This window comes from Cheilinus undulatus, linkage group 16 (genome assembly GCF_018320785.1).
Source record: "Cheilinus undulatus linkage group 16, ASM1832078v1, whole genome shotgun sequence".
In the NCBI taxonomy this organism is placed as follows: domain Eukaryota; kingdom Metazoa; phylum Chordata; class Actinopteri; order Labriformes; family Labridae; genus Cheilinus; species Cheilinus undulatus.
The window spans coordinates 33382078-33454166 of record NC_054880.1 but is presented as its reverse complement, the minus strand read 5'-3'; the positions used below and the strand labels follow the sequence as shown (position 1 = coordinate 33454166).

Below are 72089 nucleotides of genomic sequence, written 5' to 3'. Positions count from 1 at the left end.
GTTCTGCTGGTGAAATAACTTTTCATCACTATTTCTGCCCATTTTTCCCAATTTTTTCCCACAATTTTCCACTTTTATCCCATCATAGCAGTTTTAACAGGTATTCAGCATTTTCCCATCCATTTCTGGCCCCTTTTGCCTCTCTTGTTCCATTTTTGCCTCTTTTAACAATTTTTTTTTTGGGCCACTCTTTAACTGCTTTTCACCATTTTTGCCCTCTTTGCCTTTTTTTAACCTTTTTTTTTTTGTATTTTAACCAATTTTTGTTTTCCCCCCAATTATTTCATTATTTTCCCCTTAAAGTTATTTAAGTTCCCTTGTACTTTATTTTCTGGCATCCTGACATTTGTGCACATCGTGGCTTAGCTATAAAGTCTGACGTTACTTTCCAAATATTTTAGTCAATTTTTCCATGCCCATTGTTAACATTAGCAAAAAAGGGAATTTCTGTTTAAGTAAAGGGGTTTACATTTAAATTCAGCTATATTGTACTACAGCAACAATTAATTTCATTATTGTTGCTTTTATAAGAGCGCTTATTGTTCAGGTTGAAAATAAAATATGGTACTCACAGCTTTACTTAACAATGGATCCTAATTTTCCTGACCTCCATGGGCCCCCCATTTGGCTGGGCCCCAGTGAGCTCTCCCCTTTATCGCCCTCATGGGCGGTCTTGCAGGTAAGACAAACAGCCTGTAAAATTAAAAAGGAGGAATATTTTGGTATGGAGAATAACCAAGCTATTGAAAATAAACTTTTTTTATATATAATTTTCTGAATAATCAAAAAAGGTATTGTGTATCAGTGATAGTAAAAAATCATTTTTTCTCTTCTTCTTTTGTACTAAAGTACACTCAGAGCCTTTACTTTTTACTTTTACTTAGGTAAAAGAGTTGATTTAACACTTCTATGTGAGTACAGAATGTACTTAAATTGACAAATACCCCTCAAACTAAAACTAAAACTAATAAAAACTCAACTAAGATGAGGCATTTTTGTAGAATAAAAACTAAACAATGAATCAGCAGAAAAACTAAAGTGAAAATAAAAAGAGAAAACAAAATGAAAATAAAAGCTAATGAAAAATCCAAGTCTTTTTTTTTTTAACCTTGATGCAAAGGTTGTAATCCACTGCACTGGTTGCAGGATCAATTCCTAGAGTCGGTGCTGTTTGTACATGTCATATTTCCTGTCTTCATCTGTCCTATCACAATAAAGGCAAAACAGTCCAAAAAAAAAAAAAAATTACTTTTCAATGTCTTACATAGTGAGAGCTTTTTGTCTTTGTTCATATTTGAGCAAAAGAAACATCTGGAATATTTATAAATGGAGCTTTTAAAAGGAAACTTGTTGACATTTGTCACAGTTTGCCCTGATTTCACTCATAAGTGTGAGAACTCTGACGGTTGAAGACTGACTGTTAAAGAGGTGGATGCATTCAGTCCGAGTAGAGGCAAGAAGTAGAATAGGGGAAATCCCAATATAATTCATATAATTTATATTGAAGGGTCATACAGAGGTGGAATTATTTTGATCACTGGAGAGGTTAAGAGCAAATTTGTGTACTAATACTGCAGTGCAGATTCCACCTATTCTCATCCATGTCAGTAATTTTAACTCTAATAGTAAGGAGCTATTTGCTCCATTTGTGTGTGGAGCGACAGCAACATTGCTAAAGAAATTAACTACAAAAAACAAACAAACAAAAAAAAAACTTCTTCATATTTCAAACCACTTTTCAATGAATGTGAATCGTGCATGTTTAGTTTGAAATTAATTGTAAATATGAGGTCAGTTTGGTAAGCATGCCATACTAAAGATTTTTAGTTGTGTTTCTTTCCATAACAGCTGGGAAATGGGGATCTCTGAATATCATCACCCCTGAAAGTTTTATTCAAACGCACCCTTGATCAGCACCACAGAGCAGCTCATTAATAGCGTTAATCCTGGCTAATAACTGCCAAGAACCTCCTCAGTCTGGTTTATTAAACCACCAAACATCTAAAATTGTTTTAACAGGGGAAAATCTGCAGAACCTGTGCAGTGAAAAAGACTGCCTGCCTTTGTGTGGAAAAAAGTCTTTTCAGGTACTGGTTTAGCTCAGTTGGTAGAGCGGGTGCTCATGTGCAAAGGCTGTAGTCCTGGACCCAGTGGTTGTGAGACTGATTACCAGTCAAACTGCTTCTATGGTCTTCCTAGTGTTAACAAAAGTACATCTTTTGTCTAGGAGTGTATGTGCACACGTGTAGCTCAACTCAAATATTTGTGGAATTTAAAGGAGAAATTAATATTACAAATGACCAAGGATTTTATTTTGTTTTTAGATTTTTTTTTTTTGTTTGTTTACTTTGATTGCTTGGACCACTAAAGGAAGAGTGAGGGGATCATTCTTGGTTTGATGGAGTTTGTGCATATGGATCAGCTGAGTTAAACCAGCAACTGTGCTGTGAGTTTATTGTATGTTTTTTTTTCTCTGAAACTGTATTAATTGCACCTTCACTATAAGCTATCACAGGACTCGATGACAATAGCTCTGCTGTCTGTAAATTATCCATCCCTGCTTCGGTTCTGCTCTGCTTCTTCATATAGCACCAGCAAACGTGATCTGACATCTCCAAATTGCACAGCGATGAAACTGTATCACTGTGTTCAGATTTCACTCCTGCTCCTTGGGGAAATATTGTTTCAGGCCATTACTCTTCATCAAGAGGACGTCATCCCCGCTCGGAGCAGCTATTGTCCTCCACGGCCCCGTGTCTTCAGCTGTGCCCCTGAGACAATAGCTTACGTGATGTACAAGCTGTTCGACTCCTGTCATGTGAGCGCAGAGGACCACAGTTCAATGATCAAAATCTTAAAACAACTCTTGCATTGAAATTTCATCATTATTTTGGGAATGAAACGCTTCAGACTCCATTCACTTGATGAGATGTTCATATGCTGGAATGGTGCAGCGTTTAAAGTACTTATTAAAAAGCCGAGTGTCATGAATCATCTGTGATCTTCCCCACTGTCTGCGTTGAATATTCGCAGTTTCAGAGGGACTGGGACGGCACCAATGATCCATGCCTGCTCCCTATTCATCTTTTGCCGCTCTCTGTGTGTACAGAACGTCACAAATTACAGCCCTGGTGGATTCACGCTGCTCTAATCCTCAGAAAAACTGTGAGGGGTTATATGGGGAACCCTGCCAGTTACCTTAGGGGGTGAATGATCTCTCCGACCCACCCCTACTTTACCACAGTGGTCGTATCGTGATGGGAACAGATCTGTCTCTGCTTACTATTACTTCCACCTCCCACTGGTGGCACAGAAGATGAATCATACCTGTCAATCCTTCTCCCCGATGCAGGGAGGCCATGTTTGTTTATATTGATCGGCAGCATATGTGGCACAGCTGTTGTCGGCGGAGGATGGTGCTGGCAGAGGTTTGTTCACGCTTTCCCTTGGCAACAGTACAGTTGGCAGCAAAGGCAGCAAGCAGTGTGCACTCCACTAATCAATACAAACAATGAAGCAGCAAATGAAGAATAATGTCACTGCACACAGAAACAGAGAGAATGAAGCTTATGAGTGTGTGCTGCTTTGAAGCGATTCTGTTCGGGGATTTGTTAAAATTGGTTTGTAATGTTCCACCATTTTTCATGTTTTTACTGTGTGTAAAGGTCTACAAGCATTCCTTAGAATATGCCATTTATATTGTCATCATAGGATTGTCAGAGGCTTCTCTCATCACTAGTTTATTTCTATGATGATCCCTAATGGCAGTAACACATGCACAATGGGTTTTAGTGGTTATTAATTCCAGTTCAGTATAGTTTAGTGGCATGAATGTAACAGAAGTCAATACATCAAATGATAATTACTATAAAAAGAAAGGATCATGTAAGCACAGTGCATTCAGAAAGTATTCAGACCCCCTTCACTACACTCAGTACATGGAAGCCTCTTCTCCATGCAAAACATATGAAAGCCTGCTTGGAGTTTGCAGAACACTCCATGTGAAAGCCAAGAAGGCTTTTATGTATTTTGCAACAAGGAGAATCTTCCATCTAGCCATAAAGCCCAGATCAGTGGAGGGCCACAGTGATGGTTGTCCTTCTAGAACTCACACAGGATCTCTGGAGCTCAGTCAGAGCTCCAGGTTCTTGGTCTCCTCTTTTAGGCCTCTCTCCCCTGATTGCTCAGTTTGGCTGAGCTCTTTGAAGAGTCCTGGTTGTGCCAAACTTCTTCCAACAACCCTGTCTCTGAGCTCTGCTGGCAGTACCTTTGACCTCATGACTTGGTTTTTGCTCCAATATGCATTGTAAGTTGTGAGGTCTTCTATTAACCTGACACGCCACTTGGACTGTTTCATATGTCCATTGCATGGATATTTCACATTCATCTGGGAAAGCTCCCATACAGGGGCAGGACTTAAACAAATTATCGGAAGTTGATTGGATGAACCCTAAAAGCCTTAGCCTACCTTTAGTTTAGTAAATGTGGATTTCCAAACGTTTTTTCATTCCTCCCATCAGTCATTCCCACATGCATGTTTAGATTGCTGGGTTTTGTTGTTTTAGTTTGGGCTCTAGTTTGCCAGTAGTCCTGTTTTCTCATTGTTTTCCTTTGATCCTGAAAAGTTAGTTTATTTATATTTAGGTAGTTTTAGTTGGGGTGGTGGCTGGTCCAGTGGCCCATTGTGGGCTAGCCATGCCCACTACCCTTCTTTTGATTTTTTCGGCCGGCGCCTATAGCACCTTGTTGTTTAATACATTTAATTTCAACTGATTGCATTTGCTGATTTATTATGAATAAAGCTTGGATTCTTCTGACAACAGTTCTCCTCATAGGTGTTTCACCTGAGGCAATCTGGATAATGCCTTGAAAGCCCCCAGGTCTGCATTCTTTGGCAACCTCCTTAGTGATTGCATTAGTTAGTTCAGTTTCTGTTGTTTAGTTGACAAATCAGGTCTGTTGTAACCTTTCAAAGCAGATGGATCTCACTGGCGAATCCATCTTGCAAAGCTCCCGTCTGAACAGTTTGGGCCCGGTTAGAAAGTGACAGGACCAATCATGCTGAGGGGCAGTACTTTCGGGCACGGTAGAGTTGTGACGTAAGAGGCCTGTGCCATTATAGTGGAAGACATTAGCATGGATGCTGCTAAAGTGCCGGTTTTTATTAGAACTTGACAACATTTCTTTGTTAAAAGAAGAACAAAGAACAGCATTGAGTTGTTTTCTTTTCAAAAATGACAAAAGTCGTGTACTGACAAGTCTACAGTCGCCATGGTATGCGTTATGCAGTTCTATATGGAGTTTAGTCCTTCGGACCACTGCTTGATCCGTGTCAATGTTAGCATCTTTGCTAACATTAGCAAAGATGTGTTCTGCCCAAAGATGGTACTTCATATTCGATGTGCTTCGGTGGAAAGAGGTCATTATTGCAGTATGCATGCACAACTTTGGTTTTATCTAAACTTCCATTCCCTTTAAGCAGACCTGGATCTGTCTTCTCACAAATCACTGCTGGCTGTGTTGACCCGCCTTTCATTTGGTCATATGTTTAAATTGCATTATTATTTTTAATGCGTTAAAGTTTCCAGATTAATCAGGGGTCTGAACATGTTATTGTTTACAACCCTAGATCTAATTAGGATGACTCCTGGTTGCCACCCTGTGGAGGTTTTCCAGGCACGTCCAACTAGATGAAGACCCCAGGCTACACCCAGAAGTCGCTGGAGGGATTATATATCTCGTCTGGCCTGGGAATGCCTCAGAATCCCCCAGGAGGAGCTGAAAAATGTTGCTGGGGAGAGGGATGTCTGGGTTGAGTTGCTTAGCCTGCTGCCACTGCAACCCGTCCTCGGAAAAGCGGAAGAAGATGGATAGATGGAAATGTGAGACCACCAAACTTGAGGTAAATCTGCTTCAGTGACAGATAGGGCCATGGTTCAGACTGGAGCAAATGAACTTTAGGCCTTTAAACACCCTTGAAGTGTGTATTTAATGCGATTTAAAAGGGAATCTGTGTTACACCAGCTTTTAATAGTCTGCATAAGAGATCAACAAACCAGAGAAATCCCTCCTCACTGTGCTGTGTGAGATTAGAAGTGCAAGTGTAGGAAGTGGGGTAAATTACTGAAGGTGCAGCATCTGGCAATGATTAGTGGCCATTAATTGGTGTTAACTGGTGCTACTAGTGTTTACAGAGTTGAAGGATAATTAGCTGGGGGTCAACTCAGGGCTGAAATTAACATGTCAAAACTCTGCAGCTGTCTCATGACAACGAGGCGAGCTGGTGGTGGGGTGAACCAGATTCTGTTGGCAGGGTGGCGTAGGATTATTTTGACGGTTAAGTATGTGTGGGTCATGCCGATTATCACGAGGTTTTTACTTACTGAGTCACTCCGCTGTTGTGTGTGTGCGCGTGTTTGGGAGAAAGAATGAGTGTTTGTGTGTGTGTCCTGGGGTGGATCACTGCATGAGTCAAAGTGACAAAAATTAACTACCTCAAAAATAGCTCTCAGCAGGGCCCATGGCTCGCCTTGCCAGAGTAAACAGTGAAAAAGAAATAGTGGAGCCCAGCCAGCCGGTCTGCAGAGTGTCCATGGGGGGATCCAGCTGCAGCACCTGCATAAACACGGAGACTCGGTGTGGGCAGCCACCGACACAGCTGGGGACACAGGCAGGCACTGTGGCAGGAGAATGAAGTCCAGATTGGAGTTTCTTTGTGAAAAACTGATGCACTGTTGGTATCCTAAAGGCTGTACATTGTCATTTTTACTAGCTATGGGTAACACAGACGGCATTAGTATGATTTGGGCTTATATTGCATTGGTTAAAGCTACTAGGGGTCCAGATTTGGGTTTTTTATGTTTTTGAATGCAAGGATAGCTGCATTGGTGTACCTCGTGGCAAGTCAAGTTGCACCTTGGGAATTTGTACAACCATGCCTGATTACTGTGACTACACAACAACCAAAGATACTTTTACATATGTTTGCACTGGCATTTTGGATTCTATCAATGATAAAGATAACCACTTTTAAAACTAATAATATCATTAGCTATGAAAATTTTCAAACATTAAACAACTGTGAAAAAAGACTGGAATGGCTAAAACTTAGGCTGCATAAACATACATTTTAGCCTGTATTTATTATTCATTCCCAATTGGTGGAGTAAGGCATGTCTAGGTTTGCACAGTAGATTTAAACAACCATGCATCAAACTGCAGCTAAAGATATGATTTTGCATGGCTATGAAGATAATGTGCCTTTAGATTTTTACTTGATCTTAGGTGTGCCTTGAGCAGAAAATGTTTGAAAATCACTGGATTAGTGATAGCGATGTAAAAGTAATATTTACCAACCTTATTTACACATCATTTATCAACTTTGTCTTAAAGTCATACAGAGGTGGAATTGTTTCCTGATCTCTGGAAAGTATGTGCGGCGTAAAAACTGAAGCTTACCTCCATTAGCTCTCACAGACAGCAGGCTAATCTGAACTCTATTTATGCCCACTGCTGTTAAAGATGCTTAATGCAATGAGGCCAATTTGTATGGAAAGGTTCCCCCCCCAGATAACTGCAAAATGGCTCAGCATCTCTGCACGCTGGTGTGTATGTGTGGTGACAGGCCAACAACACAGTAAGGTGAGCATTAAAGCCGTGCCTTTTAAGTTTCTGCACACTTTTTTGTGGAGCTTTAAACAAAGCTGCCCAACTAAAACTGACAAATAACAGCAAATAAACTCTGATTATTGTGATTATTATCTTGTTGAATATGAGCATAGGGGAGTGCTTTATCATTAAAAATCCTACTTTGATTGTGGAGCAGGGGTATCATCTCTTCCAGGCATGCCAAATACGTTTCCTTGTGGGCATGTTTCAACAACATCCAGGCTCTTATGAAAAATTAATCCACAGACTAGCATTGCTGTATTTGTGTTGTAAAAGAACAGTATGAATCCTTTTTTCCACGTCAGTTAGTTATGCCATCATAGTTTTGTTACAAAATTGATGTTCTGGTACCAGCAGTGATTTTTTTTTTTTTTGTCCAGCAGCAGCAATGTCAAACTTACCGCTCCTGTAAGATCTACGTTTGGTCCCACGGGAGCCACAGGATCCCAAAGCAGTCCCTTAACTTATATCAGCTTTGGCAGTGGGCTACAGATATTTTAGAGGTGGAAAAATACCTAATCCAGATAACTGATGTGTAACAGTTTAGATTTAAAAAATTAAACTACTGGTTCCTCACTAAGAGTTATTGTCTATTTTCTTACGAGAGAGTTCTCTTCTTAATTAAAAACAAAACTTAAGTAAAGGAATGCCTTCCTCATCAGTTACACAACATTTGACTTAAAGAAAATAATCCTAGGTCATCTGAGTCCTGCTGTAAAAAATGTCATAAGTCTATGAAGGACAAACGTCCTTTTTTTTTTTTTAACTCCTTCCAAAGGAATTATGGGAAACAGATCAAGCCAAGAGAGGAAACCTAAAATACCCCAAACATTTCTTTGCTTATTGGTTTTGTGAAACATCACTGCATATAATTCTCTTCAAGTATTCACCATCTGCTGCAGATGACAAAGAGAAGTCTGCCTCGATAGCCCTGCCACATCCGAACCCTCCACACACACTGGAGGATAACTCCCAGCTGTCGGAGTCTCTGTGCTCCGATACAGGATAATGACTGGAGCAAAACGGGACTAAATCCATTGTATGATAACTTATCTCTTAAAGTCTGTTGGACTTTTTTTTCATATATGAGGCTTCGCGTTTCATAAACCCCCACAATTTATTTCACTCTGTATCTGTGCTGATACAGTTCCCCGTCAATGAGAGGGAACTCTGGGACTCAGAGATAGAAGGGGGCGGGTAGCTGCAGGCATAGCGGGAAAACTGAGATAAGAATATTAAACAGGAGGAAGAATTGTGTCTTCTCCCCTGAACCAATAACATGACTGAGGATAGAAATGAAAAGGGAACACTTAACTTCTGTCTGTGTTTCTGTGAGCATGCAGATCAGTTAATAGTAGAACATAAACTTAAATAACATTCATGTACCATTTCAGTTCAGTCACAGAGCCTCTATTTCTGTCAGCTCTTCCACTTCCTAATAATATCACTTACAGTTGACTGTGGAATATCCAGCAGGGATGAAACATCATAAACTGTCTTATTGCAAAGGTGGCATCCATCACAGTACCACGCTGAAGTCACTGAGTTCTTCAGAATGAGCCATGTAGGATCACTAATGTTTGAACATGGAGACTGCATGACTAGATGATGATTTTATACACCTGTGGGTCTGATTAAAAAACCTGAATTCAATCATTAACATGTAGTTTACTTTATGATTGCTTTACCATAGAGATGGTTTAAAATGTATTTTGATTAACCTCAAACACTGTTACAATAAACCTCTAACACTTTAATATTGAACAGTTTAAATGAACCTTAAACCTAATCTAAAGCAACCTATTATCCACATGTTTTAATAAAAAAGATTCATATCCAAGGTAACCCATAAAGGGGAGAGCTTTCTGGGGCCCATCCAAATAAGTGGCACATGGGAAATCATGGTCTATTGTCAAGTTAGTCCATGATAATCATATTTTATATTTAACCTGAATAATAACCATTATTTTCATAGCAACAAATAATGAATTATAATTTAAATATGATGAGAAAGGAAACAGTGTGCAGAAAAAATGGTTAAACAGTTAAAAAGTGGCAAAAATGGGTAAAAAGGGACAAAAATGGGATGGCAGCAAGAATGGACTAAGCAGGGCAAAAATGGGTGGGAAACAGTGGTTCAAGGAGGCTAAAAAGTGTCTAAAATGGCTTAGATTTGACAAAAATATCAAAAATTAATTAACTGGCAAAAATGGGCTAAGCAAGGCAAAAGGGTGGGACAGATTGTGAAGAGTGGTAAAAAATTGTCAAAAATGAAATAAAACGGGCAAAAATGGGTTTATAATAAACCGATAACAGTGGCAAGATAAAAAATGGGTAGGAAACAATGCCAAGAGGTTAAAAGTTAAAAGTTAAAATGGCTGAAGCATAAGAAAAAGTGGCAAAAAAAAGGATAACAGCAAATGGGCTAAGCAAAGAAAAAATGTGGGACAAGTGGTGAAAACTGGGCAAAAAATGGAGTGAAAGAGACAAAAATGGGAAAGCAACAAAAATGGGCTTAGGAATGCAAAAAAGGGTGGGACAAATGGTGAAAAGTGGTTAAAAAGTGGTAAAAATGAAAGAAAATAAAATGGTATAAATGGGTTCAAAGAGAAAAAAAAGGGAAACAGTGGCAAATATGGACCAAGTAAGGTAAAAATGGGTAGGAAACAATGGTGTAAAGAGGTTAAAAATGGCTAAAGTGGCTTAAAAAGTGTCAGAATGAGATAATAGTGGGGAAAATTGGCTAAGCAAGGCAAAAAGGGGTGGGACAGATTGTGAAAAGTGGTTAAATGTGGCAAAATCTGAATTAAAAATGATGAAAATGGACAAAAATTGGATAGCAGGAAATATGGGCGTTGGAATGCAAAAATTGGGGGTGGGTGGTGAAAAGCGATTTAAAAGTGGCATAAACAGGAGGAAACAGTGATTTAAAGGGATCCTAAAGCGGCATGAATAAGTCAGTTGAAAATCAGAACCCAAATAATAGCTTAGCTGTCTTTTCAGCTCCAAAAATTTCAAAACTGTTTTCCAGGACGCTAGCGCCAGTTCCACTGGTCCAGCACACACACACACACTGGTATCTTTAACTGGGGAGGGCCCATTTGCTGTGTTTTTTTCAGGGGCCCAGCCAATTCTTTGGGCACACCTGTTCATATCTACATCTGTTTAAATGTTGTTGTTTTTTTGCTGATTGTTGCCCACTACCTTACTCTGAAACATTCAATATAAAACCTGAAAATGCAGAGAGACAAATCTGTTGTTTACCAGCGACAGTCAGAAAATTAATCAGTCCCCCTGATGATGACTGCAAATTGCCTGAGATTATGTTGACACGTCTTCATTGCCGCATGTAGGAGGAGGCGATGGCAGCAGAGATGCCATTTAGCCCACCAATGGCCCCGGGGGATTCTTCTTCTCCTCTCGCATTCTTTTTAATGTCGGGCAATTAAAGGCCGACTAACTGCCTGAGAGAAAGAGAGAGGAAGAGGGGGAGAGTGAAGTTCAAAGACGGAGAGATACACACATACACACAAACTGATCTCAGAAACAAGATGGTGATGTTTCGGAGAACTGCAGAGGTTTTAGTCTGTTTGATAGTGTCTCTATAGAGGGGTCACTTTAAACAGCTGCCATTTGTTTTTATTAAGGGGGACTAGATTGTTGTCCAAATGTATCTGAAAGCCTGAGGGGCCCCTTTTGTCTCCTCCACAGTATTTTCTATACAACAACCACAGTCTATACACTACAACTGTTCATCAGGCATATCCATCTGCCTTGTTTTAGTCACACTGGCTGTTGATGCTAATGCTCTCCATATCTATCAATGTGACAGGCGCAGCATGTTGGTTTGTTTCACTCAACAGGAGAAATTAATCACACACATTTAGTATAACAAGAGAACATTGGAGCTCTGCATTAAGCACACACCCGCTGGTTTCTGATGGCAAAGACAGCCTTTACAGGTTTATTATAGCGACTATTTCTCAACAGTTTTAACTTCCCTGTTGGAGAAGCTTTTTGAGCCCTCACATAGAAACTGTTTGCCTTTCTCTGGTATCAAATTATAGCTTGTGGAAGTAAAAGTGCAGGCCTTCTGTGTACCTGAATAAACCCAGTGTTTGCAGCACAGTTGTTTCTGAGCGATACGTCCCTAGATACAAATATCATTGTGCACAAATGTAATTCAAGTCTTGTTCTTCCATCACAGAGCACTGAGTGTTAAAGCACTCGCTATCATTGGCAGCTTCATATAAAGTGAAGCATAATGCAGGCACATTACACCCAGATTAGATCTATTAGTTACTGCTGTGCTGCATGCAAATTGCATGCCCATGGGAGAGCGGAAAATCATTGTAGACTTCAATAACTTACAAGCAGTGGCAAGTCTACCCATAATCTGCACAATGCCCCAGGCAGCAATGACGCTGGGTGCAATTAGGGGGGAAATAAAATTTCTACACAGTAAACAAAGAAGAAAAATGTAAAAAAGACTGATGAAAGAGAGGGAGCAGTGCAGAGGGAGATTGCCTGGTGTCTGATGATGTCTGCTGTTGATTCCTGTAATTGTCGCTGCATAATGCCGCTGTTTTCAGCAACACTAACTAAGACATTTGTTGTCATCTGACAAGGCAAGAAAGAATTAAGGTCAACATGTCAGTCTCATGTTTCTTTGTAGTTAACAGCATGCCACATATTTGTTGGAATAATAGATTTTTATTTGAGGCAGATGTGAGGGTGTAGGCTCTCTGGCATGAAACCTTCTGGCGTGCAAAAGATCCTTGTGATGATGATGAGTAATGGAGAATATTTTCAAAAATTGCAACACAACTGAATTAAAAAAACACACACAATAACCTGATTTATTCCAAAGCTGCAAAATGAAGCTAATCACAATTGCAGCCACAGTATCAGGTTATGCAATTACAGTAATGGAATGAAAGGCAGTTTTCTAGAAAACACACACAAAAAAAACACAGTGCATTAACCACTGATAAAACTAATTTGTTACAGTACTATTGTATTACTAAATATTAAACCCTTGAGAAACCCAAAATAAAGTGTGTTGTTATTAGTTTTATACTTATTTTTTATTTTTCATTAGTGTCATTATTGAATCAAAAGTGACTTAATGTCAGTGGGCATGAGAAAACAAGAAGAGGTACATTAAACTGATAGGTTGCTGTCTTGTTCAAACATGAAAGAGCCTGGAGAAATATTATTTTATCAAGTACATCAGTGTACAATGCATAAAGTTAGAGTTGAAGAAATACATTATGCAGTATAGTTAGTATTTTTCTAATGTTTTTTTTTTTTCTAAAAAAAAATATTTAACCAGGAAAACCTCATTGAGATCATTGATATCATTTACAAGAGTCTCCTGACCAAGACTTGGGGTTATTGACTCATACTTTTGGGAAAGGCTATTAAACACAATTACTAATGTCAAGGAGATGATAAAAGTAGCCTATTTTATTTAACCATAGTAAAAAATATTAGTCAGTAATATATGGAAAATGATGTTCAAAGTTAAATTATAATTAATAGATATTACTGTGTAATTTTCGTTCTGGGGCCCAGAATCCCTAGCTACACCCCTGCCTGTACTTATACTACATGTGCAGTAATGCAGTGTGTTTTGTTAATGCAGTGGTAAAACTTCAGAACGATTTCATTTGAATCCTCTGAGGACGGTGTTCTTTATATTGACATTTTTCAAATCTTATATCCTACAGATGACAGAAATAACTGCATAGAAAGCATTCTATATTGCATTGTGCTGTTGTTGTATGCATTTCAAATATAGAAATGACCAAACACGCCATAGTTTTTCTAAAAACTATCTCTGTTTTAAATGAAGGTCTATAGATCTCCATCACATCCTATTCTGTTACTCTGCTGACCTGGATGCTCTCTCTCTCTCTCTCTCTCTTTCTCTCTCTCTCTCTCTCCCTCTCTCTCTCTCTAGGAGGAGTGGGCGTCTACCTCACTGTTGACTCGTCACACGTCCTCCAGTGTTTTTGTCCTTAAGCCCCGCCCCCGTGCCGGCGCTATTGGTGGACGGGATAAATCCCCTCCTCTCATAGGCTTAAAGCTGCGTCCGTCATCAGCGGACCTGTGAACCAGGAACTGGGAGCAAAAACAGTGATGTGTTGGCATTCTGGAGAAATGTGGAGCAAAGTACAATAAAAAACCTCATTTCTGTCTTCCCGCGGGTCCACGTGCAGCAGGAAGGCTTTCTTTAATGCAGAAACTTCCACGGAGCGGCTTCACTCTCGATCATTAGCAGCAGAGTAAGTAAACCTGTGATTACTGAAGGCTGCCTTCTACCAATGACATCTCCACTTCAGTGTTTATGAATGTACAGTCGAGAGATATTAGTTGAACCAACGCTGCCATAGAAGATCTGTACAATATTAGAGCTACTGTCTTTATTTCCTCTGTGCAGATAGAGGAGTGCAAACAGTCAATGCTAATTTTCACCCGCCTTATATTATTATTATATTATAGAGGTGGAGAGAGTACATGTACAGGACTGCAGGACTAAGCAGTTACTTTGGTTAAAATCTACTCAAGTTAAAAGAAAACTTTTTTAATGTAAAGTTTACTTGAAGTACTGAGTATCAGGGCTGAACAATATGATCAAATAATCTATTTACAGTAGGCCTATTACAGGTGCAGTTTTATATGTGGTTATTTTTAAAAGTTAGTCTTTTTAGGTATTTTGCAACAAAACAATATTATGACAAACACAGTATTAGAGAGATTAAACAGAAATGGTCCTTTCCTGTTAGTCAGGCCTACATGTTAGGATGAAATTAGTTGATCGTTATAAATTACACGATTTTATTTAGCATCCATCTTGACTACTAGGGCTAAGCTATTTTGAAAACTTTTTTTTTTTTTTTTTTTTTTTTTAACTCATATAGTGGTTGCAGTGACATCACAGTTTGGGCCGTTACCTGGATGTTGGACATACAGGGGTGTAAATGAATGGACGGGGATGGAAGTGTACGGTTAAATCAGATTTTAGGATGTATTATAAAAAAAAATAAATAAATAAAGTGCATGATGCCTGCTAAAACTAATAGAGAAGGACTCCAGTCAAGTTGAGTCAGTGGGACAAACGGCAATATTTGGAGAAACTATGATCACTAGGCGGCAAAGATCCATAGAAACATGGTAAACTGGCGGTTCTGCCTTCTATGTCCTATCCCAGCATAGTAAACTACCTCATCATACACAACTGAAGACCTAGGTATATTCAGTTAAGTACTGTGCTAACAGTACTGTTCTTACAGTGTTACATGTCATTTACTTTTACAGTACTCTGTATACTTAAGTAGGCTGACAATTAATTTTGACACTTAACTGTTCAGTTATTATCAAATACTTAAGAGTTTTACTCAGGCATTTTTTATTTAGATGACTTTGAGTTTAATTCAAGTAATATTCTAGCAAGATATATTTACTTTTACTAAAACAAGATTTTAAGATACTTTGTACAAACAGAATATGACAAGAAATGCTCAGAACAAACTCAAACCTTGTCAAGATTCTTCCCTGGAAATTCTTTTGAAGCTTCGCCAGCAACAAACGCCTCCGTTCTCCGTTCAGGTTGCCCTCCTCTCCATCCTGTGTGATAGTTTTTGATAGCCCAAAGTATTAAAGATGATTTTCTTTGTCTGACTGATAAGCGCAGCCAAAAAACACTCAGCAGTAGTTTGACATTTTGTGCGACAGTAATCATCGATTCATGCTAGCACAGTTCCAATCTGTTGGTAATGTACCTCCTCTACTTCTGGGTTGATGACATAATGTGAAACCATTATTGCAAAAACAATAGGAGTTGTTTCATTTTTATGTCATCGTCTTTTTAATAAAAAGATTTACAAGAATAAGGGAAGTAGGAGTTTTTGTTAAATATTCTAAACAAAAAGTGACCATTAAATGTTGACAAAATTTGTGATTTGAAAATTGCAGTATCCCATATTGTGATTTAATCTAAATTTCAATTTATTGCCCAGCCTTACTGGGTAGCTACTAAGGCTGTGCAATTAATAAATGACTGCAGGATGTTACCCAGCAAAACAGAGACACAACAGACCATTAGCATCGATCATCATTTAGACCCTGGTAGTTTTTTGGGGTTTTTGTTATATAATTTTGTTTCTGTGTGCAATGTGAAATAATAATAATAATTTCATTTTCATCTGTAACACTGAGCTTCTGCATTGATTCAGTTTCCATCACTGATTAAACTGAGCTGATGTGAGCCTTCAGGCTCTGCTTTGGTTCATAAAATCAGGTCCATATAATCTCAGGAAACATTTCAATCCTGCAGTCCAATGTGTCTTTAGTTAACAGTGTAGATCCCTTTCATATTTCATATTTAACATGGATAACACTTATCAAGGCAACAAAAATGAATTGTATTCATTTATGCTGTGGACTTTTTCAAAATATAAACCAATTTCTTAAATCAGAATTACCTTTTTAGTGATGTAAACAATGTGGAGAAGAATTTGACTAAAACACTTGGAAAGTAATGTCAGACTTCATGGATAAGCCATAATGTGCACAGACATCAGGATGCCAGAAAATAAAGATGGGACTGAAACCACTTTAAGGCGAAAACAGTTTAAGAATTGCAAAAATAGGTTAAAAGAGGTTAAAAGAGTGGGAAAAATGGTTTCAAGGAGGCAAGAGGCAAGAAGTATCAAAATTGTTAAATGTGGTAAAATGTTGCAAAAATGGTGGCTAGAGTAATGAAAGGGGCTTAAAGAGATCAAAAATTGGTTAAAAGTGGCTAAAGGGGCAAAAGTGTCAAAAATGAGTTGGACGTGTCAGAAGCATCAGAAATGGGTTAAAAGTGGCAAAAATGTTGTAAAAAAGACAAAGCCAGGCAAAGTAATGAAAGGGGTTAAAGAGCGGTAAAAAGCGGTTTAAAGTGTCACAATGGGTTAAAAGTAGCCTTAATTGGCTAGAAGTAGCAAAATTTTAATGCAATGTGGTGAAAGGAGGAAAATAGTGGCAAAAATGGTTAAGAGGTAAAAAAGAGACAAAAATATCAAAAATGAGTCTTGAATGGCAAAGATGTTGCAATGATGGCTGGATGAAAGAGAGAAAAGAGGTTAAAGAGTGGTGAAATTAGGCAAAAAGTGGAAAATGGGTCAAAGATGGAAAAAAGTGGCATAAATGAGCAAAATAGTGGTGAAACAGGTTAAAACATGGCATGAATTAATAATTTCAGCATAAGAAACCAGTAATACCTTGACATACTTCTCAACTTCAAAATGAAGTAACTGTGAGCCAGGATGCTAGCGCCAATGCTACCGATCCAACACATAACACTGATATCATTAATAAATGAGGAGAGGCCATTCTCTGTTTTTTTCAAGGGCATGTATACATCTCAACATTACCTGAAATTTCCACATAGAATGACTAAAGATTAAGACAAAGGCTTCTTATATGTTGCTTTAAAAACTTCTACTGTAATGCTGCTGCTTATTACAAAAATCTGACAGCCTACTGTGTGCTACTGTGAACATTACACTTGGACAGTCTCTCCTCTTCTTCTTTTGTCCTCCTCTCACTGCCTTTAATTTGCTGACTCTGGTTTCCAACCACTGGAGAACAATAGCTGTGCATACATCCTCCCTGTGCACTGGCACTAACCACATTTGAAATGTGGCTTAAAACACTTTTTCTTACTGTAATGTAAGACTCAGGTTTCCCCAGAGAAGGCATCAGTCTGCACTAGCAGCCAGCCACGCTGCTTGAACATGCTAATTCAGTCTCTTTTCTCTATTCCCTCGCTGCTCCTCTGATTCCTGTTCTTCAAAGGTGCACACAGCAACTTTTTACCTTTTTAGATTTGCCTTTTTTCTTCTCTCCTGTGCACACATTTACCTACACATTCCTGTCCCTGTTGGATCTTTAAAAATTATAATCAGTTATTATCAGGCTAAAGTCACATTATACCGACTGCGGACTTGTCAAAGCAGTCCTTTAAGCCTGCCCCTTAAATCATACTTTCTTTTTCCTCTATTTTAAACAAAAGGCTACTGTATTGATTGGCACAGTGTGTTGTAAGAGAACCCATCTGGAATACAGAGCAGACTCCACACTAAAAACAAGCATGTTGAATTGTTGCACATCGAGTTTTTCGCACTCTGTAAAGAGAGTAATGATACATGCATGCATGGTTATTTCTGGTGTGCATACTTTAAAGTAAATGCACAGCACTCTTGAGTAGTAACACAAGCACCATCAGTCACACACTTGGATAATTACACGTTAAGCCTAAGGATACTATTATTATTATTGTGAGCGCGCTCTTGTGAGCTGTCAGGGTAATCAAAGAGAGCTCCTAGTGAGAAGGGAAACAGTGTTCAACTCAATGACATGGAGAGGAAGTAACACACAAGGAAGCTGCTGAGAATTAATTGAATTATGTCTAACAGATGTATGTGAGAGATAAACCATCTGCCTAATGATAACTGACTCCAGCATTTCTATATGGGATTGTGTGTTCACTTAAACCATTCCTGCAGATTGCACAGTTTATCTCAGTCTACAGAGCAGCACAGCTATAGCTGTTTTAATTAAACTGAAGGATCAAGAGGAACTCTGATGTCGAGCTGAAAAAGTCTCTCATATCTGTGTTTTATGTTTAGAATTTGTCATCAGGCTAAGGAAGGAGGATGGGGAAGAAGGATGCTGGTGCGACCAAACTACCTGTGGATCAGTATCGGAAACAGATCGGTAAGTCCCATAAATACTACATTCATCTCATACAAAGTGGAATGTTTTAAGACTTCTGTTTTATTCTTGATGATTAGGGCTTAAAGCTCACATAAATCAAAACTCCTCTATCTCTAAATATCAGAATATCACAAACATCAGTCCAAAAAATGATTTATAAGGCAGACATGTTGACCTTCTGTTAAATTCTGCCCATTTATCACTCAGTACTTGGTCAGGGCTCCTTTTTCACAAATTCCTGCATCTATGCTTGTGTCATGGAGCCAACCAGTCTGTGGTCCTGCTGGGGTGCTATGAAGCCCAAGTTGCTCTGATAGCAGCCTTCAGCTTGTCTGGATTGTTGAGTCTGGTGTCTCTCATCTTCCTCTTCACATTTCCCCAGAGATTCCCTATGGGGTTCAGGTCAGACCAGGTGGCTGGCCAATCAAACACAGTAATATCATGAGAGAAAACCAGTTTCTGGTACTGTGGGCAAGTGAAAAGGAAATCAGTATCTCCGTAAAGCTGACAGCGTTGACTCTAGACTTCATAAAGACCAGTGGACCAACAGCAGCACATGGCATGGCAGCTCTTGATCCACTGACTCCATTCTCAGTCCACTCCTTGTGAAGCTCCCCTAAGTTCTTGAATCTGCTTTGTTTGACAATCCTCTGAAGGCTGAGCTCACCCCTGTTGCTTGCGCTCCTTTTATTACCACACTTTTCCCTTCAGTCAACTTTCCTGATATTCTAAATGTTTTAGATGCTCCTGTACATTCTGCAACAATAGCAGTGCCAGCACCACCAGCTTTCAGTTGTCTTTGCATGTCACTGACTACATTCCTGTGCTGAATATTCTCAGTGCTTTGGTTATACGTTTGTATTAGTAGAGATGGGTGAAAAGGAAATCATATTTAAGTGGACCCCCAGAAAATGAGCTGTGATTAGTTTATTAGGCCACCGTTGGGGATGTTTATCGCCAAGGTGGTGCATAGGCTGGTGGTGATTTGGCAAGTGAGGCTTCACTACATCAAGAGATGCTGATGTACCAGAGTAAAACCACAATGCCCACTGACAGTAATCCGCTGTCATGGTGGAAAACGTTCCAGTCCAGGTATCCTCTCCTGTCCCAGCTCGCACGTCGTTACCTGTGTGACCTGGGCACCTCTGCCAGGGCGAAGAGAGTTTTCTCTATGGCTGGGACTAAAGTGAACAAAAAAAATGCTCTGCTCTTTAGAAAATGTGGATCGTCTCGTGTTTTTAGGTAAAAACATGTAGGAACAAGTTAGTACCAACATTTTTTAAATGTTTTCTTCGTTATAAACATGATGTCATCACCGCCGTAAATGGTGCAATTTAATTGATTAATTTTTTTTTTGACATTTAATTTCTAACCCATTTGTTCGTTTTAAAGTTGACCATTAGTACCAAAATACCTGTTAAAAGGGGCATATTATGCAAAAGATGCTGTTTTCAGGCTTTTCTAACACAAATTTGTGCCCCTGGCCTGTCCACAACCCCTTCAAGTACCAGAAAAATCCATTCCCTCTCCCCCTCTCTCAGATTTTACATCTAGTGACCTCACCAGGGGCCTAAGCACCCGTCCCCAGGTTTAGTTGGCCCTCCTGCACTTGGAGGAAAGTTCCACCCTCGTCTACTGATCCTCTCAGCTGCCAGCTGAGATGCTGGATAGCTCAGTGGGTTACCCTGCTGACTACGGTCTGGGAGACTGATGGTTCGAATCCCAGTCTAAACTTTGGGGAAAAAAAGTGTCTGTAATATCAATATTATATGTAATATAATAGTGTTGCATCCATTTCCTGAGAGGGGTGTGGTCAGGGGTGGAGTCAGCCAGGTAATTACCATTTAAAGCCAATAAACTTCACAGGCATGTTTTGGGGACCTCTGAGAACAATATAAACTTGGCTTAAAAGGGTAAAATATGTCACCTTTAAAGGCCTCCAAATGGTGCAGGTGGCTGTGATGCACTAAAAAAGTACATAGAGATTAACCTTAACTACTTTTGCTTTTAGTTCATTATTTCTTCATTGCAGTCTGTGATGTAATATTTGAGAGTACTCTGGACAAATGTGTAACTACACGGGGATTCAAGCAACTGAATGTTTTACATACATAGTAATAAAAAATGTGCATAAATATTCGACTATATGATTCGAATATAATTCGAAATCTGTAAAAAATTATAAATGGAACACAAATGGGACTGTAGTTAAATATTGACAGCCCTATTTTCTAGCTTAAAGAAGTTAAACAGTAAAACAGTTCACACCATTAATCAATAATCTGTTTCTTTTCATGCTTTTTTACAACCTTTAATATAACTTCATTTCAACATATATCAGCCTTTTATGTGGGCAGACCTACCACACCACAGTAACATCATCTAGATCATTGGTTTTCAACCTTTTGTTTCCCAGGCCTACCAAATCCATATCTATACAAAATTGCCTATTTAAAACATGTTACGGTAAATCAAGCATATAGCATTAGTTCAGGCAGACCACAAAGTCAAGCACTGCTATATAATTGAGATCAGCTGATCTCACGCAGGCCCTCATCAGCTGACGGCCAGCTGATTTGCTTTTAAAGACGCTATTGGTTAATCGCACTCATGCTGACATATCTAAACTGCTCTAACTTAGCTACGCTTTGCTGCTCCCCCTGCAAGCCACTTTTAACAACCCTCCTCCTCCCCAGCTCCTCCTTCCAGCAATAAGTGCAAATCATGTGTGTTTCTTGACAGAGTGGTCCTGACTGAACTGAAGTTATTGTATAGTTGCAGTAATTATGTATGGTTGTACAAATTTGCTTTATGGCACACCAAGACTTGGCCCAAGGCACACCAGTGTGCCTTCCCACACCATTTGAGAACCACTGGTCAAGAAGCCAAACCTGCTCTATTCTTACACTCTAACCACACAGGACATTAAAGTGCAGCCGTAGTTCAGTTTTGTTTCTTCTTGTGTCCCAAACGCTTCCAAAGACTTTCACCAACACTGGCTTTGCAAATATTAGCATAATCTTTCTGCGCTATCTTGGAACTTTGTCAATTAAGTAAACAGTTTTAAAGAAATTTAAATCAGACTCACTGGAACAGAACCAGAATAAAAGCTGTGAAGTTTATTAGACTTTGACACTGACAAGCAGCATCTGAAGTCTCATTACTGACAGTGAAGTCTTAAGAAACGTCTCCTTTGATACCACGTCAGAGGCTGTTTTGTCAACCATGCATTTGGGTTTCCCATCTTTCCCCTCGCTGCACAAAGGCCTAACCAAGGAAATATGTTCGCTATCAATCAAAAGTTAGTTTCCCTTTAGCATGCCAGCTGTGGTTCTGAAGATCACAGATCTCAGATCGTGTCTTTCTTGTTTTCTGTGGAGAAATACCAAAAGGTAGCCCCAGTGGCAAAGCAGAGATACTGAAGCAAAAACAGAGAGATGCTGTTTTCCTTATGGGCTTTATATTTTTCACTTTCAGTGGAAAGTTGTACAATTACAGTGTTACTGAGGATTTTAATTTTAAAGGAAAATGATTTTCATCCCCCTCGACCTAATATTTACCCAATGCAATAAAGTCCTGACTAGTGATGCCCTGATCAGTTCATATGGTGACGGTTAACTGCAGTTTAAAATGCCACTGTAAATGAATCCTAAAGCCTCCATAAGACTGCATGGTTTTGCAAGTGAGAGAAAATGACAAAGAAACGAGTTCAAGCAGAGGCATTATGGGAAATGGAACGATTAATGTACCCCTGTAAAGCAGATGGATTTGCCAGACTCCATCTCTGTCATCAGGCAAAGCCATCTTGAAAAGCTTGAATCTGCCTTGTTGTTCCAAACCAAACACTGTTTGGAACGATGAGCGCCGTTTAAGAGAACGAGGCAGTAGCTATGGGTGGGGTTCAGTATTACTCTGCTTTGGCCTGAGTTTGTGAGAGTTACTGGGGAAAGGGCTGGTTGTACTGTGAGTGGTTGTATACAATGGCTGCTCGTGAAGTGATTAGCTCAGACTTAGCCACAGCAGTTTTGTCTGAACTGGACAACATTTCTTTATTAAAACAAGGGCAGAGAGCAAGACTGCAAGCTTTCTTTTCTTTTAACAGAAAAGATGTCTTTGCTCTTCTCTTGGTCTGCTTTGGCATGAGTTTGCGATTGTTATGGGTGCCGTTTGCTGGCGTTTCATGGCTGCTGTCACCGTAGCTGCTAGCTCGGATGTAGCTTTGTGAAAGCGGCAGTTTAATTGGGACTGGACCACATTTCTTTTTAAAACACGAGCGTGGAGCCAAACCGAAAGCTTGTCTTGGCAGAGAAGATGTCTCCCGATCGTCCTTAGCATCAGTTTTATTCATAGAGGGCTCCGCCATTAGCAATCTGTGGCAGCGGTAGCCTGTCAACTCAAGGAAGCGCATTCGTACGACGTCATTTTGTCTTGTCGCTCTGACAACACATTCAAATTTTAGTTCAGTCTTTATCATTTCAAACCCTTCTTTTTTTTTCCAAATGATGAATTTTTAGTAAGGTTTTATTCTTCAACTTCTCCAAGGCTCAGGGCTGCATAAAGCTTTAAAATTCTTGTTTGTATGTTTGTTATGGGACTGAAGAAAAAGATTATTTACCCCCTCAACTGTGGTGTAACATGGTGTAAAACCAAACAGCCAACAAATGAGAAAGAGAACAACTTTAGTTACATCTTGTTTTTTAAGTTTCTTGTTTTTTTTTTTTATTTCTGTGCCCATCCCATCAAGAAAAAACATGACTTAAATTGTTAGGGATGAGGCCGCCTCGTTCAAGCCCTTCAATTTCTTCAGTTTTTCTTTCATTTTCAGAAAGATTGGCCATCAGGGATTTTCAGTGAGCCTGTGTTAAACAAAAAGTGAGAAAAAGTGAATGAAAGGGGGGAATAAAAGACACCAAAATGAAATCTTCAAATCTGAAAGGGGCCACACATGGTAATTTGAAATCGTAATAGGGTGGCTCTTCATGAACGATCAGCGGCAGTCCTCTCTGGTTGTTGAGCGGTGCCATCATCTCTGCTGGAGTGCTTTTGTCACATCAGATGGCCATCAAGAGGCCACTGTTGACTCTGCCTTTAAATACCGTTATTAAGCTGCTTCTAATTGACTGTGACAAGCTGCCTTCGGGAGAGTTGGTGCTGCAGTGTCCTGACGTGGAAGTGGTCGCTCTGTTTGAATATTAACTGCTCCTGTGATTGTCTCGTCAGAAAAGACATCCACGGTTTCAAAGATGGAGGGGAAACAATTTTCTAAAGGTTGTGAAGTTTTAAAGGACGCTGGGAAGACTTGTGGATAATCCTTGATATGCTTTTTTCTGTAAACCTTTGTAAGATTCCTTCCCCTCTACTCGCCTCACATGATGCAAAGAACCCGTCACAAATATCTCCCATGTGTCCGGCATCTCCAGTTCCACTTCCATGCACCCTGGCAGGTTCCAGCGATCCGCACCATGTGGCCTCTGACTATTTGGCCAGCGAAAGCAAAGGATGAGGAACTGTCAGACACACTGCCAGAGTGTTGGCCCAGTTTTCCCAGAGCTCTCAGGGAGAACGGGACAGTGGTCTGTCAGTCCAAATCACTCCGTCGTCCTGCTTGTAGTGCACATGCAGGATGGACAGCCTCCATGGACACAAACATAACCAAGCACTGAACTCCTCAAGTACTTCTGTTGTTCTTCAGAAACACACATGCTGGGAATCCATCACTCTTCCTTTTCTGGAGACTTTTAGTCGCCTTTATAAATTACACCAGCAGCATTTGTACATGTTAAATGTGGTTCAAGTGGGTGAAAGTAGCCGTAGATGCTCAGCGCTGCAGAAGCCCTTAACGGTAGCAGACAGTTTGAGAAATAATACAATCCAAACATTAAAAACAGCTGGCTAAGATTTGAGGACTGATTACTTCAATGTCTGTGCTGAAAGAAAGAGCACGCCATATAGACATTCAGATTGCATGCATTTGCAGCACTTAACAGGATAGAAAGCATCATTTGAGATGCATGAATCATCTGCTATTTAACCATGTGTGCTTTCATAATCTCTGATGAACTTAGTGTTCCATCAATGTGCAAAAATCCTGAGTTTTGGGAATATTCCAGGTGAAAGTCCCAGTCCAAGTTAATTTTATAATCTATCATTCATCTAAAATGTTGAGCAAAATTGATTCCCCAATAGCTTATAGACAACTTTTTCACTATAAAGGTTATAATAGCCATGGCTCTGATAAGTTTAGAGTTTCAAATAAAGAGAGCAGTGATGATCCATGAAGCTGACCAGCAGATCCATGTGCAGTTAGTACATGCTATAGTGTTATTGTATGAGACAGCATCAGACGCGTTAAAATACTGAAATCTACTTTACTGTTTGCACTGTTTACTGGTAAATAGAGATGTTCTGATACAATTATTATTTCCTTCCCGATACGATTCTGAAACCAGGTTGTTGGGTGTTGGTCGATACCCATCATCAACCTGATACTTGTGTAATCTTTCTGGACTGGCTGTGCAGACTAGCAAATTATGCTGAACCTATATTTGACTTAACCTTGCAAAGCAGATGGACTCTCTTTCTGGCTGATGGCTGAGGTCAGCCCTTCACATGGTACGTACAGAGTTGCGCTATGGGCGGGGTGTAGTTGCACTTAAAGATGTTTATAATGGCTACCTCCGCTGTAGTGTTACCTCAGATTTAGCTTTAGCATAGCATCAGTATTACTAAAACCGGACCACGTTTTTGCATGAAATAAGGAAAAAAAACAACATTAAAAGCTTTTCATGATATGAAAGATGTTTTTGCTCTTCTGCCAGCCAACTTCGGCATGAGTATGTGATAGTTAAGGGGGAAAGGGTTACTTGAAGGGTTGTGTGAATGCTTGTATACAATGTCTGCTAGTGTCGTGATTAGCTCAGAATTAGCCGTAGTTGCACTTTTATCAGAACTGGACCACATTTCTTTACAGTATTAGAAGTGCAGAGAGCAACACTGAAAGCCTTCCATGACAGAAAAGATGTCTTCGCTCGAGGGCTGACAGCTTCCATTCATTTGGTCGATTGTTTGGTCGAAAAGCTTTTGTCCGACCAAGATCACCCTGATCGGGGAGGAAGTCTACAAGGGCTGCTGCTACAGTAGCTGTTAGCTTGGACATAGCTATAGGAAAGCGGCAGTTTAATTGCAACTGAACCACATTTCTTTGTAAAAAAAGAGCATGGAGCCTCACCTAAAGCTTGTCCTGGCAGGGAAGATGTTTTTGCACCTCCCCCAACCAGCCTTGGCCTCAACTTTATTCACAGAGAAGCTCCACCATTAACAATCTAAGGCAAAGATATTCTGTTAGCTCAAGCGGAGTGCATGTGCACAATGTATTTGTCGCTTGGATTGGCCTCTCATAGTTGTGACAGACTGAACGTTCCTTGAATTACCTTTGGAGAACTTTTGGAACAGTCCTGCCCTTCCCAAACGCTTTCTATGGGAGTTTTCCCTCATGATAATGAAATATGCCCATGCAATGGAGATATGAAGCAGTCTACCTATCCTAGACAGATACAGTCAGCCATATACTAGGTTTTAACATGGTCTTGTTTTCTATCACTGCATCTTTTAGTTTCTACCCTCTCGAATGGCTACCTTTTTTTTAGCTTCACTTTATTCCAGAACACACAGATCCTGTCCTTTTCCTTCCTCCTCCTGCTGAATTCCTCATGACACGTGGCTAATTTTAGCCAGTACCACCTACCTATATCATTGTACCAAGCAGAACTAAAGCTGTGGGGAAAGTCATGTCTCTGTAGTCTGAATCTTTAATAATTTACATGCAAATTCAACGACAGAACATCAAAGACTAAACATGAAAACACATCTGAGGGAATAGACAGGAAGTAAAGCAGATACATTTTTTTTTTCCGTCTTCTTGACACAAAATCATTTACGACTTCAATGAACACTGAAGGAGCCTCTCTAGGCCTCTACAGGGCTAATGTTCCTCTGAGAGGTGTATTGTGGTTTCTTCCATGGTGGACAGTGATGCCTTTTCAGTGTGGCGGACAGAAGCAGGGAGGGTTGGGAGAAGGCAGTGTAGCCCAGTGCTGGAAGATAATTGGTGACAGAAAGTGTCTAGAGCTCCAGTGCTGCTGGGGAACAGCAATGACAAATAGGAGCACTCGTAAGCCCGATGCAATATCATCAGGATGTCTGTGTGTATGTGTGAGGACTGCAGAGCCATGCAAACAAACATCACCAAGTAACCCATACCTCACTGGAACACAGAGACTTTACCTCACACAGCCTCATGTAATTCATTTTCCCTCAATGTCAACTATTATGGCACTCTTACTGGTTGTAATTGCTGAGATTTAGTTCCAGTTAAGTATTTATTGTTTCCAGATGTTTTAAGTTTATTGTGTTTTGATGAATTTTTGCATATAAAGGTAATTCCTCTATTCAGAGTGATAATAAGTTAAACCACGTAAGTAACAATAAATATACAGTTCTGGTTTGGTGTTTTCAGAAAATTTATGGAAGAGGATTTTTTGTCCTAAAAAATAAAATATCTCTATAAATAATTTGCCATTTGCTTGAGTCTTTGTGTATCTTTGAACACTTAAGAGGTACCTTGACCTGTGGACCTTTGATAATTTGTGACGTCAGTGTTTGGTGCGGTGCATTTGCACGGGATAAATAGAGTCTGTAATTTACACGAATTTACATTTCTGACGGAAAACATGAGGGTGCTCCATGGCTGCAGCAAAAATGCACAGTGGATTTTTATTTCTCAAGCTGATACAAAAAATGTTCGAAACTCTTATTTAATTGCACAGAAATTTTGATAGTTTGTTAATTTTGAGGATTTTAATTGAAAATGGTGGAGAATTTTCTTTAAAATTTTATGGAATTTGTTGTATGTTTGGGGGAATTGGTTTGGACATTTTACAAAATTATCTGTAAAATTTGGGGGAATTTATTTGTAAATTTAAAACTTTGGGAGGAAATTGCCTTTAAAGTTTGGAGAATTTGCGTGACCATTTTCTGGATGTTTTATTTATTTATTTTTTATATGTATAAAGCTTTATTTAAATCTTTAAGTATTGTCAAAAAGGTTTACTGAAACATTTGGGGAATTTTTTGAGGACATTTTGGATTATTTTTTTTTTAAAGGGATTTTCACCAATTGTTGAATAATTTTCATGCATTTTTTTGGTATCTTGAAAATGTGTGTGTGTGTGTGTGTGTGTGTGTGGAGGGAGGGGGTGGTGGTGGGGGGGTCAAAATCTTTAAAGAGGTAGTGAACACTTTAACATTTTTTTCATTTTTTTTTTTCAACTGTACGCTGAGGTATCTGACTGAACTGTAGCTGAAATTTGCACCAAACTGATAAAAATCTGGATTTTACGGCTTATAATTAGCTCAAACGGACATCTGCCTTGAAAATCTTTTCTGAAAAGGTGGGGCTTATTTGATGTAGAAACTGACGGATACGCGTTACCACCTCTAACTGACTCTACCATTCAGAGACCACTCCCATCCTCCCCTGCACCTGCACTGTCTTGGCTCACCTCCTCCTCACCTGGAAAGCCCTGTCCTTTTCCCCTCCCTTCCCTCAGAACCAAGCTGTTCATTTTCTGTGCATATTGTTCATATTCTTTGTAAAAATTACTTCCAACAAGTGAGGTAAGGAGCTTATTCTGGAGTACTTCTTTGACTTTTACATGCAAGAAAATGACAATTTAAATATTTTTTTCACAGTTCTATAAATTTCACGCTCTGGTTTCCTGTGTTTTGTCTTTTGGTATGTAGTATTTATTTGTAGCTGACTGTAGACTTAAAAGCAGCCATTTCCCCCTTAAGTCCCAGCACGGTTTCTGTGAATGGTGATCAACCTGAGGTGCACTCCAATCAAATTTCCACTTCTTCAATTTCTGACAAGTGGAGGAGACATTCAGTGGCCCCTCTAATGAATTCCCACTAGCTCACTGTCTGCTCTTGGCAACATGCTCCCCATTTCTATTAGCCTTCCACCGAGTCGGAGAAGGAGGAGGGAGGAGGAGGAAGAAAGCAGAAGCAGACTAAGACATAGTGTGAGAGGCAGAGGGAGGGAAACAAGTTTAAAAGAAGTTCATGTAGAAAATGTATGTATTGCTCTAAACCAGCTCATCGACCCAAAGCTTCATACCTAAAAATCTCACAGTTTCACTTTGAAGTAAGGGTCGGGATGGGTGTTTAAAAGCTGTTTTAGAGCTGAAGTTCTGTGTTGCGATCATAAGTATACTTTGGTCAGACAACTCACAGTGATATATTAAGTATCTATTATCTGAGCTCCAACTTGATCATTCCTAGCATATTTATGTCCAGAAATTTAGAGGAGTGATGATATACACATGTAACCTACAGGTGTGGGGGTGGAGGAGGGGTTTTTAAGAGCAGCAGGGGCAAAGGAGGAAGAGGAAGAGACCGACAAGCTCCCAGTTTGAATAAGCCACCAAGGAGGAAGCTTGTGATAGGATGATGTGACAATGACTCATGTTGATGGTGAATCAGTGTAGCTTGAGTTGACCGATGGTATTAACTTGCAAGCTCTGCTTGATTTTAGTTTAAGAAATACACTATATTGCCAAAAGTATTTGCTCACTTGCCTTGACTCGCATATGAACTTAAGTGACATCCCATTCTTAATCCATAGGGTTTAATCTGACATCGGTCCACCCTTTGCAGCTATAACAGCTTCAACTCTTCTGGGAAGGCTTTCCACAAGGTTTAGGAGTGTGTTTATGGGAATTGTTGACCATTCTTCCAGAAGCGCATTTGTGAGGTCACACACTGATGTTTGAAGACAAGGCCCGGCTCTCAGTCTCCGCTCTAATTCATCCTAAAGGTGTTTTTTCGGGTTGAGGTCAGGACTCTGTGCAGGCCAGTCAAGCTCATCCACACCAAACTCTTTCATCCATGTCTTTATGGACCTTGCTTTGTGCACTGGTGCACAGTCATGTTGGAACAGGAAGGGGCCATCCCCAAGCTGTTCCCACAAAGTTGGGAGCATGGAATTATCCAAAATGTCTTGGTATGCTGAAGCATTCAGAGTTCCTTTCACTGGAACTAAGGGGCCAAGCCCAGATCCTGAAAAACAGCCCACACCATAATCCCCCCTCCACCACACTTGACACTTGGCACAATGCAGTCAGACAAGTACTGTTCTCCTGGCAACTGCCAAACCCAGACTCATCCATCAGATTGCCAGATGGAGAAGCACAATTCGTCACTCCAGAGAACGCGTCTCCACTGCTCTAGAGTCCAGTGACGGCGTGTTTTACACCACTGCATCCAATGCTTTGCATTGCACTTAGTGATGTATTGCTTGGATGCAGCTGCTCGGCCATGGAAACCCATTCCATGAAGCTCTCTACGCACTGTGTTTGAGCTAATCTGAAGGGTCATGAAGTTTGGACGTCTGTAGGGATTGACTGCAGAAAGTTGGTGACCTCTGCGCACTATGCGCCTCAGCATCCACTGACCCTGCGCTGTCGTTTTATGTGGTGTACCACTTCATGGCTGAGTTGCTGTCATTCCCAATCGCTTCCACTTTGTTATAATACCACTGACAGTTGACTGTAGCATATTTAGGAGTGAGGAAATTTCACGACTGGACTTGTTGTACAGGTGGCATCCTATCACAGTACCACGCTGGAATTGACTGAGCTCCTGAGAGCGACCCATTCTTTCACAAATGTTTGTAGAAACAGTCTGCATGTCTAAGTGCTTGATTTTACACACCTGTGGCCATGGAAGTGATTGGAACACCTGATTTCAATTATTTGGATGGGTGAGTGAATACTTTTAGCAATATAGTGTATAAAAATAAAGGGAATCAGATTTTTAACGCTCACAGCTTTTTGAGCAACAGAACAAACATCAGCAAACATGACATGGTGCGTGCTGATCTATAAGTCAGTTGTTATTTTGGTACAACATAATTAGGATAAAATAATTAATAATACTTATGTTTTTTTTTAAGTTCATTTAGAGTACAAGAGGAGGATGCAAGAAGGAGCCTGTCACTGAATTTCTAACCGGGCCCAAATGGTTCAGACAGGAGCTTTACAAGATGGATTTGCCAGTAAGAAACACGGAAATGGGCGAATCCATCTGCTTTGCAAGGTTAGGCCAGAAGTGGGTCATGGAGCAGTTTTCAGTGGGTCACGACTAGGTGTCTGTAAAAAAAATGGTGGCAAAAGTCATTAAGTCCTTAGTGGACATGCATCAATACCTTTTATTTTACCCAGTTTTACCGTGAAATTGAGTAAATATAAATGTTTGATCAGTATTTCAACTAATTTATCTCCTTTTCTTGCAATTAAAAGGCTTCTTTTCCCATGATAGTGAAGTAATTTTCAGGATCCCTGGAAAACTGGCAAATATTTTCATATAATGATGGGGAAAGAGGGAATAAAACTTATCAGTTTTGTCCCTTCTCTTTATCATATCATGTATCTTGGTCCAATCATGCTCCAAATGGCAACATATTCAATAAACTAAACATGCGTTGTTGAAACATTTTTGAAACTTGGGTCACAATTTGTTGTAGGACAGTATGGTGGGTCCTGAGGCTGGGTCACTGGTTTATGATATATCTTTTCTGCCCAGATAGGCTTGCTGATACAACATGTGCGAATATAGCTGAGCAGAATTATTGTTTGTCAAGCCCTGGAAAGAGTTCAGTTGCAGGATATAAGGTTTTGACATTAGAAGTAAGCAAAAACAAATATTAAAATTAATGAATAATTGTGTTTAATGATCATGATCATGTTGGTCAAAATCATGCAGCCCTTCCGCTGCTTATAGAATAATACAGGGCCTTGCCTGTAATTGACTGCTGGTCTTAGTTTGAGGATTTATGGTTTGCAGCCTGCAGAAATAAAAACAAGCATTAGACATTATAAAAGCACTTAAGATTCTTTTCCAGAGAGCAGAGGGAAATAGCCATGCTGTGAACTTGGTTACTGTTTTTTATTCTCTCCGTAGAGAAGCTTAACCTCAGCACATACAGACTTACTCACCACTCCCTTCTCACCAGCTCATTTTCACTCTTTTGTCTCCCACAAATTTTCCAGATGGATGCTGACTCCTTCTTTCCTCTCCTTCCTCCTTCTCTTGTTCCTTCTGTCCATGTAAAGTAGGCTTAATTGGCTGGGAGGATATACTCAACACCAGTGGAGACAGTGTAGAAGTTCGGCCTTGGTCTCTGCCTCTAACATACGTCTGTCCTTGTGAGAGCTTTCTCATTATTTCTTATCCAAGAACTTTACTTAACAATCTCAATTTAAAAAGCAACAAGCTATAGCATAATTCTAGTTCTATATTTAGCTGTGAACTTTAGAATAAACTAGCATGTCCACAATCTCAGTGGGTAAATTGGTTCTCACGAAGATAGAAACACACACTGTTCAGCAAGCTGTTGCCTTTCCAACCTATTGTTAGTGGCGTTGGTCTTCCTGCAGTGTGTTGTTTCTAATTAGACCAAGACAGCCGGCTCTGCCTCATGTGCAGCACGCTCCCACACACGCTCACAGATACACACCACTCAGATACACAAACAGGCTCTGCCAGGTGGCCGGTCTGCCCACAGGACTCACTCCTGAGAGTTGAGCCAATGAGAGACAGAGCCAGCACAAGTGAACTTAGTGCAGCTCAGGCCAGAATAGAGGCTTTATAGTTTGGATTCCTGTGTAGATACTATAAAGGCATTTGGGTAGATTTCAATTTCGACTTATCTCACTCTGGGAATCACCTGATGTTCTTTTTTGTACAAAGGTTATTCTTTATAAATTACATAGTATGTTGTTATTTTTAAGTTTTAGGTAAATAACATGGGGCCACTGATGTTTGACTTAAACAGACACTAATTTTTAAAAATATTTCAAATAATGGAAGTAGAAAACCAAGGGCGGTCTGGCTGCACACCGTTCATCTGAGATGCTATATATCCCAAAAACAAAGTGCCATAATTTACCGGTACAATGCATTTCAGGTTTAAGATTTTTTTTTTTTTTTTTTTTTTTTACTCAGCTGTATTCATAAACAGAGTCTGGCAGTTACATTCGTATGACCACACTAGAAACATAACAGACTAAACAACATTTCATAAATAAAACAGAAAAAAGGTCAGTGGTTTAATCTGGGATAAATTTAAATACATGTTTTCGAAGTAGTTACATGAATGGTGGCTTGCTTTAGCTGTTTTAGCTTTAGCTAAATCTAACATAGCTACACTAGCTATGTGATTAACATTGCTATATAAGCCAGTGAAACTAAGTTATCTTTAGCAATGTGAGCTTCAGCAAGCGTGACTAAAGCTAATGTAGCTACGTAGATAACATCTACAGTGCTTAACAGATTTATTAGACCACCCTAACCCTAACCAAAGTAAGGTTTATGCCAGAGCTGCCCTAAATTAACAGCATTGGTAATTACCAAAATCATTTGTTATGTTTCTGCAATGGTTAATACACCAATATGTAGAAGCTCTTTAACCCAAATGATATTTTTAATGCTAAAATATAATTATTATTGTTATCCATGAATTTTCAAATTTACTGATTTACAAAAAAACTAAAAAAAATAGTAAAACACATTATTATTTCTTGATTAATATGTCAAATTCTAGTTATTTACTTGCATTCCTGAAGAGAAAAATGAGTTTTAGTGGTTGAATGTTATGCTTGATTAATTTCTGACTTCTCAGAGAAGCCCAGTGAGCCAGCTCAAATTTGGGTGAATTCAGTTTGAAATTCCTCATTCCTGTTCAAAATGGTAAAATGTGGAGAGCTCACTGAAAATGAAAGAGTCCGCATTAAAGCACTTCATGATGCTGGATGGTCTTTGAGACAAATATGACAGGTAGTCTAATAAATTTGTTAAGCACTGTATGTAGTTAACATAGCTACTTTTCGAGCTTAGCTTTAGCTCCGTAAACTATATAGCAACCTTAGTTACGTATCTTCATTATCTATTGCTAAGTTAGCCTTAGCAGTGGGAGCTATAGCAAATGTAGCTAAAGCTAACTCAGCTTTGTAGAAAACATACATAGCTAAACAGATACTTTGTCAGCTTTGCTAAAGCGTTGTTAGCTATGTAGTTCTGTTAGCTATAGCTTTTTTTATCTATATCTAAGTTAGTTTTAGCAACATGTACTTTAGCAAATGTAGCTAAAGCTAATGTAGCTATGTAGATAACATCTATGTAGCTTTCACAGATTTGTGAACTCAGCTTTCGCTTATTAACTATGTAGCTACATTTGCTATATAGCCCTGTTATCTATAGCCAAGTTAGCTTTAGCAGTATGAGCTATTGCAAATGTAGCTAAAAACACAACAACATAGATTTGTGGCTATGTAGCTGCTGTGTTAGCTTTGCTTTGGCTATTTCAGCTTTGTAGTTCTGTTAGTTACAAAGCTCTATTAGCAGTGTAGCTGTGTTATCCATAGCTAAGTTAGCTTTAGCAACGTGGGCTTTAGCAAACCTATCTAAAGCTAACTTAGCTACATTTATGTCATATGTAGTTTACCAAGCTGCTTTTTGAGCTTAGCATCTACTTAATTTTCACAGCTAATGGGGCTACTTTAGCTACGCTTGCTGCATTAGAATGTCTTCGTGGAGGTCTAGCTTTTTCCCTGTTAGCAGACTGTTTACTTGGCTCAACAACAAAACATTTGTTACCAGGTCAGTTTTGAACTTTTGATTTCCTTGCTGTTACCTTAAGCCTTAACAGTTTGATCTGATTTTAATTGGAACGTAGTTTTAGTCATTTGATCTGGTTTTCTATCTTTCAGGTAAACAGGACTACAAAAAGACAAAGTCAGCCTTAAAGGCCACACGACTGAAAGCTGAGGCTAAGAAGACGTCCTCTGGATTCAGGGTGAGACTGGGCCAGACCTCTTTTTTCTTTAGGACTTGTGATGTCTATACATTTTCTACTCTTCCTCCTGCTTGTCTTTTTCAACCCATCTGTGATTTTGCTTTCCTGTTTGTCTGCCAGCTGTCTTCTTTCCATTTGTCTGCCTGTTTGAGAGAATGTCTCACCATCATTGTTCATGTCCGGGACTCTGAGCTCTATTACTGTAGGTCTGAAGGGAACATGAAGAGATCTTTCTGCCTACAATGATATAAAGTAGCCCTCTGCCTAAAGCTATGATTTGAAGAACTTCATCATAGTCCTCATAAAGTCCTCAAGAAGTTAAAAAACATCTGATGAAGTCAGGGAAGGGTTAGAATTCAGAGTTCTGTTCTTTTTAATAAATTTCAACAGAGAGAAACAAGTAGAGAGCACAAATAAAGTGTCTTACATAAGAGAAAATGTAAGTAATGTATGTAATGTAATGAATCTAAACTGTTCACAGAATAGAAAACTACACTTCTGCTTTGTCACACTGCAGCTATGGTGAGTTGTTGTCCATACAAAGATGGATGAGTCGATTACACTGGCAAATGTGGCACAGCTGTTTATGCCTCTTCTCACACAGTGTTCTTACCAATAAACACTAGTTTCTTAATTCAGGAGAAGACCTTAACAATTAAGAAACTTTCAGAAATTAAGACACAGGGTTTGCAAAAACAATTTTTGAAAACAGGTTATTTTTTAAATATTTTTTGGCAAATGTAATTTAGAAACTAAGGTATATTCTGTCTGTTTTGTTTCTTTTTTTTTTTTAATAGAATCACTGGAGGCAGGAATTTGTTGTATTTTCATTTTTGCAACAACAAACCAAAAAAGAACTTTTTTATTGTGGGGGTAAACAGACAGTTTCTGTTCACTGTTTTGATTTAAATTCTGGTACCGTACTGTTTTGAATAAAAACTACTCAAAAATACAGACCCTGTCTGCATACTGTGTAGAGGTGTGAGTGTCTAAGAATCTCACGAGTTGATTCAGTAACGATTCTTGGGGATTCAACTCAGAATCAATTTTTGAATCAGTTTCCTGATTCACAACACATCCTTTATTTCTTATAAAGAGATGATAATTTCAGCATTTGCTCAAGTGTGCTGTACATTTATTATCATTTGACATTCAAAGGCTTAAAATGGGTCAAAATAATGCTTTTTTAGTTTTTTCTAATCAGCTAATCTCACGAATAAGAAAGAAAATAGTAATTTGTGCTTCAACTGCAAAATATTTAAATATGAATAAACTGTGTGAGCTAATGCAGGAAAGGTATTTATCAGAAACTTGTCAGTGGAAGAAAAACAATCATAAATCTAAAGCCTTCACTGTTGATGATGCTTAAATAGAGTAGGTGTTATGCTTTAACAAGTGACCATGTTATTGGGTGACTTTTCAGCGGTTGTTCTACAACATTGTTAAAACAACACTGAACATTTTTGGTCATATCTAAAATATGCTTAGAAGATATGAATTTATTGACAACCTAAACACTGGGCCTTGTTAACTTTTCAATATCCATTATTCACTCAAATGCATTCGTATAGTCACCAGTTAACATGGTCACTAGTTAAACCATAACACCGATCTTTGACGTGAAACCAGAAGATGGATCCAATTATCCTATTGTCCGTGTCGTTCACCAGTTGCTGTCTGATAATGACTCTGGTTGAACATGTCTGTCTGATGTGAATTTGGACATATGAACTGTTTCTGAAGTAGACTACTTTAGTTTGGCACAGTAAGCAGATCTGGTCAGGTTTCTTCCTCCTTTATATGTTCCATTGACTGTCTTTTTGCCTCGATATAAAGGTTCTACTTCTAATTTAGACAATGCAGAATTAATACAAAAATATGTTGTCAGATGCCATAAAAGCCCCCCCAAAAATAATGTAATATCAATTAACCTTTACTGTCAACTGTTTAAAAGATAAAATAAACATTTTATCAGAAACTTAATTTTGCAAAAATGTGAAACCAAGAGGTTTACAGCTCCAAGGAAGGCTACATGAGGGACTTTCATTTTGATATGTTTCCTCAAGCCTCTGCTTTCCTGGACGCAAGAAATAAACATGTCATTGGAAACTTTTTAAGTCCTCTTATGCAATTTTCTCTCAAATTTACCACTCATGTTAATTTGATTGGTGAGTGGGCCTTCAGTGCCGCTTTTTTCTTATTGGTTAGTCTATGCCAGGGCTGTCCAAACTATGACGAGTGTAGTTTTATGTTACCCTGGGGGCTCGTCCGGGACGGTAACACAAAACTATACTTGTCTGAAAACTTAGAAAAGAATACAGTTTGTGAGGACGGTATGAATTTATTTGTGCTTTTTGTTGGGACTTAAACTGTAAATTCTGATTCAGGTTCTGAAATCTGATCAGTCTTCTCAAAATCCTTGAATTGACTGGCTATTTGGGTTGTTAGCCATTAATTAGCCATTTAAGCATATCCAATCACTAACCACATCTTTAACCTAAATTAGACTTGATTTTTCTGACTTCAATATCATAAAGGTGAGGTATATGAAAGTGGCCCCACCATCCTTATAACTTTACAGTTTGTGGCCCTTGGTGGATATAGTTTGGGCACCACTGGTCTACTCCATCATTCATGCCCTCCTATGAATGAAAAAAAAAACGATTACTGGTAAATTTGTTTTGTCATTAAGAGCAGAAAACAAACAACCAACTGGAATTAATGTCTCAATTCTTCCCCAAATCAAAAACAAAAAGGAGCTGAATCTTTCTCTCAATGAAACATCAGCCCATTTCTGGATGCTGCCTTTGTCTTCTCTACTGAAACACAGAGGGTTCCTACATAAACATTAGACTCTGGAGTTTAGATATGTTTATTTTCTATTGTGGCATTGTAAATTGGTCATGTTTCTAGGACATCATGTTTAAAGAACATGGAGAGCCAAAAGGCTTCACTTTCTCCTTAAGCCTGGTTGGCTCATTGTACACCGACATGAACTAATCATAGTGAGGATTAAACACTGGGTGAATGGTCAGGTTTTAAAATATGCATCTCTTAGACACGCAAGGCCTCATTAAGCACGTCTTTAATCCAATTAGATTAGTCCATATCTTGAAATATTGATATTGCTCATGAATAATTCAGGTTTTTCACGCCCAAGACGAGAGGGAATTTTCAGAGGTCGGATTAAAAATACCTCTGGGATGAGTATATTAAACTGACTCAGACCCTTTTGGCCCCGAGTTCGATTGAAATTCAGCCCAAGTGTAATGGATATTTGGTCATGCCTGCTTTCCCATCGGGTCGTTTTAGCGATGTATAAATTTGTGATTTTTACGCAGCTCTGTGCTGACAGTAGAAGCTCCCCCTCTCCGTGTTTAGTTAACAACAAAGATTTGGTTCCACTTTTTACTCTTCCTCTCTTTTCTGCCCTCCATCTTTCTCCTCCTCGTCCCTGGTTGAGATGCCGCTCTCAGATGCAGCTGGCAGCTCAGAAGGGCCAGCAGACTGCGGGCTCTGAGAATCTGGCAGCTGCCGGGGCAGGCTGTCTTGGGGCTGTCTCAGTAGCAGGGCAGTCTGGGTAAGTTGGCCGAGAGAGACATGGAAACACACAGAAAGAGAAAGTGAGAACTTCTGTTCCCACAGCAGCAATCACAAAACACTGACCTCAGAAGAGTCGGAAACCAGCCGCTTGTTGTTTTTAAACACGTGGAGTCACAGGGTGTTAACAGAGGTAGCTTGTTGCTGCCTGAATGCAAGTGTCGACATATTTCTCGTCCAGCTGCGATGGTGCAGAGGTCACGACAGCAGAGAGGAAGAAACTGGCAGGGACTCGATGACAGGCTCAGTGTAAGGAGGAAGAAGAAGAAGAAGAAGCGCCTTTTGGAAGTAGCTCCAGCACACCAGTCGGTAGGACAGGAAACAAGCCTGCTGCCTTTTCTAATTGGCACAGTCGCCTTCTGTTCAGTTCTGCAGTTTTCCCTCGGTCTTATTTAGCCGCTGAGTCTGGAAAGTTAGGAAAGATCGCATATAGAACTGGCAGAGGATGGAGGAGACGGATAATTACTTTGGGTATCAGCCAGCTGTCGTGTCTCAATGTACAGAGCATTCAGAAAGTATTCAGACCTCCTTCACTTTTCTCAGTTTTGTTATGTAATAGCCTGATGCTAAAGCTGTTTAAATTTAGTTTTATTCTTATTAATCTACACTCAGTACCCAATCATGATAAAGTCTAAACAGAAGTTTAGAAATGTTTGCAAGTGTGTTAAAAAATTCCTGTAATATCACATTGATTTAAGTATTTAGACCTTTTACTCAGAACTTAGGTGAAGCACGTTTAGCAGCTTTTAAGGCCTTGAGTCTTTTTTGATATGATCAAACAAGCTTTGCACAGCTGGATTGGGGAATTAATGCCATTCTTCTTTGCAAATTCTTTCAAGCTCAGTCAGATTGGATGGGGACTGTTGGTGGACAGACATTTTCAGGTCTCTCCAGAGATGTTGGATAGGATCATCAGCGCTCCAGCTGGGCCCCTCTAGGACAATCACAGAGTTGTTCCTAAACCACTCCTGTCTTGGCTGTGGTCTTAGGCTCATTGTCATGTTAGAAGGTGAACCTTCTGCCCAGTCTTAGGTCCTGAGTACTGTATAACAGGTTTTCATTGAGGAAATCTCTGTAATTTGCTCCATGCTTTTCCTCAACGCTGACCAGTCTCCCAGTCCCTGCTGCTGAAGAACACCCCCACAGCATGATGCTGCCACCACCATGCTTGACTCTTGGGATGGTATTGACCAGGTGATGAGCGGTGCCTGGTTTCCTCCAAACAGTTCAATCTTGGTTTCGTCAGACCAGAGAATCTTGTTTCACACAGTCTGAGAGTCCTTCAGGTGCTTTTTTGCAAACTCCAAGCAGGCTTTCATGCATTTTTCACTCAGTAGTCTGTCTATTCACTCTGCCATAAAGCCCAGATCAGTGGAGGGCAGGATCTCTGGAGCTCAGTCAGAGTGACGATCAGGTTCTTGGTCTCCACTCTTACTATGGCTCAGTTTGGCCAGGTGACCAGCTCTTGGAAGAGTATATAGTTCTGTGGCATAATTAATGGATTCCTTAAAAACAGGAATATGCGTACTGAGAAAAAAAAAATGGCATCCCCAAATTTAGAATAAGGAAACACTTAGGACAAAGTGAAAGTAAATTAACCTTGCAAAGCAGATGAATACGCCCGTTTCACTGTTTCTCACTGGTGAATCCATCTTGCAAAGCTCCCATCTGAAACGTTAGAAAATGACAGGACCAATCAGCATCATGGGGCAGTACTTTTGGGCGCGGCGGAGTCATGATGTATGCAAGCAGCAACAAGAGGCCGGTGCAATTACGATGGAAGACATTAGCATGGATGCTGCTAAAGTGCCAGTTTTATCAGAACTTGACGACATTTCTTCGTTAAAAGAAAAACAAAGAACAGAAACAAAAAACTGTATAAAATAAGTATAAAACACAAAAAGAGAACTTTGTAAAAGTATAAGAGGATAAACTACCAATAGGCAATCCTGAAATTAAAATAGAGTGAGATAAAACCTAAAACCATAGCATAATGGAGCTACATAGCAAACGGTGCTAAAGCTAAGCTCACAAAGCAGCTATGTATCTACCTTAACTACAGAGCTAAGTTGGCTTTGGCTATGTTTGCTAAAACTCACATTGCTAAAGCTGACTTAGCTATAGATAACATAGCTATGTAGCTAACCTAGCTATATAGCTAAAGCTAAGCTCACAAGGCAGCTACGTATCTACATAGTTTAGTTGACTTTAGCAACATTTACTAAAGCTCACATTGGTAAAGCTTACCAAAGTATAGATAACATAACTACATAGCAATGCAGCTAATGTAGCTAAAGCTAAGCTCACAAAGCAGCTACATAGACTAAGCATATAGATTATCTACCTAGCTTAATTAGCTTAAGCTACATTTGCTATAGCTACCTTGGATACCATAGGTCTTAGCTCCATCCAGCAAGGAATTGAAAGAGAGATGCGAGGACGAGACAGGAGGAGGGAGAAGGCACAACATAGTGAATGAGAAATCCCTCACAGCATCAGTCTGAGCGATGTTGGGTACTAATGAAGAGTTGATTCACCTCATAGCCCAAACCTTAAGCAGACCCTCATTTAGAATCACTTCAAAACCTTTTAGATGACTCACTGTAAAAATGGTCTGAAAATGTAGTCATAAAATGTCTTAGGAATTTATTTTACATATCTGATTTTCAATGGAATAACTTTGGTGGATAAATTCAGTCATTGTCAATATCCTCATCTATGTAGCCTACAGATCTATGTTGTTAGGTCTGATAAGTGAGGCAGATTATATTCTTGTAATCTGCTAACCACAGAGCTCAGTGAGTTTATACAGAAGTTTTTTTTAGTAGAATGGAAACAATATGCAAACCTCTGCCTTGGTGAGGCCATAATACTGTGAGATTATATCATCCTGTTGTTAAGTGCAAAAATATAATTAGAATGTAACCTATCTTTGTTAAAGGGTTTTATTTTAAGCAGATCAGTGCTGTAAGAATAAGAAAAAACAGACATGAACTGAGTTGAGTCGCAGCTTTTCAATCACATATCTATCGCCTTTGATAAAAAGACTTCTGTGAAGGATAGACTGGTGTTTCCTTGGTCTGAGCTCCTCCAGGAGCCTCCTCTTTCCTCCATCCTTGCCTCCTCCAGGTGCATTTAAGGAATCCTTCATCATGGTGGAGAGAGAACTTGTATATCACTGCTATACAGCAGAACAAGGCTGGTAAAAATCAGAAACATTTACACTTAAAGGTTGAAATTAATTTCATACTGCCTCAAGGAAAATTGACAATCATGAGCAGCTTTTTCAAAGCAGGCATGAAACGTTACTTCAGGATTGGTTATTTCATGCTGTGACTTGACATGTGTCCCATCTTTTGTGGGAGTCTCTTCATTGCCTATATTCAGGCACAAACACACACAGTCTTTAGCACACACTCACACATATGTGCACAGACAAACAAACCTAGGAGAAGAAGAAAAGGCAGACCAGATGAGGGGGACGTCTGCTGAGCGGTGGCTCGTCGCCAGGGTGACAGGGACCAACTCCCAGCATGCCGAGTGTGCTGCAGCTGCCGCCGGTGCTGAGAGAGCTGCATGATGAAGATGATGATGTGCTTTGGGCCCCATCCAGAGGTCTCCATCAGAATGTGGGCAGAGAGGCTGCGCGTTTATGTGCGTGTTAGTGTGGGCGCGGCGAGGCGGGAGTCAACACAGTGGGCCCCTCTCCTCGAAAACAATGATCTCAATCAAGTGCAGGTGCTTCCTACAACTCGAGTGTTTTCACCAACAAACCCCTCCAGCTTGTTTTCAGAGACGAGTCGCTCTAACCAGCTGTTGTCTTTCTCAAGAAAACCTGAAGACAAGTGAGAGGGAAAAAAAAACCCATACTGCAGCGTCTTAGGTCCTTTTGTTTCAGCTGGAACCTGCGTCAGAAGCGCTCACTTTCCTCGGCGATACTGTCGGCAGAATTACAAACACTTCTCTGTCTTTGTTGTGATTTTTTCAAAGCCATAAGCGAGCACGGGAGAAAGCTTAAAACAATCAAGCCGCCGTGATTTGATAACAGTTTGTCTTTTCTCCGAGCCCATGGGCGAAAATAGAAAAGTAAATCAAGCGGTGGGAGCCTAGCGGTTAATATATGAAACTAAAGTGCATGAAATTTAAAAGTTTTCCAATTAAGCAGGGACTTAAAGCTGTTTGGAGGCTGCCGGGATGCAGATAAATGTGGGCTGGGGCTAATGAAGACCAATGCTGCTGATGACTAGGCACTACAACTTGTACACAGATAGCTGCGGATGCTGCGACGCCTTTTAATTGCCCCCCCCACCACCACCAACCATTCGTCAGAGAGGAATTATTATTAGCCCCCCGCCACCCCTCATTTGTGCTGAGCCTTATCTCTCTGGTGTTTTCTCTCTCTTCGTTGTCGCTCTTGTTTTTCACTCTGTCTTTTCTCTCTGCCGTTTGGCCGGTGGGTTGAATCTGCAGTCTGTGTGAGTCGTATAGCAATTACTGAACTGTTTGTCATTTTTTTGTTTCTGCTTTTCTCTCTCTATCAATCTTCTTCCTTTTTGTTTGCTGCTTTCCTTATGCCATTTTCCCTGCAGCCTTGACTCACCTCAGCCTGTCACTCATGTATATAAGACATAATGAGACGCCAAGATTAAGTTTTAGGTTGTTTTTTAGTGATTTAGGAAAGATTTAAGTCATGAATCCAAAATCATAACCCAGCAGAGAGCTTCTTAGATAAGAGACGCATGTTCTGAAGCAGTTCCCATTCATGTGTCTCTCCACCTTTGTGGCCCAGTTCCAAAAACCTGAATCCCAAAATAATGCTCAAATAAAATATTTCATTTTCAATAACCCCCAATCAGCTGCGCTCTTTTAAAGCTCTCCAAGCTCTCCACTGTTGATTAGAAAGTTTGCTGCTAATGAGTTCTCTTGATAAAGAAAAACTGGCATTGTTCAATACTCTGAGTGGCCCTAATGAAACTCCAGCTGATGAAGATTGTAATCGAGCGAGCGCCACGTAATGAACGAGCGCTCCAAATTCCCATTTTTCAAGTTGAATGCCACTCCTCTGGAAAGCTTCAATTTGTCTGACAATTAGCCAATAGAGATTAAAAAAAAGAATGAGGGCATTTTGTTGGAGAGAGTTCAACTTTTCAGAATAACAGAGAACTGTTAACATTGATTAAATGCCAGGTTAGTGGAAAAAAGATCACTTATGTACAAGGTCGCCCATGAGGGAGAATAAAAGAGAGAGCTTTCAGGGGCCCACCCAAACTGTGGGCCTTGGAGGTCAGAAAAATCATGGTTTAGTGTAAAGGTTCGCTGTGATAGCCATGTTTTATTTTTAACCTGAATGATAACCGCTCTTATCAAAGCAACAAAATATGGGTTTTGTTTATTTATGTTGTAGTACAATGCAGCCTTTTTCAAAAGGCAAAAGGGGCAAAAAGTGGTCGAAAACAATGTTAGACATGTGTGGAAAGGGAAAAAAACGGGTGGAATGTGGCAAAAATGGTTAAAAAATAGACCAAGAGTTGCAAAACGTGCAAAAAAAAGAAAAAAGGCAGAGCTGGCTAAAACAAGCAAAAATTTGCTAAAAGTTTTGCGGAAATGTGCAGAAAATGACGAAAAAAATTGTGAAAAATAGAAAATATCAGCAGACATGGTCAAAAAAGTGTTAGAAATGCATCAAAAAGGGAAAATAAGCAAAACTTGCAAAAAGTTGTTGGAAATGGGCAAAAAATGGCAAAACCAATTGCAAATATGGGCAAAAAGTGGTCAAAAAAGTGGTAGAAATATGTGGAATGAGAAAAAATGGATGGAAAGTGGCAAAAAATTGTTAAAGATATACAAAGAGTTGCAAAATGTGCAAAAAAAAAGGGCAAAGGAGGCTAAAATAAGCAAAAAGTTGCAAAAGGTTGTTGCAGAATTGTGCAAAAAATGCTGAAAAAATAGGAAATATGAGCAAAAAGTGGTCAAAAAAAGTGTCAGTAATGTGTGAAAAGGCACAAATTTGTGGAAAGTGGCAAAAATTGTCAAAAATTGACAAAAAGGTTGTAAAACTTTCCAAAAAATGGCAAAAAGTGGCTAAATACGAAAAAATGTTGCCAAAAAATTGTTACCAAAATGGCAAAACAGTTGCAAGTATGGGCAAAAAATGGTCGAAAAAGTGGCAGACGTGTTGTAAAGGGAAAAAATGGGTGGAGTGTGGCAAAAATTTTAAAAATAGAGTTGCACAACTTGCAAAACAAAATGGCAAAGGTGGCTAAAATAAGCAAAAAGTTGCAAAAAGTTGTTGTGAAAATGTGCAGAAAATGACCAAATAAACCTGGTATTAAAAAAACATAGTGTCAAAAATGTGTAAAAAAAGGGCGGAAAAAAGATATAAGTGTCAAAAAATGAAAAGGTGAGATGTAGAGAAAGTAGGGTGAATGCGTGAATGCTATACACAGTCAAAAAAGTCAGATTTCAGCAGAACCAGGAGGAGGGGTCAAGGATTAAATAGGTGATATCTGTGCTTTGGCAGATCATTGAAACATTCTGTTTTCTTCACAATCTAAGATCATCCTATCTCACATCCCTACTACTAATAGATTGCATATTAAATATTTACTGTCACTGAGGAGAACAAGCTGATAAACTTCACTTTCTTTGATTTGAGAGTGTCTCCAGTCCGTGATGATTGCAGCAGATTTAGATGAAAAGAAAAACAAAAGGGACTTGCAAAAAGACTTTACAAAAAAAAGGGACACTGCTTCAATGAAAACAGTCACAATAGAGGAGGCAGATGCAGCTTTTACTATGAAAACATAACAGCTTGTATTAAACCTCTCTTTGTTTATTCAGGATGCGTTCCTGGTCATAGCTGCGATCCTCTTCTTTGTCCTCTGCATCTACGCCTTCTTCTACCTCAACCTGAGCACAGAACTGAACCTGGATGTGGACGTGGACTGATGATGGTTCGTGGTTATACCCACACTGGTTTGGCTTCACGCCTGAAGATGAGAGCAGTATGAAGGAGGAAGTTAGAACATTAACTTACTCTGTCATGAAGCCACCAGCTACGCTGAAGTCCTGCATTCTGATTGGTCCACACAGTCTGTCAGCCTGCTTCAAAACACTCAGTGACACAGTGACTGTGAACTTCCTGTTTAGGAGAATTTAATCTGTTAAACTGAGGAACTCAAGCTTTGTAGCAAAAATGTACACTTTTCTTTCCTTTTCTATGTTGGAACCCAAGATGAAACTGAATTCAATGCTGTTGTACCAAAACTTGTTGTATCATGAGTTTACATTAATAAATCTGGATTTGAGCTGATACTAACACCAGTACAATAAATACAGCACATCTTACACAGTCTTAGGCACTATTTACATGGGACTCTTATTACCAGTGGACCTCTGAATTACCCTGACATCAGTGTTTGCTGCGTTGCATTCGCAAAAAAAATGCAATGTTGTGCATGCATTTGGCAGGTGTCGTACAGTCCATGTAGTCTTGTATGTAGCCCATGTCAACCAGAATTTACAGTAGGTAACAAGGACATATCACAAGCTGTTAATGATCAATAAATGAGTGAACACTCTCCCCTGGCCCTCCCAGTATGCATCAAGGCTGTGTCTATCACTTGTGTGTATCTGCAGAGGAAGAGGAAGGAATAAAGTCTAGCACTGTAATATCCTTCCTGTAAATGTATGAGAGAACGAGAGGTCTAATGTTAAATATGAACCTCTCTTGTCATCTATTACTGCAGTTAATGCTGTGGATATTCTGTACCTTATTAATTTCAGACTGCTATGCACACCAACAACCCTCCTCACACAGATGAGCTGTTGAAGCCTAATCCCTGAATATTAAGTGACACATTTCAAATCGTAATTTTTATTTTGCAGGAATAAATAATCCTAAAGTAAGATCAGGCACAGGTAAAGAGAAGCTGTAGGAGGCAGAGCAGAAGCTGTGTGCACACGTGCACTTGGAAATTATAGTTTATATTAATAAAACAAGCAAAATAATTTGTCAACATAAGATGAAATGAGCTGAAAGAAAAGCACTATTGATGACCAGATGTGTCAGAACTTTGTAGATCAGAAAAAGGTACATGAAAATTTCACACGGACTGTAAAAAAAATACATAATTACCATACACACAGATGCCCATACACACAGGATTAGTTTTACCCATGGACATCTGTCTGCTGAATATGTGGTCGGTTATTTTCCCTATAATTTTTACTCCACAAATTACAGACATGGTCGATTTACATGGGAGTAAAAACACAAACATCCCACACAGTTATTAAGAATTAGCAGAAGTCCCTAGGTAATACTAAGCCTGTGCGAATAGGACTTTACATGCAGTATCATGCATCAGGGAAAACACCACTCAACTCTCTAAACAACATCATGTTTTTTCTTCTTCAAAGCAGACCTCACAGAGCAGTAAATACAATCATAAAACTTTTTTATGATTAAAAAATGTTAAAAAAACGCAAAAAAGACAATCATTTTTTCGCTGGCAGAAAATGAACAGTTGGTTTCATTCTTAAAAAGTAGAGTGAAGTATTTGGATTCAGGCACAGCCATATATTTCTATAATTTTGTATTTGAACTGTTAAATAATATCAATACTACACTTGAGATTGTATAGGATCAAATAAGTGCTATGAAGATGTTGAATTTGTAAAAAGATTGTGTGCACAATGTCAATGTTTGCACACGTGCAAAAAATATTTGTAACTGCAGAAACATTTTGATCATCTCTACAACAAATCTACAGTTGTATAAAAACTGTGCATGAGTTGAAAAAAATGTTTGAAGGTATAAAATTGTTTTGTGCTACTAGTTCAGATTTGCAGGTGTGCAAAAAAAATGTAGCTGAAATAATATTGGTGTTTGTGTACTTTAGAATTTGTGCCTTAATATTTTCATCCTGAATATTTTCCAAAGTCTGAGCTACAGACACACAAAGTTCCTATCCACAAATGTGAGCCTAAAGTCACACAGGCTTGGATTCACAGTTTTATTTTTGCATGTCTGCAAATCTGCACAAAATAATTTTACAAACTTTTTTTTCTACTCATGCACTTTTTTTTTTTACAACTGCAGATTTGTTTTACAGATGCACAAAATGTTTCTGCATGTTGATTTTTTTTTTGGACATGTGCAAACATTAACAGACAGATACAAAATCTTTCACAGATTCAAAATATTTACAACCCTTATTTGATCTCATACAGATCATTTGATGTACATGCTGAGATAACATCACTCCCTCTCTTGTGAAATTGCTTAATCATATCAAGAAAAATCTGAACTATTAGGCACTATTTACTTTTATTGCACTGTTATTAAAGGAAACATGCAGATATCAGAATAGCTGTCTTCTAACATCTTTAGATAGTAGTAGTTTGTCTTATATCCCTTGCCTTCATGTGAAATGAAGCTCCAGTTCTCATTCCTTATAAGACTGTTGGTGCCATCTTGATAAAAGTCTGACTGAGATTGTCTTAAATTCAGCAGAAAAATCTTTTTTTCCAGCACAGAAAATTAGCGTCTTTTTACTCAAGTCTTCCAAACTGCAGTTGAGACGTTGCTCTGTTTAATCGTATTCATTGTCGAGTCCCTCTGTTGTCTCCACTAATAGAAAAATGTAAATCTTTCCGCTGAAGCTCTTGTCGCATCGAGGCAAACACTCGCCTCACATTCCAGTGCACAAACCTCTCCTGGTGGATATCTGCGGATCACGGAGTGTGAGATTAGAATCCACAAAGCCCTCGCCCTGATTGAACATGTGTGCAGAATACAGAACAACAATTTCTACCTGCTGCACATACATGTGTCCTGCATGGAGGCGGGATTAGCATTACAAATTTGATCCATTTGGTTTATTTGTGTGGAGATGGCTGAACAGAGGTCAGGATGCATGTTTTTCATGAGGAACACGGTGATCATTTTTCTTCTTTGTTAAGTGTTTGAAATAAGAGGATTTTCTAAGCCCCTTTATTATGCCACTGCTGAACTCTTTATGCTGACAGGTACAAGGGCTGACCTTTCAATCACCATGTCAACCAGCAGAGTGCAGACTCATCGTCTTATTCAATCATTTTTCTATTTTTTCCACAGCTAACATTGCACTCTTGTAAGTCATCAAATGCATTGTTTTTGCTTTTAATTGCGCTAATAAAAGACCAATACCAAATACACTACAGGCTTTGTGACGTCTTCCATGCCTTACATGTTTAATTTTTTCCAGACTCTCTTTCAAAAACAGTCTTATCTCTGTGCCTGTCTAAGGCCAACAATAATCTGAGACAGATATTAAGGTTTCAGTTCCTGCCTTTTTTCCCTCCTTTCTCCCATGACCTCCTGACCTTCAGCAAAAGACTACACGTCCAAGGAACCATTATGATAAGCATGCAGTCGTACCCTCACCCAGGGGCTTTTATCTGGCCTTGGAAGATCAAGACAACCCCCTGGCTACTTCAGTGAGTCACTCACATGTGTAACAATAGAAAGGCAAACATAATAGACCTATATACATGATACCTGCTATCTAAAAGGTCAGCTGTTCCACTTCCAAGAGCTCGGACATCAGCACAACCAATTTACTCTGACCTAGATTTGGTAAGATGAAAAGCTAGCTTTTGATTATGTTACATAAGTGCTCTTATTGTTTGGGTTTCTTTTATACAACTTTTACAATAATCAAAGTCACAAATGTTTTTAATGAATTACTTACAATAAACAATGATGCACTGAAGCAAGATGGGAATCTATTTGTAGGTTACATGACAGAAAAGATGAGATGAAGAAAAGATGAACATATTGAGTAAATGTCTGGGTTGATTTGGTGCCCCCAGTGGATTAATTAGCCTTGGTGGATTTTTTTTTCTTGTATTTGTGTTGGCTATCTTTTCTGTAAAAAAAAAAAAAAAATACTCTATGCAGTTTAACAGTCACCTTTATCACTCACAAAGGATCTTTGTCATAAAAAATGCAAGCAAAAACATGTAGCACTGATCACTTTTTCTTACTCCAACCCTTCTGACATGGAAAAAAAACCCTATAGAAAAATCATTCTTGCAGCCAATTGTCTTGTTTGCTTTAGATGGTCATAAAGAGACATCACTGTTTATTTTAGTAAGTTCCATAACCAGTTAAAAGCTCCTCAAGTTGAAAACTTGCTAAAAACCATAACCTTAAAAAACATACCCAAAAGGAAAAGAGTATTATCAACCTACTGGTCATCAGTGACATTATAGATGTCAAGTGTGATGTAAGATATGCATCTTTTTTGTCTCTCTTTTCTGCAGAAGTAAAGTGAAGATATGATGCTTTATTTCTGTCCATCTTAATAAAGTCTGTTTTCCAGTAAGACATAAGAAATATAGGCGCTAGGGCTGATATAAAAAATAATCTAATCTAATTACGATTTTTTTACCCCAATATTGCGATTGCTATTTAATATGTGATTATTGTTAGGTGCCTCATCTTGTGGGTTTTTTTTCAACAAATTAGAGCAAAAAAAATCATTCTATATTATAAACTACATTCAGTCAGGAACACTCTCATCATACATTTTACCATTTATTGCAAAATATATATACAGTTTTACTTGCTATAGAAGGCTCTGCTCAAAAGAAGCTCTCTGGGTTGGTGTAGCAGATACATTTATGACAATGTGCATTGAAAACAATGAAATTATTTCTGAAGCAATTAATCCATAGTAGAATGAATCTGAATATGTGGGTGCACCAAGTTTTGAGCTATAAAGGAAGCAGCTGGGGTGGAGGAGGTTAAGCTTTGCCAGCAGCAGCAGTGTGGTGCATCAACATTAATGTAAGCAGGGATTAGTGAGATGTATGTTATATATTTAAATACACCACTGTTTTTGGAGAAAAAACAAAAAAAATAATTGCAGTTATTTTTGCTCATACTGCAAATTTGTTATCAATTGCTTTATTGAAGGGGACTATCATTTTACCTCTCTTGTTCTGATAAAGAAAAACATACGTAAAATACAAAAAGGAGGATTTTTGTAAACCATTCTAAAAAAAGACACTCAAATGTTTGCATAATTTGCTTAAAATCTCTGCTAAAAAAAAATTGAACATATTTTGACACATTTCAAGTTAAAGAAATACTGGAGCTTCTGCGATTTGTAAATTTCAGCAGGCCATATTGCAGTTTAATCTAATTTGAGATTAATTGACTAATTAGCACACTATAAACATGTCATTAAGGTTCCTGTGGGTCTTTCTGACTGTGTCCATTCTGCAATCACATGATCCTGAATGCCTGATGGGGGATCAGGAAGTGGGAGACAGCCATTAGTAATGAATGGTGGAGGAGGAAAGTTAGTACTTTACAGCTCTAAATGGATCCGTACGCTACAGTTATCATAAGATCATTTGTACTTACATTGAATATAATCTCTACTCTTTACGAGAAAGTGATGTTTACCACAGTTTAACTGATATACCTGAAGTGGAGGTGATCAGTATCTCAAACACTTAGTTCTGTAGACCTCCTAGCATCGTCCATCCAGAAAAAGGAAGACGAAGAGTGTAGAGGAGTCTAGTACAGAGCTAAGAGGTTGGCTTAGTCCCTATAAAAATCCTACTTTGTCACAAACATGCTTTTAATGTAAAGGGGATAACCTATCAACAGAATAAACATTTAGACCAAGCAATGATGAACCATTCATGAACCAGTCTGTTCTACTAAATGGCCCTTTAATGTGAGCCACTGTAGCTAGCTCCTGTTTGAGTGCCAGTTTCCTTGCCTCCATCCTTTTTTGTTGTTATTTAATCCACATTTAAAAAGCTGAACTGGTACCAAATGAAGAGCCGTCTGGAAGCCAAACAACAGCTCTACTGAGCTGAGCCAAATGATTTGGATCTCTAAGACGAGACAGATTTCCTGTTACAATGAGAAAGACCGGACAGACATCAGTTGAGGAAACATGGGTAAGATCAGAGTTTAATGAGCCAAACTATGACAAAACTGGACTGAACTGGCTTTAGATGGAGGCTTTTTGATTCCTGTTGGGAGAAATGCAAAAACATCTTTTGCACCACGAGAAATTCTTTGCTCTCCTTGTAATAAAAATGTTCTGATAAAACTACCGCTTTAGCTACATCCGAGCTAATCCTTCCACTCACAGCCGTTGTATACCAGCTTGCAGTACAACTAAACCACAAACTCACAATGAGGCACTGGGAGCAGTCAGTGTGGTTGTTTGCTCTTCTTGTAATAAAGACATGCGATCCTGGTCTGATGTAGAGTGCCGCCATAACTACTGTACATCTGAGCTACACCAGTTTCCACTGTTTATTGGATTGCATTGAAGCTGATCCCTGGCCTAGCTATGGCATCTTTCTCCTCAAATAATGTTAATCGGCCCATCTGCTCTCAGATCGGGCTCAGTCTTTTCAAATACAAATTGATCTGCCTGATGACAGACATGGAATCTGGCCAATCCAACAGCTTTGCAACGTCAAGTGTCATCAGCATACTGTGCAAATACCAAGCAGTATAAATCAAGCGTGCTGTGAGATACACATAATCTTACCATGCAGAAGTGCCTATCAGCACACTATATAAACCTCTTTTGGCTCATGGCTAGTGTAGGAAAAGATGTGATCAACATACTCAGCTGTTTTTAGGAGGGAAACAGCTTCTCTGTCTCTCTCCGTAGTACAGAAGTAAAGTGTAAATATGCTGCTGTTTCTCTATCTTCATACAGTCAAAGATTATACTGTAGACAAACAAGAACGCACTACAATGATGTATATTTAGGGAAGTAATTACAGATAGTAAATTGCACAGGTAAAGGTTGCATTTAAACTCTCTGGCAGCTGATCAGGTACTGTAAATAACACCTTGACATTATCTTTACCAGTGCTAAAGTTTTATGCTTCTTCATCCCTAAAGGATTTATATTTAGCTGTTAAACACAAGTGTCGTCGTTATTTTGAGTCTTTAAAGTTAATGAATAAAAAAATTCTTGTCGATTTACTTTTATGGGGTGTAAGCTGGCCATTATTTCTCCAGGATTGCTTCAATGCCGTGCTATAAACAGCAGTGTTCTATCAGTAATGGGTTATTAAACTGTATTGACTACAGTGATGTGTTCATTGGTCATGGCCTTTTCATTAATAGGAACAAGGCTGCTCGCCTGTCTACAACTGTAAAGACGCTGCACACCAACAATGTCAAAAGGACACAGGGTTGATGTCACCCATGTGTCGTGTAACATATCTCAGCTAATTGACGGTATCTCTGACTTCTGTGAGTCAAACGTGAAATTAATCAGGTGATATCGTCACAGGAGCGTTGAACATGGCCTTAACGGCGTTCCACAGGAGCACTGAAGCTTTACCCACCATCCTGTGACAAATGAGCACGACGCCGTGCGCTGAAATCCTGCTCATTAGTCATGCGGGGTATGTCACCAAGAGTAATTATACTTAGCCCTAAACCTGCATATGCAACAGCACACACATGTATAATGTGTATAATGCTTCACTTTCCCACACTTTAGGCTGCAGGAAACGCTCTGGCACATGTGCAGCTGTTTACAGAGACATGAATCATAATTATGACTGCAGCTGAACCCAGCACTGCACACTTTGGAGAATGCAAGGTTTGGCCCTCATTGTATTGGCTTTAGACATAAACAAACACGTGCATTTTGTCACTTTTTCTGTCTGCACCATGACGTCATGTGAACAGAAAAGCATGCTGACCTCTCTCGGTTCTCTGTTTAGTTTCTAAGATGGCGTTTTCCTCCGTTTGGTGCCATTTTTTTGGGCTTGTGTGAGAACGCAGAAGGCCTGTGTGGCTGCCTCTCTCCTGTATTTGTGTTCTCAGTATTCAACAGCGTGCCTGTGGCCATGCTCCAGTGGAGCGCTCAGTCTCTCTGACGGACCGGTGAGAAGTGAGGAGGGTCAGTCCCGCTAGGAGCTCATTTAGTCCGTATCTCTACACTCTCTCTCTCTCTCTTTCTCTACAGTATTTCTGACAGGGAGACTCATCGCCTTCCCCTCTCTATCTCTCTCTCACACACTCCCGTGCACCCACCCACACACTGCTTTGCTCCCATTAGGGAGATACAGTGAGAAGACAGGAGCGATGATGCGTGTCACAGAGTACCACTGCTGCTCTCACACATTATGTCTCCCCCCTCTTTCTCTTCCCCTACCACCCCCTTTATTCTCCCCTTTCCTGTTGATTCACCATTTACTAAATTTTATTTCACAACATCCAACATATTACTATGAATGAAGAGACTGTCATGTATTTTATTTTATTTTAAAATACATGAAAATATTAAAATGATCAGTTTAAACATTTGCATACGGAGAGACTAAATTCAAGACTTTTCACTAAGGATTTAAAAACATCAAGGTCATTAAGTTTTGTTCCTTCAAATCAGACCATTGATTTTTCCAGGTAAAAGATGCAGAAAACCCGGATCTTGCTTTATCAGTTTTGTCTGGACTTTTGCACATTGTCCAAACAAATGCCACATTCTTCCATTCTCCTACATTAAAAGAAAGGGCAGTTTGTGCGAAATTTGCCTAGGAGGACATTTTAAATGAAGTTTCACCAATGCCAATGCAAGTGAACTTAATGCAGTCAAGTTGTTTTAAGCAGTGGTATCCAAACTACAGCCCAGGGGCCAACTGTGGCCTGTAATCTGGTTTTAATCGGCATTAAAAATTGAGAGAACACGCTACAGGCAGTTCTCATCCTCACTAGGGTTGAAGCCCGTGGTTGCCAGGTCCATTACCAAAGTTCTTAACGATGATTGGCTAATTGTCCTGTCAGCTGTTAAGCCGGGCATACACTGTGTGATTTCAAGCCAACTCTTTAACATTCTTAGTGGAAGGTAAGCTCATACTGTGTGACTATATTGCTTATGATGCATGGCCATAGTGCACGATTTCTCATTTTACGGTCTCATGGTCGTGCTTGACCTTAGTAATGTACGATTGAAGTCAGCACAGACTGTGACAAGTTTACTCGAGTTTACTTTGAAAAAGTCTTACAAACTGAGGTTGGACTTGTATCTACTCTTACTCACCACTGGTGTATTAATATTGCCTGCTTGTGTATTTCCTTTAATATGGGCTGTTGTAATGATAATTTAAGATGCTGTCTGACAAAGGAAAAATACCCCATAGTTGAGGATTCTGCTGATGGTTCTGCTCTCACTGTGGAAGAGTGTGCAGTGGTATGACCAAGATATCAAACATACCAGAAATCCATCCAACTAGTCTGGAGCAGCTGGTCGGGCCGTAGTCAGGTCATGGTTGCCGTCATGCCCCTTTTACGCTGCACAACAAACAATGCATGATCCAGCTGAAAGTTGGCGTGACTTCTAAGTGAGCCACACAACTAAAAATTTGGATGATATTTGCACAGTACACCCGGCTTTTATGGAAACGGGTACCACCATAATAATGAAGAAAAGGAAAGTTTCTCTTCAGTAAAAGTTCATCAAAACCTCCAGCTTTTATCAACATGTGTGCATGCTGAAAGACAAGTTGTCAGCGAGTCAAAACCTAACCTTGCAAAGCACAAGGGTTTGCAAGACTCCAACTCCGTCAACTGGGAAATTCATCTTGAAAAGCTCAAATCCACAGCGTTTGTGCAGAACCGAACACTGTTTGGACAAATTAGTGTCATTTGAGGAGAACAAGCTGGTAGCTATGGGCTATGGCTGGGCAATGGCTGCTTCCAGTGCGATGATTAGCTCAGATATAGCTCTGGTATAGCGTCAACTTTACCAGAACTTGACCACATTTCTGCATGAATTAATAATAAAAACAATAAAACATTTTAACAATGGGATATGTTTTTGCTCTTCTGTGGACCAGCTTTGGCATGAGTTTGCGAAAACTGGGGGGGGGGGTTAGTTATTATGAGTGGTTGAATACAATGGCTGCCACTTGAGTGATTAGCTTAAATGTCGCCACAGCAGCTAACAGAGCTGGACAACATTTTTTTGTTAAAACAAGGGCAGAAAGAAACACTGAAAGCTTTTCATGACAGAAAATGTGTTTTTGCTCTTCTCCCATTCTGCTTCAGCACAGGTTTGCCATTAAAGGTTAATCCAGCAAGCTGTTAGCTGTAGGAAAGTGGCAATTTAATCGGAACTAGACCACCTTTTCTTTTTAAAACAAGAGTAAAGAGCCACACCGAAAGCTTGTCTTGGCAGAGAAGGCATTTCTGAATCCTCCTAACAGGTCTTGGCATCAATTTTATTTTTTTTTTCATGAATGTGACAGACAGAACGTTCCTCCAATCACGAGAATATTCTGAAAAGTCCTGCCTCCCCAAACATTTTTTATGGAAGCTTTCCCAGAAGAATATGAAATCTATCCATACTATGAAGATACAAAACAGTCTATCTGGTGTGTCAGGGTGGCCAAAACCACCAACTGTTCAACACATGATACTAACTCAATTTCTTGGCCAGCTTTTGTCAGAAAAAAGAATCTAAAAGAATGCTCTATATGCTGTTGTTGGACAGGTAAAAAACATGAGTACAGTTTTGACTGTATTGACTGACCTTGTACTAAACTGAACTAAAGCTAAGACAGCTATAGGTGCACAGTTAATGACAGTATCATCAGCATAAAACCAAACAGAAAATTTGACATATTTTGCTTTGGCAGTATTGAAACTGAATAATAGTTGGCCGACGATCCTTGGGGTACTCCATGGTGGATTTGTAGAATATATAAGGTCGTGCCCTCTTACTCAACAGATTAGGTCCAACCTGAACAACAGTCTGCAAGCCCACCAGGTGATTCTCTGAAACCCTTCTGAACCCTCAGAAACCCTCAATGTATGTAGTAAGAGGTCTTGATCAACAGTATCACAGGCCTTGGAGACATACAACACTAGTTCATAGATGAGATTTTGAAAATATCAGATATAAATCCTAATAGGTTTGATCCTGTTTGCGCTTTTCCCTATAGTGTCCAAAACAGAAAGCGTGCAAGCTACATTTGTCCTAGACTGACAGAGTTGTATTTGTAGTTCTGATTCAGTAATCAACAATATTCTTGTTGCATGTAATGTTGAAGAATTTGGTTGTGTGGTATGCTAGTGTGAGTGTTTTTTCTGCATTTATTTGCCTTAAAAGTGATTCTCCCTCTGATTAACCGCACCAATAAAAGCAGCCTTTTCCATTAGACGAAACAAACACAAACACGTCAGTGGTGAACTTGACAGTGATTCTTTGCTGTTAAATTCTTGGCCGACCTCTGTTTCCTGTGTGTCTGATATGAATGCATTAGCAGGATTGTGCTGTGCTGTGGATTAGAAACTCCCCTGTGCTTTGTGAGGTGTGTGGTAATACCAGACTTAACGGATTCTGCTGCGAATCAGATCCTCCCTCCGCCTTCTTAATCCCTGATGCGCTGCCTAATGACACAGAGAGCAGAGAACTCAGCAGGAGAGCGAGGGAAAGGCGGCGAGGGCAGAGGGAAAGTGACAGGAAAGTTACAAAGACTCAGAAGTTGTTTGAGGTCTGAGAAAGTCTCACCATACAGAACTCTGACTTTGTTTCACTACCTGACGTCACCGATCTGTTCCCTCTGTGAGGCTAAATTCAAAGGAAATGTGCATATGTTTTGTTTCTGTGTTTGTTTCTGCTGCTGCCATAATGCTTGTGTGTTATGAGCAGATAGGGCAGGTGCACAACAGGTGTGCTCTCTGATACCAATCCCTCTCCATTTGCCTGTCTGTCCCTCCATGTTTGCACACGCTCATTGTGTTCTTCATTGAGGAACACCTGGGCTCTGCTGTACCTGGGCTTGTTGCCCAGTCTGCAGTCTGACACACATACACACAAACTGGAAGGCAGCCAGTTCCTGTTACTGGCTAAAGCAGGAAGCAGCAGCTGACATCCTATCTCTCAGATCCCAGGAGACTCAACACCCTGAGTAAACCATCCAAGTGGGTGCCACTTGAGACTGACTCACCTGAGAATCTGGCCTCTTGTACACTTCATTTAACTGCAGAAAGAGAGTGCGATGGACTCTGTTAGCATATTAAGCTGATAATTATTGCACTTCTCTGTTGTGATCTCTTTGGCTGATTATTTTGGCATCAGTTTGTTTCTCCTTTCAGCTACAGTTCATCATGCAGACAAAAGCTGTTTGATACAGCAAAGATTTTTGAGTTTTACTTCTGCAGATGCCAAATTTGGTTTTTGCTTGTCAGTTTTGTTAAGAATATCTTTTCAGGAAACAGTCATGGACAAAAGTATTGGCACTCCTGGAATTTTTCCAGAAAATACACCATTTCTCCCAGAAATTGTTGCAGTTACAAATGTTTTTGGTTTACACATGTTTATTTCCTGTATGTGCATTGGAACGACACAAAAGGCAGAAGAAAAAAGCCAAAATTGACAAAATTTTACACAAAACCCAAAAAATGGGCCAGCCAAAATTGTTGCCACCCTCAACTTAATATTTAGTTGCACACCCTTGGGAAAAAACAGCTGAAACCAATCGCTTCCTATAACCATCAACAAGCTTCTTACACCACTCAACTGGAATTGTGGACCACTCTTCTTTTGCAAACTGCTCCAGGTCTCTCAGATTTGAAGGGTGCCTTCTTGCAACAGCAATTTTGAGATCTCCTCATAGGTGTTCAATGGGATTTAGATCCGGACTCACTGCTGGATCTTGGTGCTTTATGAGGTATGTTTTGGGTCATTGTCCTGCTAGACCCATGACCTCTGAAGCAGACCCAGCTTTCTGACACTTTTGATAGTCTCCAGATTTCATGATTCCTTGCACACAAGGCACCCAGTGCCAGAGGCAGCAAAACAACCCCAAAACATCTTTGAACCTCCACCATGTTTGACTGTAGGTACTGTGTTCTTTTCTTTGTAGGCCTCATTCCTTTTTCTGTAAACAGTAGAATGACGTGCTTTTCCAAAAAGGTCAACCTGAGTCTCATCTGTCCACAAAATGTTCCCCCAGAAGGATTGAGGCTTACTCAAGTATATTTTTGCAAACTCCAGTCTGGCTTTTTTATGTCTCTTTGTCAGCAGTGGGGTTCTCCTCGGTCTCCTGCCATAGCGTTTCATCTCATTCAGATGGCGTATGGTCTGAGCTGACACTTTTGCACCCTGAGTCTGCAGGACAGCCTGAATTTGTGTGGAAGTTGACTGAGGATGTTTGTCCACCATCCCAACTATCCTGTGTTGCATTCTTTTGTCAGTTTTTCTCTTCTGTCCACATCCAGGGAGATTAGCCACAGTTCCATGGGTTAGAAACTTCCTAATAACATTACACACAGTGGACAAAGGAACTTCAGGATCTCTGGAGATGGTCTTGAAACCTTGAGATTGTTCATATTTTTCCACAATGTTGCTTCTTAAGTCCTCAGACAATTCTGAGCTCTTCTTTCTCTTCTCCATGCTTGGTGTGACACACACAGGCACACAACACAAAGGCTGAGTCAACTTCTATAAATTCTAACTGGCTTCAGGTGTGATTTTTATATTGTCAGCACCTGTTACTGCCACAGGTGAGTTTAAATGAGCATCACATGCTTGAAATAAAACGATTTACCCACAGTTTTAAAAGGGTGCCAATAATTTTGTCCGGCCCATTTTTAGAGTTTTATGGGAAATTATGTATATTTTGGCTTTTATTTTCTGCTTTTTGTGTTGTTCCAATGGTGTATTTTCTGGAAAATTTTCAGGGGTGCCAATACTTTCATCCATGACTGCAGTCTTATTAAACATGGACGTAGACTCAGTTATTTCCTTCACTGGTTTCTGAAGTGAGGTTTTAAAGCACAGTAGTGGAGACCGTCATGTGAAAAATGCCGTTCAACCCTGAAAAGCAAGCAAGACTGAGCCCACATGCAAGAAAGATTGGACTGAAATGATGCTATTAACACGTCTGGTAACTGGAAAAGTGCAGCAATGATGTAGACTATGCAAGCAGCCAGAAAAGAAAGAAAGAAAAACAACAAAAACTAACTTATGAATACCAAACAAAAAAAAAAAAAAAAAATGCTGCTTGAGCGATAAAACCTTAGTGCTCGCAATCAAACTCATGATTTTGGCCAAAAATCCAATGGCGATGAGCCTACCAGTTTTAGAAACATAACTACGAACCATACTCATACGAATATCTAATGCTAAACCTTGAGGAAATTAAACCAGCTAAAGGCCTTTGTTACTGTTCAAAAAAATTGCAGCACTTTCTGTTCTTCTTCCTTAAATTGATTTAACAAAGCCCCTTGGCTAAATGTTTTGACTGAGGAGATTGAGGGTATGATTGCGGTGATGGGGTTTTGACAAGAGTGTTTTTTGTTGTTTGTTTTTTTTGGGTTTTTTTAAACCTTGGTCAAATAACTTTTTCTATATTTTGGCTTTTTGACAAAAAAGACAAAAAAAACAAAACAAAAAACAAACAAACATTATTTCTTCCATTTCTTGATGATAGATTTAACTGAACTCCGGGGATGTTCAGTGCCTTGGAAAGGTTTTTGTGTCCATCCTCTAGCTTATACTTTTCTCTGAGTTGCTTAGAGTGTTCTTTTGTCTACATGGTGCAATGGTAGCCAGGAATACTGATGAACCAGAGAGTAGACCTTCTAGACACAGGTGTCTTTACACTACAATCACTGAGACACATTCACTGCACTCAGGTGATCCTTAGACATCTGTTTTCACTTTGACATTAAATTTACCATGATTTGTTCATAAAATCAGTAAAAGGGTAAAACATCCAAGGATCCAAGGGGGTGAATACTTTTTATAGGCAATGTAATTGTACTTTTACTTGACTGCAATCGTCTGGTATTTTTATTATGGTTATATTACACTATCAGAGAATATGTCAGGTTTAGAACTGTATTTTCCATTGACAGTTAAGTGACAGAAGATCTCATGAGTAGTAATGTAACTTTTAGTGTAACTAGTTACTTTTAGCGTTTAGCTAGCTACTATGAAATGCAATGCATTATTTTTTTTTTTTTGAGAAAGGAACTAATAATGAGTAATGTCATATTATTTTGAGTATCTACCCCAACACTGCTCATGTCTTTAGTTCATCTTTTAACACTGGAGGTAAGGGAACACATCAGTAAATGTAAAATCCTGATATTTCTTCTGAATCTATTTCTAATAAATGTTCCTGAAACGGTTCCAGAATGGTGAAACAGGCTGAGCCAAAGGAAGCCTCCAGGAAACAGAACAGTGTTGCTGTTTCTCACAATGGTCTGCTCAGCCATGCACCAGTGAGCGTGGGATTACCTGAGGGAATAACAAACAGATTGTCTCCTGGTTCTCCTGGTTTCTGGTGTTTTTAGCAGGAGGAAGGAAAGAGATCTCAGCCTCCCCCTTTTCTCTCTGAGAGTTAGTGTTCCAGAGAGTAGGCAGGGACTCATGAGTGAATCCATTTAAGGAGCATCTGATTGTCTCTCAACTATTAAGGTTTTTAACCAAGAAAGTTCAGGAATTTAAGTTAGTTTGTTGTTTCTAGAACATCTTTAATTTGTGTTGTTGGACTGATTAAAAATGACTGGATCAGTATGTTTATTAATGCTAGGGCCAGCAGGACAAGCTAAAACACAACTTTATATGAATAGTGTATCTATGGTGTTAGCCTACTTAAGAGAGCAACACTCTTCTATCTCTGTTTTGGTCTCCACCAAAACCTGAATGAAACATCAGGCCTATTGGCTGCTAAATACTCCACTTTGTTAAAAAGCAAGTTTCATTTTTTTTTTAACCAATCTAAATGTGCAGGAAGCAGTGGTAACATCTGACCTTATGCAGTAAGACGTTGACAGCAGAGTTTAGTGGCGGTAAGAGCTTTAAAATGGATGTTACTGCAGAGAGGACCAGGTTTTTGGTGGGGTTTTGTTCACTCTCAAAGCCCATCTGAAAAAAGATTTGTCCTATATAACTTACATCTGGAATTTCAGCTTAGCTCAGCAAAAAGAGTTGGCTCTTACGGCTCCCAAACAACTCTTCATTGAGGTACCAGTTTAGCTTCATTTGACCTGCAGTGTTATAACATGATTGATATTTAGGCAGGTAATTTGATCCAACTGTGCTCAATTTTTTTTTTTAATTGATTAAAATATCATATAATTATTTTTCAAAATCTACTGTCTCCCCAAAACACCTTGTGGGTCAGATGAAATGACACACCTGACATAAAACATTAATGTTACATCATCAGACATGAGTCCTTAATGCATTGTGTGTGGTAGAGGATAAATGATCATCCCTACTAATCAATCAAATAACACACAGACACACAATCTATACAAAACAATAGTTATAATGATATAAAACAGCTCTCAAACAGGATCCGGCTCATATTGTTCAGATAAAAGAGTTGGCTCTTTGAGCCGGCTTGTTCAGGAACGACCCATCACTACTTACATCATTCTACTGATTTAGTAAAGATTTAAGTGGTTTAATACTTCGTTAATTATCCAATTATATTACATAATTTATCTCAGTAGTTCTTACCTGGTGGGTTAGAACACAAAGGTTGGTTGCAGTAATCTTCCCAGTGAGTTGCAAATGTGTGCCAGAAAGATTTGACAAAAAAGTCTATTCATGAAAGCCCTAAGAGGATATATAAGTTTATACGTGTACTTTTTAAGAGTTTTCCCATAATGATGAGTACATTTCTAATTATTTTTCTCCTTTTCTTTGGATCACAAAGCTGGTTTTCTCCAGATAATGAGGAAATTCCTTGAGAAATTACCAAATTTCCATGCTGGAGTAAAATCGTGTTCTGCATGCATGTTCTCTTCTAATGATGTGTTTATTAGGCTTGTTATTCAGTTACGTTTTGTCCCATTTAAGATCCAAGTTGCAACATTTTTCATTAAATAAATTTTAGATGATTGAAATTTTAGTCATTTTGGGTCATCATTTCTCTTAAGGAGGTGGTGGGGGGTCCTGATGCCCCACCAGTTGAGAACCACTAATTTAACTAATAATTATAGAAACCTTTTCAAAGTAGCTTTTTAAAAACATCTTTAATTCCATCTATCAGGCCTTTCCCAATGAAAACAGCTGTTATAAAGCCTCATCAGTGAGCTGAATGATTAAAGAGAAGGCTGTTGGGCAAAAAATTAACTGCTGGCTTTTGATTCCAATAGATAATGATTTATATTAAATATTTATTTATGCAACTTTAAATGACATACACAACTCTTGATAAAGAAGTAGCTATCAAACAGTCACTCTTGCATTTGGTCCTCTTGATTAAAGCGACGTGTTCAGAGCCTCAGATGATGATCAATGACCCATTCTTCCATCCTCACGTTTTACAATGCCAACAGTTGACCTAGGCAGAACACCAAACCCCAGAGGAACAACACATTAGCTACATTAGCAGCGTAACCCACATCATTAGCTGTGACATTTTCACAGACTGCAGCAGCAGCTAATGTGTTTTGGCAACAGCAACAATGGCAGATGATATGTGGTCTAAGAAGATGCGGGCTATCAATCTCTGCTCACTTCTCCATCTTGTTCGCTTGTTTCTTCTTTGTTTGTGAAACAAACCTGAACACATGTCACATGACACCGGGGTAATGAGCCAGAACATGGCAGCAGTATTTCAGGAAACTTTAGTGCACATAGCAGACATATGTTTACTCTTTCTTTTCTCTAACTGTGTCAGTGCTTTACTGAATGAAGAAAATTTTGGACAAAATTGTGAGAGAGCAGCTCCATGGAACATTTTCAAGGTAAAAAGAGGCTCTCCTAGAGATCATGGTTGTTCACTATCTTTGATTTAAAGGGCCACAGGACCTTCACCCCAGGGGCAGCCACAAACACGCTCCTTCTTCTTCTCTCTGGGTCCCACAGTCACACACAGCCCTCTCTCTTTTCTCACCACTGTCCACTCTCTCTCTTTCTTGTCCCCTTAAGCCAGAGGTTGGCAGAGGTCAGGGCAGATATCATTGAGTCAGAGGGCTTTAGAGGAATAAAGAGTGCCTTTCTTTTCTCTTGTTTCATTTCTTTCCTCTTATCCATGCTCCTCTTGTCATCAGAGATATTTGATGCCAGGAAATCTTCCGTCAAAGGGCAGCGAGACATCGGCAGCGGTCAGTGTTCAAAGCTGTTTTCATGGCAGCCAGATGCTGGATTATGTCTTAGAATTTAAGTTTTCTCCAGCTGTTACACCTTCATATGCTTTTATAAAATTATCTGTCAGTATCTTTGTTGAAAAGATCTTTGGTTTTAATAAGTCATTTGAATTTAATTTGTGCATGCTAACAGTTTGTTAACAGTTTAGGCTCTTCATATATAGGTATTATTTCTAGAATACATAAGTTTTTGAGCATTGATAGTATGGTTTCAAGATGAGCAAGTATGCTGACTAGGTGTGAGCAGAAGTATAGAACATGCAAGGATGTGGGCAGATTTACACGAGGGAGATGAGATCATTTAGAGTAGTTGATTAGTGCAATGTAGATATGAGGTGAGACATTTTACCACAGACAGCCTTCTTACAGGATTTGAGTTACAATAAAAAGATTACTTGCACCATTTGACTATGGTATACAGATTAATTTAGTTATTAGTATATAGATTATAGTGCAGTTACAGTGAATGGATTATTAACTTGAAGCATTTCAGTGTGATAGGATTAAGTTAGCTATTAGGATGTAAGTAGATCAGTTAGAGCAAATATGCATATGAAGTAAGACATTTAACCGCAGTTATGTAAGTAGCAGTTAAAGTATCTGAAATACATTTAAGCAGTAAAAAAGTGCATGTTATTTTATATTGAGCAGGGATAAGGTGCTTGTTAAATGAGAAATTATATTTTCTGAAACTCTGTGACTGTTAAGTGGTCATCAGAGTGACTCAGTGACTGTTGAGTCATCATCAGAGTGGCTCTGTGACTGTTAAGGGGTCATCAGAGCAACTCTGTGACTGTTGAGTCGTCATCAGAGTGACTCAGTGACTGTTGAGTGGTCATCCTGTGGGAAGAAACTGTTTCTTTGTTGGGTTGTTTTGGCATGCATCATCCTGTAATGCTTACCGGAGGGGAGGAGTTTAAACAGTTTGTTATCACGGTGTATGGTATCTCTAGTGAGGTTACCTGCCCATTTCCTGACCCTGGACTGGTAAAAGTCATGGATGGAGGGTAGATCAGTCCCAATAATCCACCTGATCATCCTTTGCAGTCTGTTCTTGTCCTGTTTGGTGTGAGATCCAAACCAGACGGTGATGGATGCGTAGAGAACAGACTGGATTATGGCGATGTAGAAAATTATCAGCAGGGGCAAGTTGAACTTATTGAGCTGTCTCAGGAAGTGCAACCCACAGTAGACACTATACTGCTCAGGATGGTGGTAGAGTGTGTGTGTGTGTGTGTGTGTGTGTGGGGGGGGGGTCCTCCTGAAGTCCACTAACCACACCAAGGACCAACTGTTCCATCTCCTTTCTGTCTGTATGCAGACCCATCAGAACGGTGGAACGGTTGCTAGATGTGATGCTCCCCAGCCTGACCTGGTGCCTCCTGTCAGTCAGGAAGCTGTAGATCCACTGGCAGATGGAGGCTGGAACTGTGAGCTGAGTGAGCTTCTGGCGAAGGATTTCAGGAACAGTAATGTTGACCGCCAAGATGAAGCCCACGAACAGGAGCCTGGCATCGTGCCCCGGAGAATCAAGATGGTGCAGAATATAGTGCAGTCTTAACCTGACACGTCAGATGGATGTGTTTCACACATCCATCTGGAAAACCTTCAGTATACAGTGTTTGGGAAAGGGCAGAGACTTAAAAAAAAAAAACTCTCGGAGAGTGATTGTATGAATGTTCTGTCTGTCACATCTTTATGGGCCAATCAGAGCAACAAAACACGTGACGTTGTTGCCGCTACCGAGGTGCGCTTGTGCAGCTACCGAGGAATAAACTCCATAAAGAACTGAAAAACACTAACCATGGCGACTGTAGACATGTCAGTACACCACTTTTGTCATTTTTGAAAAGAAAACACCTCACTGCTGTTATTTGTTCGTCTTTAAATGAAAAATTTCATCAATTTCTGATAAAACTGGCGCTTTAGCAGCATCCACGCCAATGTCTTCTGCCATAACAGCACCGGCCTCTTGTTGCTGCTTGAATATGTCACAACTTCGCCACGTCTGAAAGTACTGCCCCTCGATGCTGATTGGTCCTGTCACTTTCTAAGCAGGCCCAAACGGTTCAGACAGGGGCTCTGCAAGATGGACTCGCCAGTGAGAAACATGGAAATGGGTGTATCCATCTGCTTTTTAAGGTTAGTGCAGTCTCATGTTGACTGCATTTTCTACCGACCTGTTAGCCCAGTAGGCAAACTGCTGAGGATCCAGCAAGGGGCATGCGATGTCCTTCAGATGGCGCAACACCAGCCTGTCAGAGGATTTCACAACCTCAGATGTGAGGGCAACAGGCCTGTAGTCTCTTAATTCTGTGATAGAGGGCTTCTTGGGGCTGGGATGATGACTGAACGTTTGAAGTAGGAGGACAAAACTGATGAGCTGCTGAGTGTGAGGAAAGGAGCCCCACCAGACCCAAGGTTGGGAACTAATGCTTTAGAGTACCCTCAAAGAAGAGACTGTTCATTCTGGTTTCAGTGGAGCTAGATTATTAGAACATGAAGAATTTATCGTCATCCTTCAAGGGTTATAAAATCAGGGATATTGCTGACGGGACACTTAAAGCCCCAGTGGTGCTGAACATTACAAAGACGCTTACATCATCAAGAACTGCCTTGAAGTCGTTGTGTGTACGAGGAGCTTGTAGTTATCGCAGATTCAACATCACCTGACAGGCGGCTGTCTGGGCCGTCTGCACACACGGCAGCACACTGAGTGACATGGCAGTTTACACAGGTGTCGCCTCTGCAGAGAGGAAAAACACTTCCTGTGATATTTGCATTTGACTTCTAAATATCCTCCTTTTGAACACACACACAGACCCACACGGACCGACCCTGTAAGTGAATGTGACAGTGAGCTGACAGGCCTCAGGGCCAGGGTGGAATTTACACAGACAGACCAAATAGCTCTGCCTATCTGATCAACTACCCCACTCTCCATACCAGACTTATTTTAAAGACGGGATTAGAGAATACACACTTTTGTCCTTTTCATTATTTACACACACACAGATAAATCCAACCATGGTTCAGCTGATCCTACCTTTCTGCCCCCCCCCCCCCCCCCCGAACTCCACCTGGGTGAATGGTTGATGACATTTACATATGCACCACCACACATTGTGTGTTTGGATGTGTCTTTTTTCAGCTGTTTAAGCCACAGTATGCAAACTACAACATGCCTCCCATCCTGTCGGTTTGGTTAGCTCCCAAACGCTCCATTCATCTTCATCTTCATCATCTCCCCAACATGAATGCAGCACCTGGCCACTAAAGCAAGCTCTAAACTTATTCACAGTATATCCCAACTCTCTTTAATTCCAGTAAGCTGTTCTGCCATTGGTTCAAAGGAGCGACATTGTGCAGAATTGGAGGATTGGCTGATTACAGCCAGCCCAGTGTAGCTGTTTGTCAGGAGGCTCAGCTCCACCTCTTTGGTTTATTACTCAGATGGAAGTTAGTTTGAGATGGCGTTTTCGATGTGAATGGCTTTGAAAGCTCCCCTCTAAACTTTCTATAGTCAGCGGACTAAACCCATCATTTTCTAAAGCATGTTTTTTTAACATCATTTTTATGACACCAGAAAAAGATATCCTTGAACAATAGAGTGACTAGATCTTCTCAAATCTTGTCAAGCTGCAAAGATACTAAAACATTATTTCCATATGTCACACAATAAGGAAGAAGGACTGTCATTAGGAGGAACAATGCAGCTTTGACGGCTTTATGAATCTTCTTTAGAGTTGTTGTCTTCACATCTTTTGTCATAAAACTTTAACACATGAATATCAAGACAGAAGGATTGTCAAAGACGAGAACAAACAGAACAAAACATGATGAATGCAAATAATCTTCTTTGTTCAAAACAGATTATGTTTACAATTATTGGAGTCTGTAAAAACTCCACATATATCCACAATTGGTAAAAATGGAAGACAGCATTTATCAGTAGGCCTTTCTAAATAAACCTGAATAAAAAAGAACATATATATTTTCTTATTTACGCGGAATGAGCCTTTTATTCATACATAGGGAGGGTCCCCTCCATGCACACTGGCAGCTTCGTTTTTTGCATTTTGCATTAGACCCCTGAACATTAGCCCCTGGTTAAAATCCAACATTTTCACAACTTTTCATCTTTTGCAATTCAATTTATTGTATTTTTGTTGTTATCTTGGCTTTTTGTTCTGTTTTGGAGAAGTTAAACTAGTTACCTGGTCTCTATACACCTAAAAAAAAAGTTTCTAGTTGTTTTACAGAGCAACTTCTGCTGTGTTTTCTGAGGGTAGACATTATTTTTTAGCAAGGAATGCTTAAAAAGCCCAAAGACCCTGTCCTTTGGCCCGTGACCTCCAAAATCTAATCAATTCACCCTCAAGCCAGAGTAAACATTTGTGCAAAGTTTGAAGGAATCCACAGTTGTTTAGATGTTGTATATGAGCAACAGTAGTGAGGTGCAGCAACCTTGACCTTTGACCCCAAAATGTAATTATTCCATTATTTGCATAGTGGACCTTGTCCAGTTTGGTGAAAGTTTGCAAAAGTATTCTAATACCGTCACCTTCAGAAGAGTAGCCTAGAGCAGGGATCACTGTCTACATTAGTACAAAGGCCAGACATTGTGGGGGCCAGACCATAAAATAAATACACATTTGAATCTATTGAAATGATTTAATTTCCTTTAAATGCTCATTATTTTTAGTCTTTAGCAGTGTATTCTGGAAAATGTCAAACATAACATCAAAGCAATTGAGATGGTAAGTTGACAAAGAAACCTGCATCTTTAATCAAGAATGGACTGATGAGTATGTGTTTATCATGCATCTTATTTACTAATAATGGCTGACAGGGGGATTTTTGTAAAACTGATCAAACATTAAGCTAATGCAGGAAAAAATGTTTAAATCCCACTTATTTTGGGGGTTCCCTTAATAGCTGTAGGGCTTTTTAAAAATGAAAAGATGCTGTGTAAACTGTCACACATTTTCAAGATTTGATAATCTTCTTGGGGCCTGATGGGAAGCTGTGGGGGACCTGATGTGGCCCTCGGACCTCCAGTTGATGATCAGTGGCCTAGAAGCAGGGTGTTAACATGGGGTCCAGTGTCCTTGACCTTTGACTTATGACCTCTAAAATCTAAAAATGTTAACCCTTATTCAGAATGAATATTTGTGCAAAGTTTAAAGCATATCCAACAAAGCATTCTTAAAAACTGCATTCAAAACAAAGGATGACTGTGACGTCAAGTGACCTTGACCTTTGACTTATGATCTGCAAAATATAATGATTTCAATCCTGAGTCAGAATTGACATTTGGGGCAAAGTTAGAGGAAAAACTGTCTAGGCTTGTTGAGATATTATGGTAACAAGAAAATGATGAACCTGGGTCCCAGTGTCCTTGACCTTTGACCTATAACTTCCAAAATCTAATAAGCACATTCTTGATTCGTTTTAATGAAAAACTGCCAAAGATTTCTTGAGATATTGCATTCACAAGATGTGTTGAAAAGCAAGGGATAAACATTAAGCCCAGTCACCATGACCTTCAACCTCTGACTTCTAAAATGTCACTATTTCCCACTTGAGTCGGGGTAAAACTGTAGAAAGTTTGAAGAAAATCTGCCAAAGCACTCTCGAGATATTGAGTCGACACATGAAGGAATAAAGATGAGGTCTTCTGACCTTGACCTTATACCTATGACCTTCAAGATGAAACTGTTTAATTGCTGAATCAGAGTTGTGCAAAATCTGATGAAAGTCCACCAAGGCTTCTCAAAATACAGTATAATCTTCAAATGCATTTTCTGGAAAGCATAGGGGGAAAATGGGGACCAGTGACCTAAAAAGTGACACATCCTTAACTCTGAAACTTCCAGATCCTAGTCGACTCATCCTTGAGTCGGAGTGAATATTTGTACAAGGTTTAAAGAAAATCATGCCATGCATTCTTTAAAAAGATGCTTTCACACACAAGGCATGATCATGAGGCCCAGTGGCCTTGAGCACCAAACATTTGGCACTCAAAAAATCTAATTATTTCACTCTTGAGTGCAAAGGTTGAGGAAAATCCATCAAATTGTAGTTAGTTATTGCAAGCTTTTCTTCAGGAAATGCAATAGCAACCTTTCAATGTACATCTCATCTCCCTTGTTTTGGTCAAATAACCACATTTCAGCATGCTCCACGGTTCTCACTGCAGCGAGGATTCAAAACATTTTCCTCCAGACCAGCTGTAACAGCTTGGTTTCATTTTCACTCCTCTTCTCTCCCTCATAAAAACAAACACAGCTTCTCTGAGTTTTATTAATCACTTTGTTCAAGCTGACATTAATCAGCAGTTTTACATTTATCACATGAAACCAGCTCTACCTAATGCATGTATATAAGCTGTAGAGAGAAGAAATACCCTCCTCACACCTTGTCCTAATCATTCTGTCACCTTGACCAGAGAGAAATGAAGAGTGAAGCGGTCCTTACAAATCATTTACAGGTGCTAACTACCTGTCTCAATAGACCCCATCTGTGTCTGTGTGGATGCATTCGTCCCAGCTGTGACTGACAAAGACAGATCCTTTTTAAAATGTGGCCTTTCCTGTCAGTTTCTGTTTCTCAGGACAATATTCCCCCTCCTAAAGATGCCCAACCCCCACACTCTTCACAGACACCCATACACATGTTTTCACACACCTAGCCCTGACCCTACCTCTCCTCCTCCCTCACCTCCGATAGTGGGCGAGCCAGATGGATCCCAGGCCTCGACACAAGCCAGTACCAGGGTGAATCAGGGAGCATCCCCTGCATTCTTGCCCCCTGATTCACCCTCCAGCGTGGGGTGAGCTCATCCCCCTCTCTCTCTCTCTCTCCTGTCTCCCACGCACCCTGTCCCCGCTCGCTCCTTCGTCTGGCTCACCTTTGAGGATCTCTCCATGTGTTTTTCTTCTTCTCGCTGCCTCAGCTTTCAGAGATTTGTTTATGTAGTTTTATCACAGCGCACGATAACCTGACAGTTTTATTTGTATTTATTTTAGTCGTCTATTCCAGTAAGATATCTCTGACATAAATGCTAATAAGATGCAAAACATTTGTTCATATAAGAACATATGGAAGACTGTTTTAATTATCAGGTAATTTGCAGGTTTGACACTGTTTTTATCATTCCTATCTTTGTTCTGTTACCCTGCCTGTTTCAAATTTAAAGCACAGTTTGCTTCAATTTATTGATCTTTCAATGATTAAAATAACAGCAACATGTCTCCGATAGATATCAAAGCTTCAGAGCACTTTTTTTTTTACTGTCATCGTCTTTAAGCATTATTTGCTGCATGAATACTTCCCTATTTCACTCACCTTTCCTGTGAAAAACTCCCTCCATCAAACCTGACACTGTTAGGTGATGTATAGGGATGTCTGTAACGGCAGACCTTATAGCTAGGTCATGAAGTGCACAAATGTCAGGCTACCAGACAATAAAGTAGAAGGAACTGACATAACTTCAGGGGAAAATTAATTTAATAATCGCAATAAGAAGCAAAAAATTTGAAACCTGGCAAAACTGGGTTAAAAGTGACAAAAATTGGCAGACAAAGGAGTCTTTAAATTATAACAGAGGCAAAGATGGGATAAGATAAGCAAAAAAGGTGGGACAATTGTGAAAAGTAGTTAAAAAGTGTCAGAAATGGGTTTAAAGTGGCAAAAAAGGTAGATATTGGTTAGAAGTGGCAACAAGTGGATGCAGGGGCAAAATATGCTAAAGTGGCAAAAATGAGTGTCTCAATAGTGGAAAGGGGTTAAATAGTAGCAAAAATTGTTTTACAAGTGGCAAAAAATTGGTTATAAGAGGCAAAATATGGGTTTAAAATGGCAAAAATGGTTTTACAAGTGGCAAAAATGGGTCACAGATGCAAAAATATGCAAAAATATGCAAAAAGTGTCTAAAAGTGGCAAATTAGTGACAGAAATAGTGAAAATGGGTTAAAGAGTCGCAAAAACAACTTAAAAGTGGCAAGAATTTGGTTATAAGAGGTGAGATATGGATTAAACTTGGCAAGAACTGTTGCAAAAAACTAGCTTCAAACTGTGATCAAAAGGGGTCTGAAAGTGGCATGAATAACAAATTTAAACATCAGAACCCAATAATGGCTTGACTCACTTTCCAGCATCAAAATAAAGAATTGTTAGCCAGGATGCTTGCACCAACACTGCTGATCTAACACATAAGCATTGATATCATTAATAAATCACAGCTGGGGAGGGCCCATTCATGTTTTTGTTTTGTTCAGGGGCCCAGCCAACTCTGTGTGCAGGCCTGTGCACACGGGCTGTTTTAGGCCCCAAGCCAAGGTAGACCTTTGTCCATTTTGCTTAAAGTAAACATAGCTTGTACAAAAAATATAATTTCAATCATCTACTTTTGATGAATAAAACCACAGAATAATAAAAGCACAAGATTTACCCATGTTTGAGCAAGCTGTCTGATCTCCTCCTCTGTAAGGTTCAATGACTTGAAGTCTCTACAGCTGTACTGTTTAACAAGCCTCAAGGTAATGTGTAATTTATAGACATGAAAGAATATGCAGCAGTTATTCTGCAAGTAATGATTAAAAAAATGTTATTAATGCTATGATACCGCAGACTAATCCACTTTTATGGATAGGATTTTTCCATATCATTCTACCTTGCTATAGTTGTTTTGATATGAAGATCTGGTGGGGCTTTTCTTAGAGGTTTTGAACTCAAAAGGGTGTTTAGAGTCTTAAACAGGGAATTTATCAGACTATCAAACTCTCTTTTGATGCTGTAAACCTTGTTTACATTCTAAATCCTCTAAATCTCAATTATTGAAATAATTTTTGATGTTTACCTCAACAGATTTCTACAAAGTAATGTCAATCAAATACAAATCCGTGATGTAAAATAAGTGACTGCGTAAATATTCACCCCCCTTAAAGTGACTGACCTAATTCAACAGAGGTC

The 72089-nt window shown here is 39.5% G+C and overlaps 1 protein-coding gene across 1 annotated transcript; it reads left to right on the top strand.

Moving 5' to 3' along the window:
* Positions 1-13788: 13788 nt before the first annotated feature.
* triqk (triple QxxK/R motif containing) lies at positions 13789-48126 on the top strand. Its single transcript, XM_041808041.1, has 4 exons — positions 13789-13958; positions 18348-18435; positions 34263-34348; positions 44789-48126. Exons 2-4 carry the CDS (start codon positions 18375-18377, stop codon positions 44894-44896), a joined length of 255 nt encoding a protein of 84 aa, XP_041663975.1. The 5' UTR covers positions 13789-13958; positions 18348-18374; the 3' UTR covers positions 44897-48126.
* Positions 48127-72089: the final 23963 nt, after the last annotated feature.

Excerpts from the sequence above, each read along its gene's own strand:
- triqk (XM_041808041.1), top strand. The coding sequence starts at position 18,375 with ATGGGGAAGAAGGATGCTGGTGCGACCAAACTACCTGTGGATCAGTAT. Across the intron at positions 18,436-34,262 it reads TCAGTATCGGAAACAGATCG|GTAAACAGGACTACAAAAAG; the intron begins GTAAGTCCCATA and ends TCTATCTTTCAG. Across the intron at positions 34,349-44,788 it reads AGACGTCCTCTGGATTCAGG|GATGCGTTCCTGGTCATAGC; the intron begins GTGAGACTGGGC and ends TTGTTTATTCAG.